Genomic DNA, 58,163 nt, shown 5'->3' with positions numbered 1-58,163 from the left:
CATTGTACTTCGTTCGGTGCAATATTGCTCTGTAGTCAAAGGTCCTACTTTGGAACAGAATCCGCAAATGTATCTTCCTTCGGTTGTTCTTCCATTCTTTTTCCTGAGCCGTTCCAGTGTCCCTGGCGCGGTCTCGACGGCGCTGAGTGGTTAGTCGGGCCTGAAGATAACTGTAGCTGCTTGATGGTATGATTCAGTTGTTGGAGTATGCTCACGATTTCTGGTGTCATCGCCGCTGGTTGTGCGTTATTACCCGCGTTACTGAGTGTTGGCTCTTTGGAGACTGCTAGTATGGACTGTGACCAGACTTTCTGGTTGGCCAACATAAGTGGCTTCCATGTGTAATTTTGCGAGATCCAGAAATCTGCTGTAGAAGCTGGTTTTTGGGGGTAGATTTTTTAAGCAACGAAGGTTTCAATCCCCGGTATAGGTATTCTAGCTGTTGTTCTTGCGACATGTTTGGATTTACTAGTCGGCACATATTTACGATGTCATAAAAGTATGACACCACGTCTTCTTCATTTCCTTGCGTTCGCTGTCGTAGCTTAGCTTCTTGTAACGGGAAAAGTTCGCTTGTTGAAAGGCTGCTGAAAATTGTGTTTTGATCCCTGATTCTGCTGGTAAATGCGGCAGTGTGGGGTCAGTTGGGTCTGGTCGTGCTGGTAAATCCTCCCAATGGTTCGGATGAGTATTCACGAAACCATTTACGGGCTGGTCCTTCTAGATACATCACAAAATTTCTTGCTTGATCAGCATCTGTCCACCGATTATACGCTGCTGCAAGCTCAAATCGTTCTATCCAATCCACCGCATCTTCTTCAGGCGATGCCGAAAAACGGGGGTGCAATGAACTTCTGAACGCTCGCCGCCATGGTTGTCAATGGAAGTATATGTAGGGGCCGTAGTGGAGTTCTGATAATTGATGAATCGTTGTCGGAGTCTGCTGATAAACTATCTGAAGAATCCTCGTCGGTATCTTGTTGTATTGTCAACGACACTTCTTTTGAGCAAACAGCACCAGAAGAGAGAGACGGCGCCGGTGTGGACAGTTCAACGGTGTGCTCCCTACTCGTACCCGCTTCTACAAGTTGCGAAGGATGGGGTGATAGAAAAGTTCAGGGTGTAGTCTTCGACTGGGAGTCCGTCCACACGTTGGATATCGCGAAGCGTTTTTTATTTCACTCATGATGTAACACACCTCACCAAATCATAAATGTCGGAGATACCACTTCACCCAGTTCACGAAAAAGTACGCACGAGGAAAATGCACGGGGAACTACGTAGTTTTTACTGATGGGGAATGCAAAGTACACCAAAGAATATTGGTAGGGAGACAACGTTCCGTTTCGTTTAAGAAACTAGAAATTATGAAAAGAACAAAAGTACACCAAACGAGCGAAATATAGATGAGGAAGAACGGATAACGGTTAAAAAAAAAAAAAAAAAAAAATATGAACGGGGCTCAAAGCAAAACGACTTAAAACGGGGTAAAAAAGAACGAACGGGCTCAACGAAAGACGATTTTCAACGGGGTAAAATGGAATACGGGTTGGTTAAAAAAAAATGCGGACAGGGCTCACGAAAAACGATTTAAACAGGGTAAAAAAAAGACGAACGTGGACTCAACGAAAGATGATTTAAAACGGGATAAACGGAATACGGGTTGGGTAGAAATACGAACGGGGGTTCAACGAAATACGATTAAAACGAGGTAAAAAAAAAAAACAAAAACAGTATGCTGCGAGAAAAAAGGGGGAAAAGGGCAAAACGAAACTAGAATCAAAATAAGAAGACCGGACAAGAAAGCTGATGAGAATGTGAAGTTCCCAATAAAAGGTAAAAGAAAAAGAAAAAGGAGAAAATTACAAAAATAATTGCGACCTGCGTCTCCACCACTTGTGACGAAGGAAACCAACGATGAATTGCAGAGAGATCGGAACTGTGTATTTGAACTGTTCAAGCGAACGAACTAAAGACAACTACCAGGAAAACGCGCCTTTCCAATCGAGTACGTCCCTATTTAAGGGAACGGACGTCTAGGGGACGCGGGAAGTATGGTACCGAGATGGTCACGTAGATAATTTCCATGTGACCTTCGGGGGGAAAGGGTTACCAGGAGAAACTAGGCACGCTTATGCGTGGGTCTACAGATGGTCAAGTAGATAGTTCTACTTGACCTTAACAGAGTGAAAGCGGAAGGGTAAAGCTCGGTGGGGACGTTCCACGAGGAAGTCGTTAGCACGTGAATGCCTCCTTTCCCCCCTCGTGACAATATAGAAGTAAAAACTCATTGTATAACAAAGTATTCACATTGAATACAAGTATATTCCATAAAGTTTACATATAGAAGTAAAAACTCATGGTATAACAGTGTATTCACATTGAATACAAGTATATTTGATGCTGTTTACATATAGAACTAAAAACTCATGGTATAACAGTGTATTCACATTGAATACAAGTATATTCCATGCAGTTTACATATAGAAGTAAAAACTCATGGTATAACAGTGTATTCACATTGAATACAAGTATATTTGATGCTGTTTACATATAGAACTAAAAATTCATGGTATAACAGTGTATTCACATTGAATACAAGTATATTCCATGCAGTTTACATATTGTCACGAGGAGGGAAAGGGCATTCACGTGCTAACGACTTCCTCGTGGAACGTCCCCACCGAGCTTTACCCTTCCGCTTTCACTCTGTTAAGGTCAAGTAGAACTATCTACTTGACCATCTGTAGACCCACGCATAAGCGTGCCTAGTTTCTCCTGGTAACCCTTTACCCCGAAGGTCACATGGAAATTATCTACGTGACCATCTCGGTACCATACTTCCCGCGTCCCCAGACGTCCGTTCCCTTAAATAGGGACGTACTCGATTGGAAAGGCGCGTTTTCCTGGTAGTTGTCTTTAGTTCGTTCGCTTGAACAGTTCAAATACACAGTTCCGATCTCTCTGCAATTCATCGTTGGTTTCCTTCGTCACAAGTGGTGGAGACGCAGGTCGCAATTATTTTTGTAATTTTCTCCTTTTCTTTTCTTTTTACCTTTTATTGGGAACTTCACATTCTCATCAGCTTTCTTGTCCGGTCTTCTTATTTTGATTCTAGTTTCGTTTTGCCCTTTTCCCCTTTTTCTCGCAGCATACTGTTTTGTTTTTTTTTTTACCTCGTTTTAATCGTATTTCGTTGGACCCTGTTCGTATTTCTTACCCAACCCGTATTCCGTATATCCCGTTTTAAATCATCTTTCGTTGAGCCACGTTCGTCTTTTTTTACCCCGTTTAAATCGTTTTTCGTGAGCCCCGTTCGTATTTTTAACCAACCCGTATTCCATTTTACCTCGGTTGAAAATCGTCTTTCGTTGAGCCCCGTTCGTCTTTTTTTACCCCGTTTTAAGTCGTTTTGCTCTGAGCCCCGTTCATATTTTTTTTTTTTTTTTTTTTTAACCGTTATCCGTTCTTCCTCATCTATATTTCGCTCGTTTGGTGTACTTTGTTCTTTTCCATAATTTCTAGTTTCTTAACGAAACGGAACGTTGTCTCCCCTACCAATATTCTTTGGTGTACTTTGCATTCCCCATCAGTAAAAACTACGTAGTTCCCCGTGCATTTTCCTCGTGCGTACTTTTTCGTGAACTGGGTGAAGTGGTGTATCTCCGACATTTATGATTTGGTGAGGTGTTAAATACCCATGGTGAAATAAAAAAACGCTCTTCGCGATATCCAACGTGTGGACGGACTCCCAGTCGAAGACTACACCCTGAACTTTTTCTATCACCCCATCCTTCGCAACTTGTAGAAGCGGGTACGAGTAAGGAGCACACCGTTGAACTGTCCACACCTCGGCCACCGTCTTCTTCTGGTGCTGTTTGCTCAAAAGAAGTGTCGTTGACAATACAACAAGATACCGACGAGGATTCTTCAGATAGTTTATCAGCAGACTCCGACAACGATTCATCAATTATCAGAACTCCACTACGGCCCCCTCTACATATACTTCCATTGACAACCATGGCGGCGAGCGTTCAGAAGTTCATTGCACCCCCGTTTTTTCGGCATCGCCTGAAGAAGATGCGGTGGATTGGATAGAACGATTTGAGCTTGCAGCAGCGTATAATCGGTGGACAGATGCTGATCAAGCAAGAAATTTTGTGATGTATCTAGAAGGACCAGCCCGTAAATGGTTTCTTGTGAATACTCATCCGAACCATTGGGAGGATTTACCAGCACGACCAGACCCAACTGACCCCACACTGCCGCATTTACCAGCAGAATCAGGGATCAAAACACAATTTTCAGCAGCCTTTCAACAAGCGAACTTTTCCCTGTTACAAGAAGCTAAGCTACGACAGCGAACGCAAGGAAATGAAGAAGACGTGGTGTCATACTTTTATGACATCGTAAATATGTGCCGACTAGTAAATCCAAACATGTCGCAAGAACAACAGCTAGAATACCTATACCGGGGATTGAAACCTTCGTTGCTACAAAAATCTACCCCAAAAAACCAGCTTCTACAGCAGATTTCCTGACTCGGATCTCGCAAAATTACACATGGAAGCCACTATGTTGGCCAACCAGAAAGTCTGGTCACAGTCCATACTAGCAGTCTCCAAAGAGCCAACACTCAGTAACGCGGGTAATAACGCACAACCAGCGGCGATGACACCAGAAATCGTGAGCATACTCCAACAACTGAATCATACCATCAAGCAGCTACAGTTATCTTCAGGCCCGACTAACCACTCAGCGCCGTCGAGACCGCGCCAGGACACTGGAACGGCTCAGGAAAGAATGGAAGAACAACCGAAGGAAGATACATTTGCGGATTCTGTTCCAAAAGTAGGACACTTGGACTACAGATGCTTCCAGAATCCGGCATCCTCGCTGTTTAAGGGCGCTACTCAACCTCAAAATCAACAACGGAGCCCCCACAGCAATATCCAGGCGGACGTCCGGAGTTTGGCAGGCAAAGAACGCAAGAACAACATTGGCCTGTAAATCATATGTCAACGGAAGCAGGCATAGGCGAGATGCAAGACCGACAATGGCCAGTAAATCATATTTCAACAGAAGCAGCCATGGGCGAGACAACCACGACAGATTCGCCGTTGGTGCAAGTAAATAATGTAAACCTTCCAGATCGCACGGAGAATCAAATCGCAAAAACAAAGTCAGGACTACGAAACGACGGGGAAACAATATCGACCAGTAACGGGACTGACAAGGTTTTCCTATCTTGTTGTCAGAGGTGTCTCGACTAATAAGGGAACCAGTTTTGTGTGGGAATATTCCAACAATGGCGGTCGTTGACACAGGAGCAGCAGTAAGTGTCTTATCGCCAGACTTATTAAAACAAACCCCATTCTGCCTGGAGCAATGGTCAGGACCAACTATAATATTAGCTAACGGAACCAGGGCTTCTCCGTTGGGGGCAGCACTCATAACCATCACTCATAAAGGGAGATGGGCAGCAGGAATGGCAGTTATCATGGCAATGGAAGGCATCGACTTACTGTTGGGAAATGACTTTTTAAAACAATTCGGGAAGCTACAGATCGATTACACCGGAGATGCCACCTTGGTAACTCTGGGTGAATTACCCTTCAAGGAAATACATCCCCAGGACAATTCCCGTCTTCACAAGTGTAGCGTAGTCGCGGCTACCAGCCACATGATTCCGGCCTTATCAGTCATTCCAGTGGCAACCAGACCATGCACATCATTCCCAGTGGCTGCCCTTTTTACCCCGTCCGCCGGATTATTGGCAAAGAAAACATTGTCAGTAGGACACGCCATCCTCCCGGAGAAATGGCAAACCATACCGGTAGCTAATTTGTCCCTAACACCGGTATGGCTGGAGGAAGGATCAACATTGGGAACAATACAGCCGTACACTAACGATATAGTACAGTGCGATTGGAACAAAACGCCACTGGAGGACACGGTTACGGAAAAAATCAAAGGTTCACCCGACAACAAAGAATTTTTTTCTAACGCTGGGAAAACAAATAAACCACGATTTAAAGGAAGAGGACAGAGAGACTCTACTGGCGCTCCTAGGGGAACACAGTCAATGCTTTGCGTTAAACGAAAAAGACATCGGATACTGCACGACGGCAGAACACAGAATCAACCTAAAAGAAGGAGCAACGCCAGTATTCCAACGACCGTATGCCAGTGCCTGGAAGGCTCGAAAAATCATCCAAAATCTAGCGGACGACATGTTGGAGTCAGGCATTATTGAAGTATCGGATAGCCCTTTGGGAGCCCCAGTAGTTCTCATTAAAAAGAAAGACGGGTCATGGCGATTCTGCGTGGAATACCGCGGCCTTAACGACATTACAATAAAAGATGTCTACCCCCTACCACGGATTAATGACATCTTGGGAAAACTGGAAGGAGCGGAATATTTTTCCATCATGGATCTACAATCGGGCTATCACCAGTTGCCCTTACGAAAAGAAGATAGAGAAAAAACAGCGTTCATCACAGCAGATGGATTATATCATTTTAAAGTACTACCGTTCGGCTTAACCAATGGCCCCAGTTCCTTCCAACGAGCAATGGACGTGATTTTGGGAGGACTACGCTGGACTTCGTGCTTAGTATACTTAGACGATGTGGTGGTTTATGCGCCAACCTTCAAGACCCACCTACACCGACTCCAACTTGTATTATCCTGTTTGGCAAAAGCAGGCCTCAAACTGAAGGCAACGAAATGCCAGTTTGCAATGACTACATTAAAAGTGTTAGGGCACGTAGTGTCGAAAAAGGGATAGCACCCGATCCAGAAAAAATCGCGGCGATTAAAGTCTTTGCGGAATGCAACAAAGGTCGGAGTACAACAGAAAACATCAAGCAGCTTCAAAGTTTTGTAGGACTGTGCTCGTATTATAGAAGACACATCAAGAATTTTGCCAAAATAGCACAACCATTAACGATGTTAACGAGAAAAGGAGCTCCGTTTAGATGGGAAGCAGCACAGCAGAAAAGCTTTAATACATTAAAAGAAGCATTAACAACGTCCCCAATATTGGCTCATCCGGATTATCAAGCACCCATGATTATCATGACTGACGCTTGCGGTTATGGCATCGGAGCAGTGCTATCACAATCCAAAGAGGGGAAAGAATTCCCATTAGCCTATGCCAGTCGACTACTATCAAAATCAGAGATGAATTACTCCATCACGGAAAAGGAATGTTTGGCCCTCATTTGGGGCCTGCAGAAGTTTCGTGGATTCGTGTGGGGTTGCAAGATTATCATTATAACTGATCACGAGGCTCTCTGTTGGCTTCGTACAAAAAAAGAGCTAGCGGGTAGATTGGCCCGTTGGAGTTTATGCCTATTAGAATACGATGTCGAAATCCGATACAGAAACGGGAAATTGCACACCAACGCAGACTGTCTGTCACGTTATCCAATCCCCATCACCGAGACGGAAGTAGACGATCGCTGCATATCAATCGGGGTTCTGCAATACCATCAGTCAGACTTCTTGGCGCCAGATGCAGTACGGGACATTGCCAGTAAACAACGTGGAGTCACGAAGTGGAGAGAGATCATCGAAAAACTGGAGTCGGGTAATTCGGCGGGACGACACTTTTGTTTACAAGAAGGAAGATTGTTCAAATTAAAGACAGTAGGCATACAGTCGTACATGCGCCTGTGCATCCCAGACGAGTACAAAACGTTGATTCTGCGATCATGCCATGACGAGGCAACTTCAGGACACTTAGGGATCCAACGAACACTTCAAAAGATCGCGAAACGCTTTTTCTGGCACGATATGGCTCAGGACGTCACGAATTATGTACGAGCATGCAGACAATGCCAAACAAGAAAAACTCCAAAATTGGCTCCAGCTGGAACGTTACAATGCATCAAAGTGACACGACCATTTCAAAAAATAGGAATAGACCTACTGGGACCATTCACCTTGTCTAACACGGGCAACAAGATGCTGATTGTAGCGGTGGACTATCTAACAAAATGGGTAGAGCTAAAAGCCCTACCGTCAGGAAAAGCAGACGTGGTAGCATCATTCATTGTGGAACAAATCGCACTACGCCATGGCGTGCCAGAATCAATAATATCAGATCGTGGCAAATGCTTCTTAGCAGACATCACCCAAAGCGTCTTCGACAAACTAGGAACAAAACACAAAACCACGGCGAGTTATCACCCGCAAGCAAATGGACAAGTGGAGAGGATGAATCACACACTGGCTACGATGATGTCAATGTACATTTCTAGCGACCAGAAAAACTGGGACGAAATGCTACAACACATATGTTTCGCATATAATACTTCGCGTCAGGAATCAACTGGGTTTTCACCTTTTTTTCTACTATACGGTCGGGACCCAATCCTGCCGATAGACCTAATTCTGGGCTCCCTGTCAGACTCCCAAGGGGAAACAGAGACTTCATACGCCAACAAAATGATGGAAAACCTAACGGCAGCCAGAAGCATCGTGAGAACACGGCTGAGTCAAGTTCAGGAGAAACAAAAACGAGATTACGACGCAAACCATCGAGACGTCACATTCCAGAAAGGAGACAAAGTGTTAGTCTACAAACCCATAAGGAAGAAAGGAAAGTCAGACAAACTCCTCCATAGATGGGTTGGCCCATTTATCGTGGTACGCCAGACAACTCCGGTAAACTATGAAGTGAAATTGGTGAACGAGAAAACCAAGTCCGACATCGTTCATGTAGTCAGCATGAAACCTTTCAAAGAAATCGAAAACTGGCGAAACGATACTAACAGCCAAACAGAAGCAGAGAAAAACAATAGGCCACATCAAGAAATCACAGGCCATCAGTCGGCCGAGACGCAGGCCCAGCCCCAAGTACAAAAGGAAGGGGTTGAAGTAAAAGAATGTTCTAATTCACAAAAAAGTCAACCAAGTAACACGACGCAACAGAAAAACCAACAAGATGTCGTGAAATTATACGATAATAATCAGAAGAGGACCACCGAACTACCACCGCGGATACGCCGAAGACCTAGCTTTTTTATGGCCGGAATGATTTACTTTCTATCCCTCATAATACTAGGTATTATGGACAGCTCTACTGCAATCATGATAAGAGACACCGTGCTCTTCAAGGATCAACCTGGGATTTCAATCAGTGAATCGTCATGGACTATCGTGGCAGATGTGTTATTACAAGACGCAGAAGAAGCAATCGTAATAGTAGAAAAACACCTTGAGGAAATGTCCTCATTAGCTGCCAAACACAGAAAAGATGGAGCGAATTTCGAAAAAATGGACGCACATACGGCTTGGAGAGACACAACCAGCTTCATGGCGGCGGATAAAATAGATAAAAAAGTGCTATTATTGAGCAGGGCCGTGAACAATTCCAAGTCAAGGCTCACGACATGTGCACTAACCCTTTCAGGAGCAGGGAGACCGAAGAGAGGAGTACTAGACGCAGGCGGTAGTATGCTTAAATGGCTATTCGGGGTCACAACGCAGGCAGATTTATTAGATCTCCACAACAAAATTGAAACAATGGGGAAGCAAAACAGAGAAATCGTACATGTTTTGGATAAACACGCGTCGATTGTAAATGAAACTTTACAGTTAACACGAGAGAACCTAGTTCTGCTACAAGAGCTTCAACAACAGTCCGCCATCTTAAACAAGAGGGTAGATTACATTCTAGATTACATTCAATCTTACGAATTGGTCCACATACAACAGGAACAATACTTCGCAGAATTGGACGCCACATTTGACACGATAGAACATGTCATACGTTGGCTTCAACAGCAAATCGAAGATTGGGAAATCGGCTTATCAACTTTAGCAAGTGGCCACATATCCCCACAGATGTTTCCGCCCACGGAACTACAACGGGTAATAAAAGAGATCAACAATAATTTACCCCTCGGATGGACGATACCTTCAGAAGAACTTTGGGTAATATACCGGGAAGCACGGGTATCAGTAGCAGCAATCCACAATAAATTCCGCCTATTTATTGAGATCCCCATTTACGACCATGCTCAACAGTTTAATTTATTCCAAATCATCAAACTTTCTAAACCAACAGCTAACGGCACGCACGGAGTGCGTTTTACCAATTTACCAGAATATTTAGCAGTATCACCAGATCTAGATACATTCATCGAACTATCAGATCTCGAAATGCTTAACTGTCGCCAGTTAGATAAACAACTTTGCAAATTTCATACTGGATTTGCCAAAAGAGGGAAAAAGAAGTCATGTGCCATTGCCTTATTCACAAACGACGAAACACAAGCAAACGCCTGCTGCCAAACGCAATTCACACAGTGGAATGGCCCGGAGATAGCGTACTTAGGACAAAATCGTTGGGCATTTTCGACGTCAGGCCCGCATGACGTCGTTTTTTCGTGCCCACCGGATAGTAAACACTTACCACCACAACGCCTCCAGCTACCAGCCATAGGCTACTTTGAGGTGCCACCGGGTTGTACAGCACGCACGGAGGATTGGATATTCCCCGCAAGTCTGGAGGGTAGCTCCACGGCAGCCGCCGTATCAATCAAAATGCCCGACTTTGCGGAATTCCGACAAAACATTACAAGCCAAAAAACGGCAACAGTCGTTCAATTCCCTTCATTAAATACTTCTCATTTCAATCAGGTGAGCAAACACTTGCTCCAACAGGAAAAATTGCAATCAACAGCCGCTATGACACACAATCAAATAATGAAACTTCTAGACTCCCCCTTTCAACAAATTGCAACAACGCTACTTATCCGTTTGAATGGATAGTAGCTTTCATTTTACGAGCCTAGCGATAGGTGGCCTAGCAGGATTCACACTACGCCTCGCTCAACGGTTGAATATTCATCTAAAGAACAACATGGGAATATACGAAACGACCGACTACCACCCACGACGCCGAAATTCCGATCTGGCCGGAGAAAACTTCATCCATTCCCAAGATGTGGAACTTTAAAATCAACACCAGTGCAGTACTTAATTACCTCCCTTGTTGTGCGATTATACGAAAACTAGAACGTACCAATCGAGGGCGATTGCCTTCAAACGGGGGGGATCTGTCACGAGGAGGGAAAGGGCATTCACGTGCTAACGACTTCCTCGTGGAACGTCCCCACCGAGCTTTACCCTTCCGCTTTCACTCTGTTAAGGTCAAGTAGAACTATCTACTTGACCATCTGTAGACCCACGCATAAGCGTGCCTAGTTTCTCCTGGTAACCCTTTACCCCCGATGGTCACATGGAAATTATCTACGTGACCATCTCGGTACCATACTTCCCGCGTCCCCTAGACGTCCGTTCCCTTAAATAGGGACGTACTCGATTGGAAAGGCGCGTTTTCCTGGTAGTTGTCTTTAGTTCGTTCGCTTGAACAGTTCAAATACACAGTTCCGATCTCTCTGCAATTCATCGTTGGTTTCCTTCGTCACAATATGTAAACTGCATGGAATATACTTGTATTCAATGTGAATACACTGTTATACCATGAGTTTTTAGTTCTATATGTAAACAGCATCAAATATACTTGTATTCAATGTGAATACACTGTTATACCATGAGTTTTTACTTCTATATGTAAACTGCATGGAATATACTTGTATTCAATGTGAATACACTGTTATACCATGAGTTTTTACTTCTATATGTAAACTGCATGGAATATACTTGTATTCAATGTGAATACACTGTTATACCATGAGTTTTTAGTTCTATATGTAAACAGCATCAAATATACTTGTATTCAATGTGAATACACTGTTATACCATGAGTTTTTACTTCTATATGTAAACTGCATGGAATATACTTGTATTCAATGTGAATACACTGTTATACCATGAGTTTTTACTTCTATATGTAAACTGCATGGAATATACTTGTATTCAATGTGAATACACTGTTATACCATGAGTTTTTACTTCTATATGTAAACAGCATCAAATATACTTGTATTCAATGTGAATACACTGTTATACCATGAGTTTTTACTTCTATATGTAAACAGCATCAAATATACTTGTATTCAATGTGAATACACTGTTATACCATGAGTTTTTACTTCTATATGTAAACTGCATGGAATATACTTGTATTCAATGTGAATACACTGTTATACCATGAGTTTTTACTTCTATATGTAAACTGCATGGAATATACTTGTATTCAATGTGAATACACTGTTATACCATGAGTTTTTAGTTCTATATGTAAACTGCATGGAATATACTTGTATTCAATGTGAATACACTGTTATACCATGAGTTTTTAGTTCTATATGTAAACAGCATCAAATATACTTGTATTCAATGTGAATACACTGTTATACCATGAGTTTTTACTTCTATATGTAAACTGCATGGAATATACTTGTATTCAATGTGAATACACTGTTATACCATGAGTTTTTAGTTCTATATGTAAACTGCATGGAATATACTTGTATTCAATGTGAATACACTGTTATACCATGAGTTTTTAGTTCTATATGTAAACAGCATCAAATATACTTGTATTCAATGTGAATACACTGTTATACCATGAGTTTTTACTTCTATATGTAAACAGCATCAAATATACTTGTATTCAATGTGAATACACTGTTATACCATGAGTTTTTAGTTCTATATGTAAACTGCATCAAATATACTTGTATTCAATGTGAATACACTGTTATACCATGAGTTTTTAGTTCTATATGTAAACTGCATGGAATATACTTGTATTCAATGTGAATACACTGTTATACCATGAGTTTTTAGTTCTATATGTAAACAGCATCAAATATACTTGTATTCAATGTGAATACACTGTTATACCATGAGTTTTTACTTCTATATGTAAACTGCATGGAATATACTTGTATTCAATGTGAATACACTGTTATACCATGAGTTTTTAGTTCTATATGTAAACAGCATCAAATATACTTGTATTCAATGTGAATACACTGTTATACCATGAGTTTTTACTTCTATATGTAAACTGCATGGAATATACTTGTATTCAATGTGAATACACTGTTATACCATGAGTTTTTAGTTCTATATGTAAACTGCATGGAATATACTTGTATTCAATGTGAATACACTGTTATACCATGAGTTTTTAGTTCTATATGTAAACAGCATGAAATATACTTGTATTCAATGTGAATACACTGTTATACCATGAGTTTTTAGTTCTATATGTAAACAGCATGAAATATACTTGTATTCAATGTGAATACACTGTTATACCATGAGTTTTTAGTTCTATATGTAAACTGCATCAAATATACTTGTATTCAATGTGAATACACTGTTATACCATGAGTTTTTAGTTCTATATGTAAACTGCATGGAATATACTTGTATTCAATGTGAATACACTGTTATACCATGAGTTTTTACTTCTATATGTAAACTGCATGGAATATACTTGTATTCAATGTGAATACACTGTTATACCATGAGTTTTTAGTTCTATATGTAAACAGCATCAAATATACTTGTATTCAATGTGAATACACTGTTATACCATGAGTTTTTACTTCTATATGTAAACAGCATGAAATATACTTGTATTCAATGTGAATACACTGTTATACCATGAGTTTTTACTTCTATATGTAAACAGCATCAAATATACTTGTATTCAATGTGAATACACTGTTATACCATGAGTTTTTAGTTCTATATGTAAACAGCATCAAATATACTTGTATTCAATGTGAATACACTGTTATACCATGAGTTTTTACTTCTATATGTAAACTGCATGGAATATACTTGTATTCAATGTGAATACACTGTTATACCATGAGTTTTTAGTTCTATATGTAAACTGCATGGAATATACTTGTATTCAATGTGAATACACTGTTATACCATGAGTTTTTAGTTCTATATGTAAACAGCATCAAATATACTTGTATTCAATGTGAATACACTGTTATACCATGAGTTTTTACTTCTATATGTAAACAGCATCAAATATACTTGTATTCAATGTGAATACACTGTTATACCATGAGTTTTTACTTCTATATGTAAACAGCATGAAATATACTTGTATTCAATGTGAATACACTGTTATACCATGAGTTTTTAGTTCTATATGTAAACAGCATGAAATATACTTGTATTCAATGTGAATACACTGTTATACCATGAGTTTTTACTTCTATATGTAAACAGCATGGAATATACTTGTATTCAATGTGAATACACTGTTATACCATGAGTTTTTAGTTCTATATGTAAACAGCATCAAATATACTTGTATTCAATGTGAATACACTGTTATACCATGAGTTTTTAGTTCTATATGTAAACTGCATGGAATATACTTGTATTCAATGTGAATACACTGTTATACCATGAGTTTTTAGTTCTATATGTAAACTGCATGGAATATACTTGTATTCAATGTGAATACACTGTTATACCATGAGTTTTTAGTTCTATATGTAAACAGCATCAAATATACTTGTATTCAATGTGAATACACTGTTATACCATGAGTTTTTACTTCTATATGTAAACAGCATCAAATATACTTGTATTCAATGTGAATACACTGTTATACCATGAGTTTTTACTTCTATATGTAAACTGCATGGAATATACTTGTATTCAATGTGAATACACTGTTATACCATGAGTTTTTAGTTCTATATGTAAACAGCATGAAATATACTTGTATTCAATGTGAATACACTGTTATACCATGAGTTTTTACTTCTATATGTAAACAGCATCAAATATACTTGTATTCAATGTGAATACACTGTTATACCATGAGTTTTTACTTCTATATGTAAACAGCATCAAATATACTTGTATTCAATGTGAATACACTGTTATACCATGAGTTTTTAAGTTCTATATGTAAACAGCATGAAATATACTTGTATTCAATGTGAATACACTGTTATACCATGAGTTTTTACTTCTATATGTAAACAGCATCAAATATACTTGTATTCAATGTGAATACACTGTTATACCATGAGTTTTTAGTTCTATATGTAAACTGCATGAAATATACTTGTATTCAATGTGAATACACTGTTATACCATGAGTTTTTAGTTCTATATGTAAACTGCATGAAATATACTTGTATTCAATGTGAATACACTGTTATACCATGAGTTTTTACTTCTATATGTAAACTGCATGGAATATACTTGTATTCAATGTGAATACACTGTTATACCATGAGTTTTTAGTTCTATATGTAAACAGCATCAAATATACTTGTATTCAATGTGAATACACTGTTATACCATGAGTTTTTACTTCTATATGTAAACAGCATGAAATATACTTGTATTCAATGTGAATACACTGTTATACCATGAGTTTTTACTTCTATATGTAAACAGCATGAAATATACTTGTATTCAATGTGAATACACTGTTATACCATGAGTTTTTAGTTCTATATGTAAACAGCATCAAATATACTTGTATTCAATGTGAATACACTGTTATACCATGAGTTTTTACTTCTATATGTAAACTGCATGGAATATACTTGTATTCAATGTGAATACACTGTTATACCATGAGTTTTTACTTCTATATGTAAACTGCATGGAATATACTTGTATTCAATGTGAATACACTGTTATACCATGAGTTTTTAGTTCTATATGTAAACAGCATCAAATATACTTGTATTCAATGTGAATACACTGTTATACCATGAGTTTTTACTTCTATATGTAAACTGCATGGAATATACTTGTATTCAATGTGAATACACTGTTATACCATGAGTTTTTAGTTCTATATGTAAACAGCATCAAATATACTTGTATTCAATGTGAATACACTGTTATACCATGAGTTTTTACTTCTATATGTAAACTGCATGGAATATACTTGTATTCAATGTGAATACACTGTTATACCATGAGTTTTTAGTTCTATATGTAAACAGCATCAAATATACTTGTATTCAATGTGAATACACTGTTATACCATGAGTTTTTACTTCTATATGTAAACTGCATGGAATATACTTGTATTCAATGTGAATACACTGTTATACCATGAGTTTTTACTTCTATATGTAAACTGCATGAAATATACTTGTATTCAATGTGAATACACTGTTATACCATGAGTTTTTACTTCTATATGTAAACTGCATGAAATATACTTGTATTCAATGTGAATACACTGTTATACCATGAGTTTTTACTTCTATATGTAAACTGCATGGAATATACTTGTATTCAATGTGAATACACTGTTATACCATGAGTTTTTACTTCTATATGTAAACTGCATGGAATATACTTGTATTCAATGTGAATACACTGTTATACCATGAGTTTTTAGTTCTATATGTAAACAGCATCAAATATACTTGTATTCAATGTGAATACACTGTTATACCATGAGTTTTTACTTCTATATGTAAACTGCATGGAATATACTTGTATTCAATGTGAATACACTGTTATACCATGAGTTTTTAGTTCTATATGTAAACAGCATCAAATATACTTGTATTCAATGTGAATACACTGTTATACCATGAGTTTTTACTTCTATATGTAAACAGCATCAAATATACTTGTATTCAATGTGAATACACTGTTATACCATGAGTTTTTAGTTCTATATGTAAACAGCATCAAATATACTTGTATTCAATGTGAATACACTGTTATACCATGAGTTTTTACTTCTATATGTAAACTGCATGAAATATACTTGTATTCAATGTGAATACACTGTTATACCATGAGTTTTTACTTCTATATGTAAACTGCATGGAATATACTTGTATTCAATGTGAATACACTGTTATACCATGAGTTTTTAGTTCTATATGTAAACAGCATCAAATATACTTGTATTCAATGTGAATACACTGTTATACCATGAGTTTTTACTTCTATATGTAAACTGCATGGAATATACTTGTATTCAATGTGAATACACTGTTATACCATGAGTTTTTAGTTCTATATGTAAACAGCATCAAATATACTTGTATTCAATGTGAATACACTGTTATACCATGAGTTTTTACTTCTATATGTAAACTGCATGGAATATACTTGTATTCAATGTGAATACACTGTTATACCATGAGTTTTTACTTCTATATGTAAACTGCATGGAATATACTTGTATTCAATGTGAATACACTGTTATACCATGAGTTTTTAGTTCTATATGTAAACAGCATCAAATATACTTGTATTCAATGTGAATACACTGTTATACCATGAGTTTTTACTTCTATATGTAAACTGCATGAAATATACTTGTATTCAATGTGAATACACTGTTATACCACTGGTTTGTACTTCTATTTGTAAACTGCATGGAATATACTTGTATTCAATGTGAATACACTGTTATACCATGAGTTTTTAGTTCTATATGTAAACAGCATCAAATATACTTGTATTCAATGTGAATACACTGTTATACCATGAGTTTTTACTTCTATATGTAAAACTGCATGGAATATACTTGTATTCAATGTGAATACACTGTTATACCATGAGTTTTTACTTCTATATGTAAACTGCATGACAAATATACTTGTATTCAATGTGAATACACTGTTATACCATGAGTTTTTAGTTCTATATGTAAACAGCATCAAATATACTTGTATTCAATGTGAATACACTGTTATACCATGAGTTTTTACTTCTATATGTAAACTGCATGAAATATACTTGTATTCAATGTGAATACACTGTTATACCATGAGTTTTTATTCTATATGTAAACTGCATGGAATATACTTGTATTCAATGTGAATACACTGTTATACCATGAGTTTTTAGTTCTATATGTAAACAGCATCAAATATACTTGTATTCAATGTGAATAATACACTGTTATACCATGAGTTTTTACTTCTATATGTAAACTGCATCAAATATACTTGTATTCAATGTGAATACACTGTTATACCATGAGTTTTTACTTCTATATGTAAACAGCATCAAATATACTTGTATTCAATGTGAATACACTGTTATACCATGAGTTTTTACTTCTATATGTAAACTGCATGGAATATACTTGTATTCAATGTGAATACACTGTTATACCATGAGTTTTTAGTTCTATATGTAAACAGCATCAAATATACTTGTATTCAATGTGAATACACTGTTATACCATGAGTTTTTACTTCTATATGTAAACTGCATGGAATATACTTGTATTCAATGTGAATACACTGTTATACCATGAGTTTTTACTTCTATATGTAAACTGCATGGAATATACTTGTATTCAATGTGAATACACTGTTATACCATGAGTTTTTAGTTCTATATGTAAACAGCATCAAATATACTTGTATTCAATGTGAATACACTGTTATACCATGAGTTTTTACTTCTATATGTAAACTGCATGAAATATACTTGTATTCAATGTGAATACACTGTTATACCATGAGTTTTTATTCTATATGTAAACTGCATGGAATATACTTGTATTCAATGTGAATACACTGTTATACCATGAGTTTTTAGTTCTATATGTAAACAGCATCAAATATACTTGTATTCAATGTGAATACACTGTTATACCATGAGTTTTTACTTCTATATGTAAACTGCATGAAATATACTTGTATTCAATGTGAATACACTGTTATACCATGAGTTTTTACTTCTATATGTAAAACTGCATCAAATATACTTGTATTCAATGTGAATACACTGTTATACCATGAGTTTTTACTTCTATATATAAACTGCATGGAATATACTTGTATTCAATGTGAATACACTGTTATACCATGAGTTTTTAGTTCTATATGTAAACAGCATCAAATATACTTGTATTCAATGTGAATACACTGTTATACCATGAGTTTTTACTTCTACTATATGTAAACTGCATGGAATATACTTGTATTCAATGTGAATACACTGTTATACCATGAGTTTTTACTTCTATATGTAAACAGCATCAAATATACTTGTATTCAATGTGAATACACTGTTATACCATGAGTTTTTACTTCTATATGTAAACTGCATGAAATATACTTGTATTCAATGTGAATACACTGTTATACCATGAGTTTTTACTTCTATATGTAAACTGCATGAAATATACTCTGTATTCAATGTGAATACACTGTTATACCATGAGTTTTTACTTCTATATGTAAACTGCATCAAATATACTTGTATTCAATGTGAATACACTGTTATACCATGAGTTTTTACTTCTATATGTAAACTGCATGAAATATACTTGTATTCAATGTGAATACACTGTTATACCATGAGTTTTTAGTTCTATATGTAAACAGCATCAAATATACTTGTATTCAATGTGAATACACTGTTATACCATGAGTTTTTACTTCTATATGTAAACTGCATGGAATATACTTGTATTCAATGTGAATACACTGTTATACCATGAGTTTTTAGTTCTATATGTAAACAGCATCAAATATACTTGTATTCAATGTGAATACACTGTTATACCATGAGTTTTTACTTATATATGTAAACTGCATGAAATATACTTGTATTCAATGTGAATACACTGTTATACCATGAGTTTTTACTTCTATATGTAAACTGCATGGAATATACTTGTATTCAATGTGAATACACTGTTATACCATGAGTTTTTACTTCTATATGTAAACAGCATCAAATATACTTGTATTCAATGTGAATACACTGTTATACCATGAGTTTTTACTTCTATATGTAAACAGCATCAAATATACTTGTATTCAATGTGAATACACTGTTATACCATGAGTTTTTACTTCTATATGTAAACTGCATGGAATATACTTGTATTCAATGTGAATACACTGTTATACCATGAGTTTTTAGTTCTATATGTAAACAGCATCAAATATACTTGTATTCAATGTGAATACACTGTTATACCATGAGTTTTTACTTCTATATGTAAACTGCATGGAATATACTTGTATTCAATGTGAATACACTGTTATACCATGAGTTTTTAGTTCTATATGTAAACAGCATCAAATATACTTGTATTCAATGTGAATACACTGTTATACCATGAGTTTTTACTTCTATATGTAAACTGCATGGAATATACTTGTATTCAATGTGAATACACTGTTATACCATGAGTTTTTACTTCTATATGTAAACTGCATGGAATATACTTGTATTCAATGTGAATACACTGTTATACCATGAGTTTTTACTTCTATATGTAAACAGCATCAAATATACTTGTATTCAATGTGAATACACTGTTATACCATGAGTTTTTACTTCTATATGTAAACATGCATCAAATATACTTGTATTCAATGTGAATACACTGTTATACCATGAGTTTTTACTTCTATATGTAAACTGCATGGAATATACTTGTATTCAATGTGAATACACTGTTATACCATGAGTTTTTAGTTCTATATGTAAACAGCATCAAATATACTTGTATTCAATGTGAATACACTGTTATACCATGAGTTTTTACTTCTATATGTAAACTGCATGGAATATACTTGTATTCAATGTGAATACACTGTTATACCATGAGTTTTTAGTTCTATATGTAAACAGCATCAAATATACTTGTATTCAATGTGAATACACTGTTATACCATGAGTTTTTACTTCTATATGTAAACTGCATGAAATATACTTGTATTCAATGTGAATACACTGTTATACCATGAGTTTTTACTTCTATATGTAAACTGCATCAAATATACTTGTATTCAATGTGAAATACACTGTTATACCATGAGTTTTTAGTTCTATATGTAAACAGCATCAAATATACTTGTATTCAATGTGAATACACTGTTATACCATGAGTTTTTACTTCTATATGTAAACAGCATCAAATATACTTGTATTCAATGTGAATACACTGTTATACCATGAGTTTTTACTTATATATGTAAACTGCATGGAATATACTTGTATTCAATGTGAATACACTGTTATACCATGAGTTTTTAGTTCTATATGTAAACAGCATCAAATATACTTGTATTCAATGTGAATACACTGTTATACCATGAGTTTTTACTTCTATATGTAAACTGCATGGAATATACTTGTATTCAATGTGAATACACTGTTATACCATGAGTTTTTAGTTCTATATGTAAACAGCATCAAATATACTTGTATTCAATGTGAATACACTGTTATACCATGAGTTTTTACTTCTATATGTAAACTGGCATGAAATATACTTGTATTCAATGTGAATACACTGTTATACCATGAGTTTTTACTTCTATATGTAAACTGCATCAAATATACTTGTATTCAATGTGAATACACTGTTATACCATGAGTTTTTACTTCTATATGTAAACAGCATCAAATATACTTGTATTCAATGTGAATACACTGTTATACCATGAGTTTTTACTTCTATATGTAAACAGCATCAAATATACTTGTATTCAATGTGAATACACTGTTATACCATGAGTTTTTACTTCTATATGTAAACTGCATGGAATATACTTGTATTCAATGTGAATACACTGTTATACCATGAGTTTTTAGTTCTATATGTAAACAGCATCAAATATACTTGTATTCAATGTGAATACACTGTTATACCATGAGTTTTTACTTCTATATGTAAACTGCATGAAATATACTTGTATTCAATGTGAATACACTGTTATACCATGAGTTTTTACTTCTATATATAAACTGCATGAAATATACTTGTATTCAATGTGAATACACTGTTATACCATGAGTTTTTACTTCTATATGTAAACAGCATCAAATATACTTGTATTCAATGTGAATACACTGTTATACCATGAGTTTTTACTTCTATATGTAAACTGCATCAAATATACTTGTATTCAATGTGAATACACTGTTATACCATGAGTTTTTACTTCTATATGTAAACTGCATCAAATATACTTGTATTCAATGTGAATACACTGTTATACCATGAGTTTTTACTTCTATATGTAAACTGCATGAAATATACTTGTATTCAATGTGAATACACTGTTATACCATGAGTTTTTACTTCTATATGTAAACTGCATGAAATATACTTGTATTCAATGTGAATACACTGTTATACCATGAGTTTTTAGTTCTATATGTAAACAGCATCAAATATACTTGTATTCAATGTGAATACAACTGTTATACCATGAGTTTTTACTTCTATATGTAAACAGCATCAAATATACTTGTATTCAATGTGAATACACTGTTATACCATGAGTTTTTACTTCTATATGTAAACTGCATCAAATATACTTGTATTCAATGTGAATACACTGTTATACCATGAGTTTTTAGTTCTATATGTAAACAGCATCAAATATACTTGTATTCAATGTGAATACACTGTTATACCATGAGTTTTTACTTCTATATGTAAACTGCATGAAATATACTTGTATTCAATGTGAATACACTGTTATACCATGAGTTTTTACTTCTATATGTAAACTGCATGGAATATACTTGTATTCAATGTGAATACACTGTTATACCATGAGTTTTTACTTCTATATGTAAACAGCATCAAATATACTTGTATTCAATGTGAATACACTGTTATACCATGAGTTTTTACTTCTATATGTAAACAGCATCAATTATACTTGTATTCAATGTGAATACACTGTTATACCATGAGTTTTTACTTCTATATGTAAACTGCATCAAATATACTTGTATTCAATGTGAATACACTGTTATACCATGAGTTTTTACTTCTATATGTAAACAGCATCAAATATACTTGTATTCAATGTGAATACACTGTTATACCATGAGTTTTTACTTCTATATGTAAACAGCATCAAATATACTTGTATTCAATGTGAATACACTGTTATACCATGAGTTTTTACTTCTATATGTAAACTGCATGAAATATACTTGTATTCAATGTGAATACACTGTTATACCATGAGTTTTTACTTCTATATGTAAACAGCATCAAATATACTTGTATTCAATGTGAATACACTGTTATACCATGAGTTTTTACTTCTATATGTAAACTGCATGAAATATACTTGTATTCAATGTGAATACACTGTTATACCATGAGTTTTTACTTCTATATGTAAACTGCATGGAATATACTTGTATTCAATGTGAATACACTGTTATACCATGAGTTTTTAGTTCTATATGTAAACAGCATCAAATATACTTGTATTCAATGTGAATACACTGTTATACCATGAGTTTTTACTTCTATATGTAAACTGCATGAAATATACTTGTATTCAATGTGAATACACTGTTATACCATGAGTTTTTAGTTCTATATGTAAAACAGCATCAAATATACTTGTATTCAATGTGAATACACTGTTATACCATGAGTTTTTACTTCTATATGTAAACTGCATGAAATATACTTGTATTCAATGTGAATACACTGTTATACCATGAGTTTTTACTTCTATATGTAAACTGCATGAAATATACTTGTATTCAATGTGAATACACTGTTATACCATGAGTTTTATAGTTCTATATGTAAACAGCATCAAATATACTTGTATTCAATGTGAATACACTGTTATACCATGAGTTTTTACTTCTATATGTAAACAGCATCAAATATACTTGTATTCAATGTGAATACACTGTTATACCATGAGTTTTTACTTCTATATGTAAACAGCATCAAATATACTTGTATTCAATGTGAATACACTGTTATACCATGAGTTTTTAGTTCTATATGTAAACAGCATCAAATATACTTGTATTCAATGTGAATACACTGTTATACCATGAGTTTTTACTTCTATATGTAAACTGGATGAAATATACTTGTATTCAATGTGAATACACTGTTATACCATGAGTTTTTACTTCTATATGTAAACTGCATGGAATATACTTGTATTCAATGTGAATACACTGTTATACCATGAGTTTTTAGTTCTATATGTAAACAGCATCAAATATACTTGTATTCAATGTGAATACACTGTTATACCATGAGTTTTTACTTCTATATGTAAACAGCATCAAATATACTTGTATTCAATGTGAATACACTGTTATACCATGAGTTTTTACTTCTATATGTAAACAGCATCAAATATACTTGTATTCAATGTGAATACACTGTTATACCATGAGTTTTTACTTCTATATGTAAACTGCATGAAATATACTTGTATTCAATGTGAATACACTGTTATACCATGAGTTTTTAGTTCTATATGTAAACAGCATCAAATATACTTGTATTCAATGTGAATACACTGTTATACCATGAGTTTTTACTTCTATATGTAAACTGCATGAAATATACTTGTATTCAATGTGAATACACTGTTATACCATGAGTTTTTAGTTCTATATGTAAAACAGCATCGAAATATACTTGTATTCAATGTGAATACACTGTTATACCATGAGTTTTTACTTCTATATGTAAACAGCATCGAAATATACTTGTATTCAATGTGAATACACTGTTATACCATGAGTTTTTACTTCTATATGTAAACTGCATGGAATATACTTGTATTCAATGTGAATACACTGTTATACCATGAGTTTTTACTTCTATATGTAAACAGCATCAAATATACTTGTATTCAATGTGAATACACTGTTATACCATGAGTTTTTACTTCTATATGTAAACTGCATGAAATATACTTGTATTCAATGTGAATACACTGTTATACCATGAGTTTTTACTTCTATATGTAAACTGCATCAAATATACTTGTATTCAATGTGAATACACTGTTATACCATGAGTTTTTAGTTCTATATGTAAACAGCATCAAATATACTTGTATTCAATGTGAATACACTGTTATACCATGAGTTTTTACTTCTATATGTAAACTGCATGGAAATATACTTGTATTCAATGTGAATACACTGTTATACCATGAGTTTTTAGTTCTATATGTAAACTGCATCAAATATACTTGTATTCAATGTGAATACACTGTTATACCATGAGTTTTTAGACTTCTATATGTAAACTGCATGAAATATACTTGTATTCAATGTGAATACACTGTTATACCATGAGTTTTTACTTATATATTAAACTGCATGAAATATACTTGTATTCAATGTGAATACACTGTTATACCATGAGTTTTTAGTTCTATATGTAAACAGCATCAAATATACTTGTATTCAATGTGAATACACTGTTATACCATGAGTTTTTACTTCTATATGTAAACTGCATCAAATATACTTGTATTCAATGTGAATACACTGTTATACCATGAGTTTTTACTTCTATATGTAAACAGCATCAAATATACTTGTATTCAATGTGAATACACTGTTATACCATGAGTTTTTAGTTCTATATGTAAACAGCATCAAATATACTTGTATTCAATGTGAATACACTGTTATACCATGAGTTTTTACTTCTATATGTAAACACTGATGAAATATACTTGTATTCAATGTGAATACACTGTTATACCATGAGTTTTTACTTCTATATGTAAACTGCATGAAATATACTTGTATTCAATGTGAATACACTGTTATACCATGAGTTTTTACTTCTATATGTAAACAGCATCAAATATACTTGTATTCAATGTGAATACACTGTTATACCATGAGTTTTTACTTCTATATGTAAACTGCATGGAATATACTTGTATTCAATGTGAATACACTGTTATACCATGAGTTTTTACTTCTATATGTAAACAGCATCAAATATACTTGTATTCAATGTGAATACACTGTTATACCATGAGTTTTTACTTCTATATGTAAACTGCATCAAATATACTTGTATTCAATGTGAATACACTGTTATACCATGAGTTTTTAGTTCTATATGTAAACAGCATCAAATATACTTGTATTCAATGTGAATACACTGTTATACCATGAGTTTTTACTATATAGTAAACTGCATGGAATATACTTGTATTCAATGTGAATACACTGTTATACCATGAGTTTTTACTTCTATATGTAAACAGCATCAAATATACTTGTATTCAATGTGAATACACTGTTATACCATGAGTTTTTACTTCTATATGTAAACAGCATCAAATATACTTGTATTCAATGTGAATACACTGTTATACCATGAGTTTTATACTTCTATATGTAAACTGCATGAAATATACTTGTATTCAATGTGAATACACTGTTATACCATGAGTTTTTAGTTCTATATGTAAACAGCATCAAATATACTTGTATTCAATGTGAATACACTGTTATACCATGAGTTTTTACTTCTATATATAAACTGCATGAAATATACTTGTATTCAATGTGAATACACTGTTATACCATGAGTTTTTACTTCTATATGTAAACTGCATCAAATATACTTGTATTCAATGTGAATACACTGTTATACCATGAGTTTTTAGTTCTATATGTAAACAGCATCAAATATACTTGTATTCAATGTGAATACACTGTTATACCATGAGTTTTTACTTCTATATGTAAACAGCATGGAATATACACTTGTATTCAATGTGAATACACTGTTATACCATGAGTTTTTACTTCTATATGTAAACAGCATCAAATATACTTGTATTCAATGTGAATACACTGTTATACCATGAGTTTTTACTTCTATATGTAAACTGCATCAAATATACTTGTATTCAATGTGAATACACTGTTATACCATGAGTTTTTACTTCTATATGTAAACTGCATCAAATATACTTGTATTCAATGTGAATACACTGTTATACCATGAGTTTTTAGTTCTATATGTAAACAGCATCAAATATACTTGTATTCAATGTGAATACACTGTTATACCATGAGTTTTTACTTCTATATGTAAACAGCATCAAATATACTTGTATTCAATGTGAATACACTGTTATACCATGAGTTTTTACTTCTATATGTAAACTGCATCAAATATACTTGTATTCAATGTGAATACACTGTTATACCATGAGTTTTTAGTTCTATATGTAAACAGCATCAAATATACTTGTATTCAATGTGAATACACTGTTATACCATGAGTTTTTACTTCTATATGTAAACTGCATGAAATATACTTGTATTCAATGTGAATACACTGTTATACCATGAGTTTTTACTTCTATATGTAAACTGCATGAAATATACTTGTATTCAATGTGAATACACTGTTATACCATGAGTTTTTATTACTTTATATAAACAGCATCAAAAAATATACTTGTATTCAATGTGAATACACTGTTATACCATGAGTTTTTACTTCTATATGTAAACAGCATGGAAATATACTTGTATTCAATGTGAATACACTGTTATACCATGAGTTTTTACTCTCTATATGTAAACAGCATCAAATATACTTGTATTCAATGTGAATACACTGTTATACCATGAGTTTTTAGTTCTATATGTAAACAGCATCAAATATACTTGTATTCAATGTGAATACACTGTTATACCATGAGTTTTTACTATATATGAAACAGCATCAAATATACTTGTATTCAATGTGAATACACTGTTATACCATGAGTTTTTACTTCTATATGTAAACTGCATGGAATATACTTGTATTCAATGTGAATACACTGTTATACCATGAGTTTTTAGTTCTATATGTAAACAGCATCAAATATACTTGTATTCAATGTGAATACACTGTTATACCATGAGTTTTTACTTCTATATGTAAAAACAGCATGGAATATACTTGTATTCAATGTGAATACACTGTTATACCATGAGTTTTTAGTTCTATATGTAAACAGCATCAAATATACTTGTATTCAATGTGAATACACTGTTATACCATGAGTTTTTACTTATATATTAAACTGCATGGAATATACTTGTATTCAATGTGAATACACTGTTATACCATGAGTTTTTAGTTCTATATGTAAACAGCATCAAATATACTTGTATTCAATGTGAATACACTGTTATACCATGAGTTTTTACTTCTATATGTAAACTGCATCAAATATACTTGTATTCAATGTGAATACACTGTTATACCATGAGTTTTTACTTCTATATGTAAACAGCATCAAATATACTTGTATTCAATGCAATGAATACACTGTTATACCATGAGTTTTTACTTCTATATGTAAACAGCATCAAATATACTTGTATTCAATGTGAATACACTGTTATACCATGAGTTTTTACTTCTATATGTAAACTGCATCAAATATACTTGTATTCAATGTAGAATTACACTGTTATACCATGAGTTTTTACTTCTATATGTAAACAGCATCAAATATACTTGTATTCAATGTGAATACACTGTTATACCATGAGTTTTTACTTCTATATGTAAACTGCATGGAATATACTTGTATTCAATGTGAATACACTGTTATACCATGAGTTTTTAGTTCTATATGTAAACAGCATCAAATATACTTGTATTCAATGTGAATACACTGTTATACCATGAGTTTTTACTTCTATATGTAAACAGCATCGAAATATACTTGTATTCAATGTGAATACACTGTTATACCATGAGTTTTTACTTCTATATGTAAACAGCATCAAATATACTTGTATTCAATGTGAATACACTGTTATACCATGAGTTTTTACTTCTATATGTAAACAGCATCAAATATACTTGTATTCAATGTGAATACACTGTTATACCATGAGTTTTTACTTCTATATGTAAACAGCATCAAATATACTTGTATTCAATGTGAATACACTGTTATACCATGAGTTTTTACTTCTATATGTAAACAGCATCAAATATACTTGTATTCAATGTGAATACACTGTTATACCATGAGTTTTTAGTTCTATATGTAAACAGCATGAAATATACTTGTATTCAATGTGAATACACTGTTATACCATGAGTTTTTAGTTCTATATGTAAACAGCATCAAATATACTTGTATTCAATGTGAATACACTGTTATACCATGAGTTTTTACTTCTATATGTAAACTGCATGAAATATACTTGTATTCAAATGTGAATACACTGTTATACCATGAGTTTTTACTTCTATATGTAAACTGCATGGAATATACTTGTATTCAATGTGAATACACTGTTATACCATGAGTTTTTAGTTCTATATGTAAACAGCATCAAATATACTTGTATTCAATGTGAATACACTGTTATACCATGAGTTTTTACTTCTATATGTAAACTGCATGGAATATACTTGTATTCAATGTGAATACACTGTTATACCATGAGTTTTTACTTCTATATGTAAACTGCATGGAAATATACTTGTATTCAATGTGAATACACTGTTATACCATGAGTTTTTACTTCTATATGTAAACAGCATCAAATATACTTGTATTCAATGTGAATACACTGTTATACCATGAGTTTTTAGTTCTATATGTAAACAGCTGCATCAAATATACTTGTATTCAATGTGAATACACTGTTATACCATGAGTTTTTACTTCTATATGTAAACAGCATCAAATATACTTGTATTCAATGTGAATACACTGTTATACCATGAGTTTTTAGTTCTATATGTAAACAGCATCAAATATACTTGTATTCAATGTGAATACACTGTTATACCATGAGTTTTTACTTCTATATGTAAACAGCATGGAATATACTTGTATTCAATGTGAATACACTGTTATACCATGAGTTTTTACTTCTATATGTAAACTGCATGGAATATACTTGTATTCAATGTGAATACACTGTTATACCATGAGTTTTTAGTTCTATATGTAAACAGCATCAAATATACTTGTATTCAATGTGAATACACTGTTATACCATGAGTTTTTAGTTCTATATGTAAACAGCATGAAATATACTTGTATTCAATGTGAATACACTGTTATACCATGAGTTTTTACTTCTATAGTTATAATATACTTATATGTAAACAAAACATGAGTTTGCATAAAACAGCATCAAATATACTTGTATTCAATGTAGTTATTAACTGTAATATACTTGTATTCAATGTGAATACACTGTTATACCATGAGTTTTTACTTCTATATGTAAACTGCATGGAATATACTTGTATTCAATGTGAATACACTGTTATACCATGAGTTTTTAGTTCTATATGTAAACAGCATCAAATATACTTGTATTCAATGTGAATACACTGTTATACCATGAGTTTTTACTTCTATATTGTGACGAAGGAAACCAACGATGAATTGCAGAGAGATCGGAACTGTGTATTTGAACTGTTCAAGCGAACGAACTAAAGACAACTACCAGGAAAACGCGCCTTTCCAATCGAGTACGTCCCTATTTAAGGGAACGGACGTCTAGGGGACGCGGGAAGTATGGTACCGAGATGGTCACGTAGATAATTTCCATGTGACCTTCGGGGGTAAAGGGTTACCAGGAGAAACTAGGCACGCTTATGCGTGGGTCTACAGATGGTCAAGTAGATAGTTCTACTTGACCTTAACAGAGTGAAAGCGGAAGGGTAAAGCTCGGTGGGGACGTTCCACGAGGAAGTCGTTAGCACGTGAATGCCCTTTCCCTCCTCGTGACAGATCCCCCGGTTTTGAAGGCAATCGCCCTCGATTGGTACGTTCTAGTTTTCGTATAATCGCACAACAAGGGAGGTAATTAAGTACTGCACTGGTGTTGATTTTAAAGTTCCACATCTTGGGAATGGATGAAGTTTTCTCCGGCCGGATCGGAATTTCGGCGTCGTGGGTGGTAGTCGGTCGTTTCGTATATTCCCATGTTGTTCTTTAGATGAATATTCAACCGTTGAGCGAGGCGTAGTGTGAATCCTGCTAGGCCACCTATCGCTAGGCTCGTAAAATGAAAGCTACTATCCATTCAAACGGATAAGTAGCGTTGTTGCAATTTGTTGAAAGGGGGGAGTCTAGAAGTTTCATTATTTGATTGTGTGTCATAGCGGCTGTTGATTGCAATTTTTCCTGTTGGAGCAAGTGTTTGCTCACCTGATTGAAATGAGAAGTATTTAATGAAGGGAATTGAACGACTGTTGCCGTTTTTTGGCTTGTAATGTTTTGTCGGAATTCCGCAAAGTCGGGCATTTTGATTGATACGGCGGCTGCCGTGGAGCTACCCTCCAGACTTGCGGGGAATATCCAATCCTCCGTGCGTGCTGTACAACCCGGTGGCACCTCAAAGTAGCCTATGGCTGGTAGCTGGAGGCGTTGTGGTGGTAAGTGTTTACTATCCGGTGGGCACGAAAAAACGACGTCATGCGGGCCTGACGTCGAAAATGCCCAACGATTTTGTCCTAAGTACGCTATCTCCGGGCCATTCCACTGTGTGAATTGCGTTTGGCAGCAGGCGTTTGCTTGTGTTTCGTCGTTTGTGAATAAGGCAATGGCACATGACTTCTTTTTCCCTCTTTTGGCAAATCCAGTATGAAATTTGCAAAGTTGTTTATCTAACTGGCGACAGTTAAGCATTTCGAGATCTGATAGTTCGATGAATGTATCTAGATCTGGTGATACTGCTAAATATTCTGGTAAATTGGTAAAACGCACTCCGTGCGTGCCGTTAGCTGTTGGTTTAGAAAGTTTGATGATTTGGAATAAATTAAACTGTTGAGCATGGTCGTAAATGGGGATCTCAATAAATAGGCGGAATTTATTGTGGATTGCTGCTACTGATACCCGTGCTTCCCGGTATATTACCCAAAGTTCTTCTGAAGGTATCGTCCATCCGAGGGGTAAATTATTGTTGATCTCTTTTATTACCCGTTGTAGTTCCGTGGGCGGAAACATCTGTGGGGATATGTGGCCACTTGCTAAAGTTGATAAGCCGATTTCCCAATCTTCGATTTGCTGTTGAAGCCAACGTATGACATGTTCTATCGTGTCAAATGTGGCGTCCAATTCTGCGAAGTATTGTTCCTGTTGTATGTGGACCAATTCGTAAGATTGAATGTAATCTAGAATGTAATCTACCCTCTTGTTTAAGATGGCGGACTGTTGTTGAAGCTCTTGTAGCAGAACTAGGTTCTCTCGTGTTAACTGTAAAGTTTCATTTACAATCGACGCGTGTTTATCCAAAACATGTACGATTTCTCTGTTTTGCTTCCCCATTGTTTCAATTTTGTTGTGGAGATCTAATAAATCTGCCTGCGTTGTGACCCCGAATAGCCATTTAAGCATACTACCGCCTGCGTCTAGTACTCCTCTCTTCGGTCTCCCTGCTCCTGAAAGGGTTAGTGCACATGTCGTGAGCCTTGACTTGGAATTGTTCACGGCCCTGCTCAATAATAGCACTTTTTTATCTATTTTATCCGCCGCCATGAAGCTGGTTGTGTCTCTCCAAGCCGTATGTGCGTCCATTTTTTCGAAATTCGCTCCATCTTTTCTGTGTTTGGCAGCTAATGAGGACATTTCCTCAAGGTGTTTTTCTACTATTACGATTGCTTCTTCTGCGTCTTGTAATAACACATCTGCCACGATAGTCCATGACGATTCACTGATTGAAATCCCAGGTTGATCCTTGAAGAGCACGGTGTCTCTTATCATGATTGCAGTAGAGCTGTCCATAATACCTAGTATTATGAGGGATAGAAAGTAAATCATTCCGGCCATAAAAAAGCTAGGTCTTCGGCGTATCCGCGGTGGTAGTTCGGTGGTCCTCTTCTGATTATTATCGTATAATTTCACGACATCTTGTTGGTTTTTCTGTTGCGTCGTGTTACTTGGTTGACTTTTTTGTGAATTAGAACATTCTTTTACTTCAACCCCTTCCTTTTGTACTTGGGGCTGGGCCTGCGTCTCGGCCGACTGATGGCCTGTGATTTCTTGATGTGGCCTATTGTTTTTCTCTGCTTCTGTTTGGCTGTTAGTATCGTTTCGCCAGTTTTCGATTTCTTTGAAAGGTTTCATGCTGACTACATGAACGATGTCGGACTTGGTTTTCTCGTTCACCAATTTCACTTCATAGTTTACCGGAGTTGTCTGGCGTACCACGATAAATGGGCCAACCCATCTATGGAGGAGTTTGTCTGACTTTCCTTTCTTCCTTATGGGTTTGTAGACTAACACTTTGTCTCCTTTCTGGAATGTGACGTCTCGATGGTTTGCGTCGTAATCTCGTTTTTGTTTCTCCTGAACTTGACTCAGCCGTGTTCTCACGATGCTTCTGGCTGCCGTTAGGTTTTCCATCATTTTGTTGGCGTATGAAGTCTCTGTTTCCCCTTGGGAGTCTGACAGGGAGCCCAGAATTAGGTCTATCGGCAGGATTGGGTCCCGACCGTATAGTAGAAAAAAAGGTGAAAACCCAGTTGATTCCTGACGCGAAGTATTATATGCGAAACATATGTGTTGTAGCATTTCGTCCCAGTTTTTCTGGTCGCTAGAAATGTACATTGACATCATCGTAGCCAGTGTGTGATTCATCCTCTCCACTTGTCCATTTGCTTGCGGGTGATAACTCGCCGTGGTTTTGTGTTTTGTTCCTAGTTTGTCGAAGACGCTTTGGGTGATGTCTGCTAAGAAGCATTTGCCACGATCTGATATTATTGATTCTGGCACGCCATGGCGTAGTGCGATTTGTTCCACAATGAATGATGCTACCACGTCTGCTTTTCCTGACGGTAGGGCTTTTAGCTCTACCCATTTTGTTAGATAGTCCACCGCTACAATCAGCATCTTGTTGCCCGTGTTAGACAAGGTGAATGGTCCCAGTAGGTCTATTCCTATTTTTTGAAATGGTCGTGTCACTTTGATGCATTGTAACGTTCCAGCTGGAGCCAATTTTGGAGTTTTTCTTGTTTGGCATTGTCTGCATGCTCGTACATAATTCGTGACGTCCTGAGCCATATCGTGCCAGAAAAAGCGTTTCGCGATCTTTTGAAGTGTTCGTTGGATCCCTAAGTGTCCTGAAGTTGCCTCGTCATGGCATGATCGCAGAATCAACGTTTTGTACTCGTCTGGGATGCACAGGCGCATGTACGACTGTATGCCTACTGTCTTTAATTTGAACAGTCTTCCTTCTTGTAAACAAAAGTGTCGTCCCGCCGAATTACCCGACTCCAGTTTTTCGATGATCTCTCTCCACTTCGTGACTCCACGTTGTTTACTGGCAATGTCCCGTACTGCATCTGGCGCCAAGAAGTCTGACTGATGGTATTGCAGAACCCCGATTGATATGCAGCGATCGTCTACTTCCGTCTCGGTGATGGGGATTGGATAACGTGACAGACAGTCTGCGTTGGTGTGCAATTTCCCGTTTCTGTATCGGATTTCGACATCGTATTCTAATAGGCATAAACTCCAACGGGCCAATCTACCCGCTAGCTCTTTTTTTGTACGAAGCCAACAGAGAGCCTCGTGATCAGTTATAATGATAATCTTGCAACCCCACACGAATCCACGAAACTTCTGCAGGCCCCAAATGAGGGCCAAACATTCCTTTTCCGTGATGGAGTAATTCATCTCTGATTTTGATAGTAGTCGACTGGCATAGGCTAATGGGAATTCTTTCCCCTCTTTGGATTGTGATAGCACTGCTCCGATGCCATAACCGCAAGCGTCAGTCATGATAATCATGGGTGCTTGATAATCCGGATGAGCCAATATTGGGGACGTTGTTAATGCTTCTTTTAATGTATTAAAGCTTTTCTGCTGTGCTGCTTCCCATCTAAACGGAGCTCCTTTTCTCGTTAACATCGTTAATGGTTGTGCTATTTTGGCAAAATTCTTGATGTGTCTTCTATAATACGAGCACAGTCCTACAAAACTTTGAAGCTGCTTGATGTTTTCTGTTGTACTCCGACCTTTGTTGCATTCCGCAAAGACTTTAATCGCCGCGATTTTTTCTGGATCGGGTGCTATCCCTTTTTTCGACACTACGTGCCCTAACACTTTTAATGTAGTCATTGCAAACTGGCATTTCGTTGCCTTCAGTTTGAGGCCTGCTTTTGCCAAACAGGATAATACAAGTTGGAGTCGGTGTAGGTGGGTCTTGAAGGTTGGCGCATAAACCACCACATCGTCTAAGTATACTAAGCACGAAGTCCAGCGTAGTCCTCCCAAAATCACGTCCATTGCTCGTTGTAAGGAACTGGGGCCATTGGTTAAGCCGAACGGTAGTACTTTAAAATGATATAATCCATCTGCTGTGATGAACGCTGTTTTTTCTCTATCTTCTTTTCGTAAGGGCAACTGGTGATAGCCCGATTGTAGATCCATGATGGAAAAATATTCCGCTCCTTCCAGTTTTCCCAAGATGTCATTAATCCATGGTAGGGGGTAGACATCTTTTATTGTAATGTCGTTAAGGCCGCGGTAATCCACGCAGAATCGCCATGACCCGTCTTTCTTTTTAATGAGAACTACTGGGGCTCCCCAAGGGCTATCCGATACTTCAATAATGCCTGACTCCAACATGTCGTCCGCTAGATTTTGGATGATTTTTCGAGCCTTCCAGGCACTGGCATACGGTCGTTGGAATACTGGCGTTGCTCCTTCTTTTAGGTTGATTCTGTGTTCTGCCGTCGTGCAGTATCCGATGTCTTTTTCGTTTAACGCAAAGCATTGACTGTGTTCCCCTAGGAGCGCCAGTAGAGTCTCTCTGTCCTCTTCCTTTAAATCGTGGTTGATTTGTTTTCCCAGCGTTAGAAAAAATTCTTTGTTGTCGGGTGAACCTTTGATTTTTTCCGTAACCGTGTCCTCCAGTGGCGTTTTGTTCCAATCGCACTGTACTATATCGTTAGTGTACGGCTGTATTGTTCCCAATGTTGATCCTTCCTCCAGCCATACCGGTGTTAGGGACAAATTAGCTACCGGTATGGTTTGCCATTTCTCCGGGAGGATGGCGTGTCCTACTGACAATGTTTTCTTTGCCAATAATCCGGCGGACGGGGTAAAAAGGGCAGCCACTGGGAATGATGTGCATGGTCTGGTTGCCACTGGAATGACTGATAAGGCCGGAATCATGTGGCTGGTAGCCGCGACTACGCTACACTTGTGAAGACGGGAATTGTCCTGGGGATGTATTTCCTTGAAGGGTAATTCACCCAGAGTTACCAAGGTGGCATCTCCGGTGTAATCGATCTGTAGCTTCCCGAATTGTTTTAAAAAGTCATTTCCCAACAGTAAGTCGATGCCTTCCATTGCCATGATAACTGCCGTTCCTGCTGCCCATCTCCCTTTATGAGTGATGGTTATGAGTGCTGCCCCCAACGGAGAAGCCCTGGTTCCGTTAGCTAATATTATAGTTGGTCCTGACCATTGCTCCAGGCAGAATGGGGTTTGTTTTAATAAGTCTGGCGATAAGACACTTACTGCTGCTCCTGTGTCAACGACCGCCATTGTTGGAATATTCCCACACAAAACTGGTTCCCTTATTAGTCGAGACACCTCTGACAACAAGATAGGGAAAACCTTGTCAGTCCCGTTACTGGTCGATACTGTTTCCCCGTCGTTTCGTAGTCCTGACTTTGTTTTTGCGATTTGATTCTCCGTGCGATCTGGAAGGTTTACATTATTTACTTGCACCAACGGCGAATCTGTCGTGGTTGTCTCGCCCATGGCTGCTTCTGTTGAAATATGATTTACTGGCCATTGTCGGTCTTGCATCTCGCCTATGCCTGCTTCCGTTGACATATGATTTACAGGCCAATGTTGTTCTTGCGTTCTTTGCCTGCCAAACTCCGGACGTCCGCCTGGATATTGCTGTGGGGGGCTCCGTTGTTGATTTTGAGGTTGAGTAGCGCCCTTAAACAGCGAGGATGCCGGATTCTGGAAGCATCTGTAGTCCAAGTGTCCTACTTTGGAACAGAATCCGCAAATGTATCTTCCTTCGGTTGTTCTTCCATTCTTTCCTGAGCCGTTCCAGTGTCCCTGGCGCGGTCTCGACGGCGCTGAGTGGTTAGTCGGGCCTGAAGATAACTGTAGCTGCTTGATGGTATGATTCAGTTGTTGGAGTATGCTCACGATTTCTGGTGTCATCGCCGCTGGTTGTGCGTTATTACCCGCGTTACTGAGTGTTGGCTCTTTGGAGACTGCTAGTATGGACTGTGACCAGACTTTCTGGTTGGCCAACATAGTGGCTTCCATGTGTAATTTTGCGAGATCCAGGAAATCTGCTGTAGAAGCTGGTTTTTGGGGGTAGATTTTTTGTAGCAACGAAGGTTTCAATCCCCGGTATAGGTATTCTAGCTGTTGTTCTTGCGACATGTTTGGATTTACTAGTCGGCACATATTTACGATGTCATAAAAGTATGACACCACGTCTTCTTCATTTCCTTGCGTTCGCTGTCGTAGCTTAGCTTCTTGTAACAGGGAAAAGTTCGCTTGTTGAAAGGCTGCTGAAAATTGTGTTTTGATCCCTGATTCTGCTGGTAAATGCGGCAGTGTGGGGTCAGTTGGGTCTGGTCGTGCTGGTAAATCCTCCCAATGGTTCGGATGAGTATTCACAAGAAACCATTTACGGGCTGGTCCTTCTAGATACATCACAAAATTTCTTGCTTGATCAGCATCTGTCCACCGATTATACGCTGCTGCAAGCTCAAATCGTTCTATCCAATCCACCGCATCTTCTTCAGGCGATGCCGAAAAAACGGGGGTGCAATGAACTTCTGAACGCTCGCCGCCATGGTTGTCAATGGAAGTATATGTAGAGGGGGCCGTAGTGGAGTTCTGATAATTGATGAATCGTTGTCGGAGTCTGCTGATAAACTATCTGAAGAATCCTCGTCGGTATCTTGTTGTATTGTCAACGACACTTCTTTTGAGCAAACAGCACCAGAAGAAGACGGTGGCCGAGGTGTGGACAGTTCAACGGTGTGCTCCCTACTCGTACCCGCTTCTACAAGTTGCGAAGGATGGGGTGATAGAAAAAGTTCAGGGTGTAGTCTTCGACTGGGAGTCCGTCCACACGTTGGATATCGCGAAGAGCGTTTTTTTATTTCACTCATGTGTAACACACACCTCACCAAATCATAAATGTCGGAGATACCACTTCACCCAGTTCACGAAAAAGTACGCACGAGGAAAATGCACGGGGAACTACGTAGTTTTTACTGATGGGGAATGCAAAGTACACCAAAGAATATTGGTAGGGGAGACAACGTTCCGTTTTGTTAAGAAACTAGAAATTATGGAAAAGAACAAAGTACACCAAACGAGCGAAATATAGATGAGGAAGAACGGATAACGGTTAAAAAAAAAAAAAAAAAAAAATATGAACGGGGCTCAGAGCAAAACGACTTAAAACGGGGTAAAAAAGACGAACGGGGCTCAACGAAAGACGATTTTCAACGGGGTAAAATGGAATACGGGTTGGTTAAAAAATACGAACGGGGCTCACGAAAAACGATTTAAACGGGGTAAAAAAGACGAACGTGGCTCAACGAAAGATGATTTAAAACGGGATAAACGGAATACGGGTTGGGTAAGAAATACGAACGGGGTTCAACGAAATACGATTAAAACGAGGTAAAAAAAAAACAAAAACAGTATGCTGCGAGAAAAAAGGGGGAAAAGGGCAAAACGAAACTAGAATCAAAATAAGAAGACCGGACAAGAAAGCTGATGAGAATGTGAAGTTCCCAATAAAAGGTAAAAGAAAAAGAAAAAGGAGAAAATTACAAAAATAATTGCGACCTGCGTCTCCACCACTTGTGACGAAGGAAACCAACGATGAATTGCAGAGAGATCGGAACTGTGTATTTGAACTGTTCAAGCGAACGAACTAAAGACAACTACCAGGAAAACGCGCCTTTCCAATCGAGTACGTCCCTATTTAAGGGAACGGACGTCTAGGGGACGCGGGAAGTATGGTACCGAGATGGTCACGTAGATAATTTCCATGTGACCTTCGGGGGTAAAGGGTTACCAGGAGAAACTAGGCACGCTTATGCGTGGGTCTACAGATGGTCAAGTAGATAGTTCTACTTGACCTTAACAGAGTGAAAGCGGAAGGGTAAAGCTCGGTGGGGACGTTCCACGAGGAAGTCGTTAGCACGTGAATGCCCTTTCCCTCCTCGTGACAGATCCCCCCGTTTGAAGGCAATCGCCCTCGATTGGTACGTTCTAGTTTTCGTATAATCGCACAACAAGGGAGGTAATTAAGTACTGCACTGGTGTTGATTTTAAAGTTCCACATCTTGGGAATGGATGAAGTTTTCTCCGGCCGGATCGGAATTTCGGCGTCGTGGGTGGTAGTCGGTCGTTTCGTATATTCCCATGTTGTTCTTTAGATGAATATTCAACCGTTGAGCGAGGCGTAGTGTGAATCCTGCTAGGCCACCTATCGCTAGGCTCGTAAAAATGAAAGCTACTATCCATTCAAACGGATAAGTAGCGTTGTTGCAATTTGTTGAAAGGGGGAGTCTAGAAGTTTCATTATTTGATTGTGTGTCATAGCGGCTGTTGATTGCAATTTTTCCTGTTGGAGCAAGTGTTTGCTCACCTGATTGAAATGAGAAGTATTTAATGAAGGGAATTGAACGACTGTTGCCGTTTTTTGGCTTGTAATGTTTTGTCGGAATTCCGCAAAGTCGGGCATTTTGATTGATACGGCGGCTGCCGTGGAGCTACCCTCCAGACTTGCGGGGAATATCCAATCCTCCGTGCGTGCTGTACAACCCGGTGGCACCTCAAAGTAGCCTATGGCTGGTAGCTGGAGGCGTTGTGGTGGTAAGTGTTTACTATCCGGTGGGCACGAAAAAAACGACGTCATGCGGGCCTGACGTCGAAAATGCCCAACGATTTTGTCCTAAGTACGCTATCTCCGGGCCATTCCACTGTGTGAATTGCGTTTGGCAGCAGGCGTTTGCTTGTGTTTCGTCGTTTGTGAATAAGGCAATGGCACATGACTTCTTTTTCCCTCTTTTGGCAAATCCAGTATGAAATTTGCAAAGTTGTTTATCTAACTGGCGACAGTTAAGCATTTCGAGATCTGATAGTTCGATGAATGTATCTAGATCTGGTGATACTGCTAAATATTCTGGTAAATTGGTAAAACGCACTCCGTGCGTGCCGTTAGCTGTTGGTTTAGAAAGTTTGATGATTTGGAATAAATTAAACTGTTGAGCATGGTCGTAAATGGGGATCTCAATAAATAGGCGGAATTTATTGTGGATTGCTGCTACTGATACCCGTGCTTCCCGGTATATTACCCAAAGTTCTTCTGAAGGTATCGTCCATCCGAGGGGTAAATTATTGTTGATCTCTTTTATTACCCGTTGTAGTTCCGTGGGCGGAAACATCTGTGGGGATATGTGGCCACTTGCTAAAGTTGATAAGCCGATTTCCCAATCTTCGATTTGCTGTTGAAGCCAACGTATGACATGTTCTATCGTGTCAAATGTGGCGTCCAATTCTGCGAAGTATTGTTCCTGTTGTATGTGGACCAATTCGTAAGATTGAATGTAATCTAGAATGTAATCTACCCTCTTGTTTAAGATGGCGGACTGTTGTTGAAGCTCTTGTAGCAGAACTAGGTTCTCTCGTGTTAACTGTAAAGTTTCATTTACAATCGACGCGTGTTTATCCAAAACATGTACGATTTCTCTGTTTTGCTTCCCCATTGTTTCAATTTTGTTGTGGAGATCTAATAAATCTGCCTGCGTTGTGACCCCGAATAGCCATTTAAGCATACTACCGCCTGCGTCTAGTACTCCTCTCTTCGGTCTCCCTGCTCCTGAAAGGGTTAGTGCACATGTCGTGAGCCTTGACTTGGAATTGTTCACGGCCCTGCTCAATAATAGCACTTTTTTATCTATTTTATCCGCCGCCATGAAGCTGGTTGTGTCTCTCCAAGCCGTATGTGCGTCCATTTTTTCGAAATTCGCTCCATCTTTTCTGTGTTTGGCAGCTAATGAGGACATTTCCTCAAGGTGTTTTTCTACTACTATTACGATTGCTTCTTCTGCGTCTTGTAATAACACATCTGCCACGATAGTCCATGACGATTCACTGATTGAAATCCCAGGTTGATCCTTGAAGAGCACGGTGTCTCTTATCATGATTGCAGTAGAGCTGTCCATAATACCTAGTATTATGAGGGATAGAAAGTAAATCATTCCGGCCATAAAAAAGCTAGGTCTTCGGCGTATCCGCGGTGGTAGTTCGGTGGTCCTCTTCTGATTATTATCGTATAATTTCACGACATCTTGTTGGTTTTTCTGTTGCGTCGTGTTACTTGGTTGACTTTTTTGTGAATTAGAACATTCTTTTACTTCAACCCCTTCCTTTTGTACTTGGGGCTGGGCCTGCGTCTCGGCCGACTGATGGCCTGTGATTTCTTGATGTGGCCTATTGTTTTTCTCTGCTTCTGTTTGGCTGTTAGTATCGTTTCGCCAGTTTTCGATTTCTTTGAAAGGTTTCATGCTGACTACATGAACGATGTCGGACTTGGTTTTCTCGTTCACCAATTTCACTTCATAGTTTACCGGAGTTGTCTGGCGTACCACGATAAATGGGCCAACCCATCTATGGAGGAGTTTGTCTGACTTTCCTTTCTTCCTTATGGGTTTGTAGACTAACACTTTGTCTCCTTTCTGGAATGTGACGTCTCGATGGTTTGCGTCGTAATCTCGTTTTTGTTTCTCCTGAACTTGACTCAGCCGTGTTCTCACGATGCTTCTGGCTGCCGTTAGGTTTTCCATCATTTTGTTGGCGTATGAAGTCTCTGTTTCCCCTTGGGAGTCTGACAGGGAGCCCAGAATTAGGTCTATCGGCAGGATTGGGTCCCGACCGTATAGTAGAAAAAAGGTGAAAACCCAGTTGATTCCTGACGCGAAGTATTATATGCGAAACATATGTGTTGTAGCATTTCGTCCCAGTTTTTCTGGTCGCTAGAAATGTACATTGACATCATCGTAGCCAGTGTGTGATTCATCCTCTCCACTTGTCCATTTGCTTGCGGGTGATAACTCGCCGTGGTTTTGTGTTTTGTTCCTAGTTTGTCGAAGACGCTTTGGGTGATGTCTGCTAAGAAGCATTTGCCACGATCTGATATTATTGATTCTGGCACGCCATGGCGTAGTGCGATTTGTTCCACAATGAATGATGCTACCACGTCTGCCTTTTCCTGACGGTAGGGCTTTTAGCTCTACCCATTTTGTTAGATAGTCCACCGCTACAATCAGCATCTTGTTGCCCGTGTTAGACAAGGTGAATGGTCCCAGTAGGTCTATTCCTATTTTTTGAAATGGTCGTGTCACTTTGATGCATTGTAACGTTCCAGCTGGAGCCAATTTTGGAGTTTTTCTTGTTTGGCATTGTCTGCATGCTCGTACATAATTCGTGACGTCCTGAGCCATATCGTGCCAGAAAAAGCGTTTCGCGATCTTTTGAAGTGTTCGTTGGATCCCTAAGTGTCCTGAAGTTGCCTCGTCATGGCATGATCGCAGAATCAACGTTTTGTACTCGTCTGGGATGCACAGGCGCATGTACGACTGTATGCCTACTGTCTTTAATTTGAACAGTCTTCCTTCTTGTAAACAAAAGTGTCGTCCCGCCGAATTACCCGACTCCAGTTTTTCGATGATCTCTCTCCACTTCGTGACTCCACGTTGTTTACTGGCAATGTCCCGTACTGCATCTGGCGCCAAGAAGTCTGACTGATGGTATTGCAGAACCCCGATTGATATGCAGCGATCGTCTACTTCCGTCTCGGTGATGGGGATTGGATAACGTGACAGACAGTCTGCGTTGGTGTGCAATTTCCCGTTTCTGTATCGGATTTCGACATCGTATTCTAATAGGCATAAACTCCAACGGGCCAATCTACCCGCTAGCCTTCTTTTTGTACGAAGCCAACAGAGAGCCCCCGTGATCAGTTATAATGATAATCTTGCAACCCCACACGAATCCACGAAACTTCTGCAGGCCCCAAATGAGGGCCAAACATTCCTTTTCCGTGATGGAGTAATTCATCTCTGATTTTGATAGTAGTCGACTGGCATAGGCTAATGGGAATTCTTTCCCCTCTTTGGATTGTGATAGCACTGCTCCGATGCCATAACCGCAAGCGTCAGTCATGATAATCATGGGTGCTTGATAATCCGGATGAGCCAATATTGGGGACGTTGTTAATGCTTCTTTTAATGTATTAAAGCTTTTCTGCTGTGCTGCTTCCCATCTAAACGGAGCTCCTTTTCTCGTTAACATCGTTAATGGTTGTGCTATTTTGGCAAAATTCTTGATGTGTCTTCTATAATACGAGCACAGTCCTACAAAACTTTGAAGCTGCTTGATGTTTTCTGTTGTACTCCGACCTTTGTTGCATTCCGCAAAGACTTTAATCGCCGCGATTTTTTCTGGATCGGGTGCTATCCCTTTTTTCGACACTACGTGCGTGCCTAACACTTTTAATGTAGTCATTGCAAACTGGCATTTCGTTGCCTTCAGTTTGAGGCCTGCTTTTGCCAAACAGGATAATACAAGTTGGAGTCGGTGTAGGTGGGTCTTGAAGGTTGGCGCATAAAGCACCACATCGTCTAAGTATACTAAGCACGAAGTCCAGCGTAGTCCTCCCAAAATCACGTCCATTGCTCGTTGTAAGGAACTGGGGCCATTGGTTAAGCCGAACGGTAGTACTTTAAAATGATATAATCCATCTGCTGTGATGAACGCTGTTTTTCTCTATCTTCTTTTCGTAAGGGCAACTGGTGATAGCCCGATTGTAGATCCATGATGGAAAAATATTCCGCTCCCTTCCAGTTTTCCCAAGATGTCATTAATCCATGGTAGGGGGTAGACATCTTTTATTGTAATGTCGTTAAGGCCGCGGTAATCCACGCAGAATCGCCATGACCCGTCTTTCTTTTTAATGAGAACTACTGGGGCTCCCCAAGGGCTATCCGATACTTCAATAATGCCTGACTCCAAACATGTCGTCCGCTAGATTTTGGATGATTTTTCGAGCCTTCCAGGCACTGGCATACGGTCGTTGGAATACTGGCGTTGCTCCTTCTTTTAGGTTGATTCTGTGTTCTGCCGTCGTGCAGTATCCGATGTCTTTTTCGTTTAACGCAAAGCATTGACTGTGTTCCCCTAGGAGCGCCAGTAGAGTCTCTCTGTCCTCTTCCTTTAAATCGTGGTTGATTTGTTTTCCCAGCGTTAGAAAAAATTCTTTGTTGTCGGGTTGTTGTCGGGTGAACCTTTGATTTTTTCCGTAACCGTGTCCTCCAGTGGCGTTTTGTTCCAATCGCACTGTACTATATCGTTAGTGTACGGCTGTATTGTTCCCAATGTTGATCCTTCCTCCAGCCATACCGGTGTTAGGGACAAATTAGCTACCGGTATGGTTTGCCATTTCTCCGGGAGGATGGCGTGTCCTACTGACAATGTTTTCTTTGCCAATAATCCGGCGGACGGGGTAAAAAGGGCAGCCACTGGGAATGATGTGCATGGTCTGGTTGCCACTGGAATGACTGATAAGGCCGGAATCATGTGGCTGGTAGCCGCGACTACGCTACACTTGTGAAGACGGGAATTGTCCTGGGGATGTATTTCCTTGAAGGGTAATTCACCCAGAGTTACCAAGGTGGCATCTCCGGTGTAATCGATCTGTAGCTTCCCGAATTGTTTTAAAAAGTCATTTCCCAACAGTAAGTCGATGCCTTCCATTGCCATGATAACTGCCGTTCCTGCTGCCCATCTCCCTTTATGAGTGATGGTTATGAGTGCTGCCCCCAACGGAGAAGCCCTGGTTCCGTTAGCTAATATTATAGTTGGTCCTGACCATTGCTCCAGGCAGAATGGGGTTTGTTTTAATAAGTCTGGCGATAAGACACTTACTGCTGCTCCTGTGTCAACGACCGCCATTGTTGGAATATTCCCACACAAAAACTGGTTCCCTTATTAGTCGAGACACCTCTGACAACAAGATAGGGAAAAACCTTGTTTGTCCCGTTACTGGTCGATACTGTTTCCCCGTCGTTTCGTAGTCCTGACTTTGTTTTTGCGATTTGATTCTCCGTGCGATCTGGAAGGTTTACATTATTTACTTGCACCAACGGCGAATCTGTCGTGGTTGTCTCGCCCATGGCTGCTTCTGTTGAAATATGATTTACTGGCCATTGTCGGTCTTGCATCTCGCCTATGCCTGCTTCCGTTGACATATGATTTACAGGCCAATGTTGTTCTTGCGTTCTTTGCCTGCCAAACTCCGGACGTCCGCCTGGATATTGCTGTGGGGGGCTCCGTTGTTGATTTTGAGGTTGAGTAGCGCCCTTAAACAGCGAGGATGCCGGATTCTGGAAGCATCTGTAGTCCAAGTGTCCTACTTTGGAACAGAATCCGCAAATGTATCTTCCTTCGGTTGTTCTTCCATTCTTTCCTGAGCCGTTCCAGTGTCCCTGGCGCGGTCTCGACGGCGCTGAGTGGTTAGTCGGGCCTGAAGATAACTGTAGCTGCTTGATGGTATGATTCAGTTGTTGGAGTATGCTCGACGATTTCTGGTGTCATCGCCGCTGGTTGTGCGTTATTACCCGCGTTACTGAGTGTTGGCTCTTTGGAGACTGCTAGTATGGACTGTGACCAGACTTTCTGGTTGGCCAACATAGTGGCTTCCATGTGTAATTTTGCGAGATCCAGGAAATCTGCTGTAGAAGCTGGTTTTTGGGGGTAGATTTTTTGTAGCAACGAAGGTTTCAATCCCCGGTATAGGTATTCTAGCTGTTGTTCTTGCGACATGTTTGGATTTACTAGTCGGCACATATTTACGATGTCATAAAAGTATGACACCACGTCTTCTTCATTTCCTTGCGTTCGCTGTCGTCGCTGTAGCTTCTTGTAACAGGGAAAAGTTCGCTTGTTGAAAGGCTGCTGAAAATTGTGTTTTGATCCCTGATTCTGCTGGTAAATGCGGGAGTCGGGTCGCTGGTAAATCCTCCCAATGGTTCGGATGAGTATTCACAAGAAACCATTTACGGGCTGGTCCTTCTAGATACATCACAAAATTTCTTGCTTGATCAGCATCTGTCCACCGATTATACGCTGCTGCAAGCTCAAATCGTTCTATCCAATCCACCGCATCTTCTTCAGGCGATGCCGAAAAAACGGGGGTGCAATGAACTTCTGAACGCTCGCCGCCATGGTTGTCAATGGAAGTATATGTAGAGGGGGCCGTAGTGGAGTTCTGATAATTGATGAATCGTTGTCGGAGTCTGCTGATAAACTATCTGAAGAATCCTCGTCGGTATCTTGTTGTATTGTCAACGACACTTCTTTTGAGCAAACAGCACCAGAAGAAGACGGTGGCCGAGGTGTGGACAGTTCAACGGTGTGCTCCCTACTCGTACCCGCTTCTACAAGTTGCGAAGGATGGGGTGATAGAAAAAGTTCAGGGTGTAGTCTTCGACTGGGAGTCCGTCCACACGTTGGATATCGCGAAGAGCGTTTTTTATTTCACTCATGTGTAACACACCTCACCAAATCATAAATGTCGGAGATACCACTTCACCCAGTTCACGAAAAAGTACGCACGAGGAAAATGCACGGGGAACTACGTAGTTTTTACTGATGGGGAATGCAAAGTACACCAAAGAATATTGGTTGGGGAGACAACGTTCCGTTTCGTTAAGAAACTAGAAATTATGGAAAAGAACAAAGTACACCAAACGAGCGAAATATAGATGAGGAAGAACGGATAACGGTTAAAAAAAAAAAAAAAAAATATGAACGGGGCTCAGAGCAAAACGACTTAAAACGGGGTAAAAAAGACGAACGGGGCTCAACGAAAGACGATTTTCAACGGGGTAAAATGGAATACGGGTTGGTTAAAAAAACGAACGGGGCTCACGAAAAACGATTTAAACGGGGTAAAAAAGACGAACGTGGCTCAACGAAAGATGATTTAAAACGGGATAAACGGAATACGGGTTGGGTAAGAAATACGAACGGGGTTCAACGAAATACGATTAAAACGAGGTAAAAAAAAAAACAAAAACAGTATGCTGCGAGAAAAAAGGGGGGGGGGGAAAAGGGCAAAACGAAACTAGAATCAAAATAAGAAGACCGGACAAGAAAGCTGATGAGAATGTGAAGTTCCCAATAAAAGGTAAAAGAAAAAGAAAAAGGAGAAAATTACAAAAATAATTGCGACCTGCGTCTCCACCACTTGTGACGAAGGAAACCAACGATGAATTGCAGAGAGATCGGAACTGTGTATTTGAACTGTTCAAGCGAACGAACTAAAGACAACTACCAGGAAAACGCGCCTTTCCAATCGAGTACGTCCCTATTTAAGGGAACGGACGTCTAGGGGACGCGGGAAGTATGGTACCGAGATGGTCACGTAGATAATTTCCATGTGACCTTCGGGGGTAAAGGGTTACCAGGAGAAACTAGGCACGCTTATGCGTGGGTCTACAGATGGTCAAGTAGATAGTTCTACTTGACCTTAACAGAGTGAAAGCGGAAGGGTAAAGCTCGGTGGGGACGTTCCACGAGGAAGTCGTTAGCACGTGAATGCCCTTTCCCTCCTCGTGACAATATAGAAGTAAAAACTCATTGTATAACAAAGTATTCACATTGAATACAAGTATATTCCATAAAGTTTACATATAGAAGTAAAAACTCATGGTATAACAGTGTATTCACATTGAATACAAGTATATTTGATGCTGTTTACATATAGAACTAAAAACTCATGGTATAACAGTGTATTCACATTGAATACAAGTATATTCCATGCAGTTTACATATAGAAGTAAAAACTCATGGTATAACAGTGTATTCACATTGAATACAAGTATATTTGATGCTGTTTACATATAGAACTAAAAATTCATGGTATAACAGTGTATTCACATTGAATACAAGTATATTCCATGCAGTTTACATATTGTCACGAGGAGGGAAAGGGCATTCACGTGCTAACGACTTCCTCGTGGAACGTCCCCACCGAGCTTTACCCTTCCGCTTTCACTCTGTTAAGGTCAAGTAGAACTATCTACTTGACCATCTGTAGACCCACGCATAAGCGTGCCTAGTTTCTCCTGGTAACCCTTTACCCCCGAAGGTCACATGGAAATTATCTACGTGACCATCTCGGTACCATACTTCCCGCGTCCCCTAGACGTCCGTTCCCTTAAATAGGGACGTACTCGATTGGAAAGGCGCGTTTTCCTGGTAGTTGTCTTTAGTTCGTTCGCTTGAACAGTTCAAATACACAGTTCCGATCTCTCTGCAATTCATCGTTGGTTTCCTTCGTCACAAGTGGTGGAGACGCAGGTCGCAATTATTTTTGTAATTTTCTCCTTTTTCTTTTTCTTTTACCTTTTATTGGGAACTTCACATTCTCATCAGCTTTCTTGTCCGGTCTTCTTATTTTGATTCTAGTTTCGTTTTGCCCTTTCCCCCCTTTTTCTCGCAGCATACTGTTTTTGTTTTTTTTTTACCTCGTTTTAATCGTATTTCGTTGAACCCCGTTCGTATTTCTTACCCAACCCGTATTCCGTTTATCCCGTTTTAAATCATCTTTCGTTGAGCCACGTTCGTCTTTTTTACCCCGTTTAAATCGTTTTTCGTGAGCCCCGTTCGTATTTTTTAACCAACCCGTATTCCATTTTACCCCGTTGAAAATCGTCTTTCGTTGAGCCCCGTTCGTCTTTTTTACCCCGTTTTAAGTCGTTTTGCTCTGAGCCCCGTTCATATTTTTTTTTTTTTTTTTTAACCGTTATCCGTTCTTCCTCATCTATATTTCGCTCGTTTGGTGTACTTTTGTTCTTTTCCATAATTTCTAGTTTCTTAACGAAACGGAACGTTGTCTCCCCTACCAATATTCTTTGGTGTACTTTGCATTCCCCATCAGTAAAAACTACGTAGTTCCCCGTGCATTTTCCTCGTGCGTACTTTTTCGTGAACTGGGTGAAGTGGTATCTCCGACATTTATGATTTGGTGAGGTGTGTTACACATGAGTGAAATAAAAAAACGCTCTTCGCGATATCCAACGTGTGGACGGACTCCCAGTCGAAGACTACACCCTGAACTTTTTCTATCACCCCATCCTTCGCAACTTGTAGAAGCGGGTACGAGTAGGGAGCACACCGTTGAACTGTCCACACCTCGGCCACCGTCTTCTTCTGGTGCTGTTTGCTCAAAAGAAGTGTCGTTGACAATACAACAAGATACCGACGAGGATTCTTCAGATAGTTTATCAGCAGACTCCGACAACGATTCATCAATTATCAGAACTCCACTACGGCCCCCTCTACATATACTTCCATTGACAACCATGGCGGCGAGCGTTCAGAAGTTCATTGCACCCCCCGTTTTTTCGGCATCGCCTGAAGAAGATGCGGTGGATTGGATAGAACGATTTGAGCTTGCAGCAGCGTATAATCGGTGGACAGATGCTGATCAAGCAAGAAATTTTGTGATGTATCTAGAAGGACCAGCCCGTAAATGGTTTCTTGTGAATACTCATCCGAACCATTGGGAGGATTTACCAGCACGACCAGACCCAACTGACCCCACACTGCCGCATTTACCAGCAGAATCAGGGATCAAAACACAATTTTCAGCAGCCTTTCAACAAGCGAACTTTTCCCTGTTACAAGAAGCTAAGCTACGACAGCGAACGCAAGGAAATGAAGAAGACGTGGTGTCATACTTTTATGACATCGTAAATATGTGCCGACTAGTAAATCCAAACATGTCGCAAGAACAACAGCTAGAATACCTATACCGGGGATTGAAACCTTCGTTGCTACAAAAAATCTACCCCCAAAAACCAGCTTCTACAGCAGATTTCCTGGATCTCGCAAAATTACACATGGAAGCCACTATGTTGGCCAACCAGAAAGTCTGGTCACAGTCCATACTAGCAGTCTCCAAAGAGCCAACACTCAGTAACGCGGGTAATAACGCACAACCAGCGGCGATGACACCAGAAATCGTGAGCATACTCCAACAACTGAATCATACCATCAAGCAGCTACAGTTATCTTCAGGCCCGACTAACCACTCAGCGCCGTCGAGACCGCGCCAGGGACACTGGAACGGCTCAGGAAAGAATGGAAGAACAACCGAAGGAAGATACATTTGCGGATTCTGTTCCAAAGTAGGACACTTGGACTACAGATGCTTCCAGAATCCGGCATCCTCGCTGTTTAAGGGCGCTACTCAACCTCAAAATCAACAACGGAGCCCCCCACAGCAATATCCAGGCGGACGTCCGGAGTTTGGCAGGCAAAGAACGCAAGAACAACATTGGCCTGTAAATCATATGTCAACGGAAGCAGGCATAGGCGAGATGCAAGACCGACAATGGCCAGTAAATCATATTTCAACAGAAGCAGCCATGGGCGAGACAACCACGACAGATTCGCCGTTGGTGCAAGTAAATAATGTAAACCTTCCAGATCGCACGGAGAATCAAATCGCAAAAACAAAGTCAGGACTACGAAACGACGGGGAAACAATATCGACCAGTAACGGGACTGACAAGGTTTTCCCTATCTTGTTGTCAGAGGTGTCTCGACTAATAAGGGAACCAGTTTTGTGTGGGAATATTCCAACAATGGCGGTCGTTGACACAGGAGCAGCAGTAAGTGTCTTATCGCCAGACTTATTAAAACAAACCCCATTCTGCCTGGAGCAATGGTCAGGACCAACTATAATATTAGCTAACGGAACCAGGGCTTCTCCGTTGGGGGCAGCACTCATAACCATCACTCATAAAGGGAGATGGGCAGCAGGAATGGCAGTTATCATGGCAATGGAAGGCATCGACTTACTGTTGGGAAATGACTTTTTAAAACAATTCGGGAAGCTACAGATCGATTACACCGGAGATGCCACCTTGGTAACTCTGGGTGAATTACCCTTCAAGGAAATACATCCCCAGGACAATTCCCGTCTTCACAAGTGTAGCGTAGTCGCGGCTACCAGCCACATGATTCCGGCCTTATCAGTCATTCCAGTGGCAACCAGACCATGCACATCATTCCCAGTGGCTGCCCTTTTTACCCCGTCCGCCGGATTATTGGCAAAGAAAACATTGTCAGTAGGACACGCCATCCTCCCGGAGAAATGGCAAACCATACCGGTAGCTAATTTGTCCCTAACACCGGTATGGCTGGAGGAAGGATCAACATTGGGAACAATACAGCCGTACACTAACGATATAGTACAGTGCGATTGGAACAAAACGCCACTGGAGGACACGGTTACGGAAAAAATCAAAGGTTCACCCGACAACAAAGAATTTTTTCTAACGCTGGGAAAACAAATAAACCACGATTTAAAGGAAGAGGACAGAGAGACTCTACTGGCGCTCCTAGGGGAACACAGTCAATGCTTTGCGTTAAACGAAAAAGACATCGGATACTGCACGACGGCAGAACACAGAATCAACCTAAAAGAAGGAGCAACGCCAGTATTCCAACGACCGTATGCCAGTGCCTGGAAGGCTCGAAAAATCATCCAAAATCTAGCGGACGACATGTTGGAGTCAGGCATTATTGAAGTATCGGATAGCCCTTGGGGAGCCCCAGTAGTTCTCATTAAAAAGAAAGACGGGTCATGGCGATTCTGCGTGGAATACCGCGGCCTTAACGACATTACAATAAAAGATGTCTACCCCCTACCACGGATTAATGACATCTTGGGAAAACTGGAAGGAGCGGAATATTTTTCCATCATGGATCTACAATCGGGCTATCACCAGTTGCCCTTACGAAAAGAAGATAGAGAAAAAACAGCGTTCATCACAGCAGATGGATTATATCATTTTAAAGTACTACCGTTCGGCTTAACCAATGGCCCCAGTTCCTTCCAACGAGCAATGGACGTGATTTTGGGAGGACTACGCTGGACTTCGTGCTTAGTATACTTAGACGATGTGGTGGTTTATGCGCCAACCTTCAAGACCCACCTACACCGACTCCAACTTGTATTATCCTGTTTGGCAAAAGCAGGCCTCAAACTGAAGGCAACGAAATGCCAGTTTGCAATGACTACATTAAAAGTGTTAGGGCACGTAGTGTCGAAAAAAGGGATAGCACCCGATCCAGAAAAAATCGCGGCGATTAAAGTCTTTGCGGAATGCAACAAAGGTCGGAGTACAACAGAAAACATCAAGCAGCTTCAAAGTTTTGTAGGACTGTGCTCGTATTATAGAAGACACATCAAGAATTTTGCCAAAATAGCACAACCATTAACGATGTTAACGAGAAAAGGAGCTCCGTTTAGATGGGAAGCAGCACAGCAGAAAAGCTTTAATACATTAAAAGAAGCATTAACAACGTCCCCAATATTGGCTCATCCGGATTATCAAGCACCCATGATTATCATGACTGACGCTTGCGGTTATGGCATCGGAGCAGTGCTATCACAATCCAAAGAGGGGAAAGAATTCCCATTAGCCTATGCCAGTCGACTACTATCAAAATCAGAGATGAATTACTCCATCACGGAAAAGGAATGTTTGGCCCTCATTTGGGGCCTGCAGAAGTTTCGTGGATTCGTGTGGGGTTGCAAGATTATCATTATAACTGATCACGAGGCTCTCTGTTGGCTTCGTACAAAAAAAGAGCTAGCGGGTAGATTGGCCCGTTGGAGTTTATGCCTATTAGAATACGATGTCGAAATCCGATACAGAAACGGGAAATTGCACACCAACGCAGACTGTCTGTCACGTTATCCAATCCCCATCACCGAGACGGAAGTAGACGATCGCTGCATATCAATCGGGGTTCTGCAATACCATCAGTCAGACTTCTTGGCGCCAGATGCAGTACGGGACATTGCCAGTAAACAACGTGGAGTCACGAAGTGGAGAGAGATCATCGAAAAACTGGAGTCGGGTAATTCGGCGGGACGACACTTTTGTTTACAAGAAGGAAGACTGTTCAAATTAAAGACAGTAGGCATACAGTCGTACATGCGCCTGTGCATCCCAGACGAGTACAAAACGTTGATTCTGCGATCATGCCATGACGAGGCAACTTCAGGACACTTAGGGATCCAACGAACACTTCAAAAGATCGCGAAACGCTTTTTCTGGCACGATATGGCTCAGGACGTCACGAATTATGTACGAGCATGCAGACAATGCCAAACAAGAAAAACTCCAAAATTGGCTCCAGCTGGAACGTTACAATGCATCAAAGTGACACGACCATTTCAAAAAATAGGAATAGACCTACTGGGACCATTCACCTTGTCTAACACGGGCAACAAGATGCTGATTGTAGCGGTGGACTATCTAACAAAATGGGTAGAGCTAAAAGCCCTACCGTCAGGAAAAGCAGACGTGGTAGCATCATTCATTGTGGAACAAATCGCACTACGCCATGGCGTGCCAGAATCAATAATATCAGATCGTGGCAAATGCTTCTTAGCAGACATCACCCAAAGCGTCTTCGACAAACTAGGAACAAAACACAAAACCACGGCGAGTTATCACCCGCAAGCAAATGGACAAGTGGAGAGGATGAATCACACACTGGCTACGATGATGTCAATGTACATTTCTAGCGACCAGAAAAACTGGGACGAAATGCTACAACACATATGTTTCGCATATAATACTTCGCGTCAGGAATCAACTGGGTTTTCACCTTTTTTCTACTATACGGTCGGGACCCAATCCTGCCGATAGACCTAATTCTGGGCTCCCTGTCAGACTCCCAAGGGGAAACAGAGACTTCATACGCCAACAAAATGATGGAAAACCTAACGGCAGCCAGAAGCATCGTGAGAACACGGCTGAGTCAAGTTCAGGAGAAACAAAAACGAGATTACGACGCAAACCATCGAGACGTCACATTCCAGAAAGGAGACAAAGTGTTAGTCTACAAACCCATAAGGAAGAAAGGAAAGTCAGACAAACTCCTCCATAGATGGGTTGGCCCATTTATCGTGGTACGCCAGACAACTCCGGTAAACTATGAAGTGAAATTGGTGAACGAGAAAACCAAGTCCGACATCGTTCATGTAGTCAGCATGAAACCTTTCAAAGAAATCGAAAACTGGCGAAACGATACTAACAGCCAAACAGAAGCAGAGAAAAACAATAGGCCACATCAAGAAATCACAGGCCATCAGTCGGCCGAGACGCAGGCCCAGCCCCAAGTACAAAAGGAAGGGGTTGAAGTAAAAGAATGTTCTAATTCACAAAAAAGTCAACCAAGTAACACGACGCAACAGAAAAACCAACAAGATGTCGTGAAATTATACGATAATAATCAGAAGAGGACCACCGAACTACCACCGCGGATACGCCGAAGACCTAGCTTTTTTATGGCCGGAATGATTTACTTTCTATCCCTCATAATACTAGGTATTATGGACAGCTCTACTGCAATCATGATAAGAGACACCGTGCTCTTCAAGGATCAACCTGGGATTTCAATCAGTGAATCGTCATGGACTATCGTGGCAGATGTGTTATTACAAGACGCAGAAGAAGCAATCGTAATAGTAGAAAAACACCTTGAGGAAATGTCCTCATTAGCTGCCAAACACAGAAAAGATGGAGCGAATTTCGAAAAAATGGACGCACATACGGCTTGGAGAGACACAACCAGCTTCATGGCGGCGGATAAAATAGATAAAAAAGTGCTATTATTGAGCAGGGCCGTGAACAATTCCAAGTCAAGGCTCACGACATGTGCACTAACCCTTTCAGGAGCAGGGAGACCGAAGAGAGGAGTACTAGACGCAGGCGGTAGTATGCTTAAATGGCTATTCGGGGTCACAACGCAGGCAGATTTATTAGATCTCCACAACAAAATTGAAACAATGGGGGCAGAAACAGAGAAATCGTACATGTTTTGGATAAACACGCGTCGATTGTAAATGAAACTTTACAGTTAACACGAGAGAACCTAGTTCTGCTACAAGAGCTTCAACAACAGTCCGCCATCTTAAACAAGAGGGTAGATTACATTCTAGATTACATTCAATCTTACGAATTGGTCCACATACAACAGGAACAATACTTCGCAGAATTGGACGCCACATTTGACACGATAGAACATGTCATACGTTGGCTTCAACAGCAAATCGAAGATTGGGAAATCGGCTTATCAACTTTAGCAAGTGGCCACATATCCCCACAGATGTTTCCGCCCACGGAACTACAACGGGTAATAAAAGAGATCAACAATAATTTACCCCTCGGATGGACGATACCTTCAGAAGAACTTTGGGTAATATACCGGGAAGCACGGGTATCAGTAGCAGCAATCCACAATAAATTCCGCCTATTTATTGAGATCCCCATTTACGACCATGCTCAACAGTTTAATTTATTCCAAATCATCAAACTTTCTAAACCAACAGCTAACGGCACGCACGGAGTGCGTTTTACCAATTTACCAGAATATTTAGCAGTATCACCAGATCTAGATACATTCATCGAACTATCAGATCTCGAAATGCTTAACTGTCGCCAGTTAGATAAACAACTTTGCAAATTTCATACTGGATTTGCCAAAAGAGGGAAAAAGAAGTCATGTGCCATTGCCTTATTCACAAACGACGAAACACAAGCAAACGCCTGCTGCCAAACGCAATTCACACAGTGGAATGGCCCGGAGATAGCGTACTTAGGACAAAATCGTTGGGCATTTTCGACGTCAGGCCCGCATGACGTCGTTTTTTCGTGCCCACCGGATAGTAAACACTTACCACCACAACGCCTCCAGCTACCAGCCATAGGCTACTTTGAGGTGCCACCGGGTTGTACAGCACGCACGGAGGATTGGATATTCCCCGCAAGTCTGGAGGGTAGCTCCACGGCAGCCGCCGTATCAATCAAAATGCCCGACTTTGCGGAATTCCGACAAAACATTACAAGCCAAAAAACGGCAACAGTCGTTCAATTCCCTTCATTAAATACTTCTCATTTCAATCAGGTGAGCAAACACTTGCTCCAACAGGAAAAATTGCAATCAACAGCCGCTATGACACACAATCAAATAATGAAACTTCTAGACTCCCCCTTTCAACAAATTGCAACAACGCTACTTATCCGTTTGAATGGATAGTAGCTTTCATTTTTACGAGCCTAGCGATAGGTGGCCTAGCAGGATTCACACTACGCCTCGCTCAACGGTTGAATATTCATCTAAAGAACAACATGGGAATATACGAAACGACCGACTACCACCCACGACGCCGAAATTCCGATCTGGCCGGAGAAAACTTCATCCATTCCCAAGATGTGGAACTTTAAAATCAACACCAGTGCAGTACTTAATTACCTCCCTTGTTGTGCGATTATACGAAAACTAGAACGTACCAATCGAGGGCGATTGCCTTCAAACGGGGGATCTGTCACGAGGAGGGAAAGGGCATTCACGTGCTAACGACTTCCTCGTGGAACGTCCCCACCGAGCTTTACCCTTCCGCTTTCACTCTGTTAAGGTCAAGTAGAACTATCTACTTGACCATCTGTAGACCCACCATAAGCGTGCCTAGTTTCTCCTGGTAACCCTTTACCCCCGATGGTCACATGGAAATTATCTACGTGACCATCTCGGTACCATACTTCCCGCGTCCCCTAGACGTCCGTTCCCTTAAATAGGGACGTACTCGATTGGAAAGGCGCGTTTTCCTGGTAGTTGTCTTTAGTTCGTTCGCTTGAACAGTTCAAATACACAGTTCCGATCTCTCTGCAATTCATCGTTGGTTTCCTTCGTCACAATATGTAAACTGCATGGAATATACTTGTATTCAATGTGAATACACTGTTATACCATTAGTTTTTAGTTCTATATGTAAACAGCATCAAATATACTTGTATTCAATGTGAATACACTGTTAAAAAATATTATTTTTTTTTTTATATGTAAACTGCAAGGAATATACTTGTATTCAATGTGAATACACTGTTATACCATGAGTTTTTACTTCTATATGTAAACTGCATGGAATATACTTGTATTCAATGTGAATACACTGTTATACCATGAGTTTTTAGTTCTATATGTAAACAGCATCAAATATACTTGTATTCAATGTGAATACACTGTGATACCATGAGTTTTTACTTCTATATGTAAACTTTATGGAATATACTTGTATTCAATGTGAATACACTGTTATACCATGAGTTTTTACTTCTATATGTAAACTGCATGGAATATACTTGTATTCAATGTGAATACACTGTTATACCATGAGTTTTTACTTCTATATGTAAACAGCATCAAATATACTTGTATTCAATGTGAATACACTGTTATACCATGAGTTTTTACTTCTTTATGTAAACAGCATCAAATATACTTGTATTCAATGTGAATACACTGTTATACCATGAGTTTTTACTTCTATATGTAAACTGCATGGAATATACTTGTATTCAATGTGAATACACTGTTATACCATGAGTTTTTACTTCTATGTGTAAACTGCATGGAATATACTTGTATTCAATGTGAATACACTGTTATACCATGACTTTTCATTTCTATATGTAAACTGCATGGAATATACTTGTATTCAATGTGAATACACTGTTATACCATGAATTTTTAGTTCTATATGTAAACAGCATCAAATATACTTGTATTCAATGTGAATACAATGTTATACCATGAGTTTTTACTTCTATATGTAAACTGCATGGAATATACTTGTATTTAATGTGAATACACTGTTATACCATGAGTTTTTAGTTCTATATGTAAACTGCATGGAATATACTTGTATTTAATGTGAATATACTGTTATACCATGAGTTTTTAGTTCTATATGTAAACAGCATCAAATATACTTGTATTCAATGTGAATACACTGTTATACCATGAGTTTTTACTTCTATATGTAAACAGCATCAAATATACTTGTATTCAATGTGAATACACTGTTATACCATGAGTTTTTAGTTCTGTATGTAAACTGCATCAAATATACTTGTATTCAATGTGAATACACTGTTATACCATGAGTTTTTACTTCTATATGTAAACTGCATGGAATATACTTGTATTCAATGTGAATACACTGTTATACCATGAGTTTTTAGTTCTATATGTAAACAGCATCAAATATACTTGTATTCAATGTGAATACAATGTTATACCATGAGTTTTTACTTCTATATGTAAACTGCATGGAATATACTTGTATTCAATGTGAATACACTGTTATACCATGAGTTTTTAGTTCTATATGTAAACAGCATCAAATATACTTGTATTCAATGTGAATACACTGTTATACCATGAGTTTTTACTTCTATATGTAAACTGCATGGAATATACTTGTATTCAATGTGAATACACTGTTATACCATGAGTTTTTACTT

General features: G+C 38.8%; 1 protein-coding gene across 1 annotated transcript; it reads left to right on the top strand.

The window, feature by feature from the left end:
* The first annotated feature begins 53,566 nt into the window (after positions 1-53,566).
* Positions 53,567-55,896, top strand: LOC123468593. Its single transcript, XM_045167894.1, has 2 exons — positions 53,567-54,498; positions 54,657-55,896. The coding sequence occupies exons 1-2, from the start codon at positions 53,567-53,569 to the stop codon at positions 55,894-55,896; spliced, it is 2,172 nt and encodes a 723-aa protein (XP_045023829.1).
* Positions 55,897-58,163: the final 2,267 nt, after the last annotated feature.

Source organism: Daphnia magna, unplaced genomic scaffold (assembly GCF_020631705.1).
Source record: "Daphnia magna isolate NIES unplaced genomic scaffold, ASM2063170v1.1 Dm_contigs378, whole genome shotgun sequence".
Classification (NCBI taxonomy): domain Eukaryota; kingdom Metazoa; phylum Arthropoda; class Branchiopoda; order Diplostraca; family Daphniidae; genus Daphnia; species Daphnia magna.
This window is presented reverse-complemented; position numbering and strand designations above follow the sequence as displayed.

Bases quoted from the DNA above. Each gene is read 5' to 3' on its own strand.
- LOC123468593 (XM_045167894.1), top strand. From the start codon at position 53,567: ATGATGGAAAACCTAACGGCAGCCAGAAGCATCGTGAGAACACGGCTG. The intron at 54,499-54,656 runs GTCAAGGCTCAC...CAATGGGGGCAG, and splicing joins AGGGCCGTGAACAATTCCAA to AAACAGAGAAATCGTACATG.